At 42.4% G+C, this 72,089-nt stretch overlaps 1 protein-coding gene across 2 annotated transcripts; it reads left to right on the top strand.

Moving 5' to 3' along the window:
- The first annotated feature begins 41,048 nt into the window (after window positions 1–41,048).
- On the top strand, window positions 41,049–61,874 carry RCN1 (reticulocalbin 1). Of its 2 annotated transcripts, none has more exons than XM_048486316.1 (7): window positions 41,049–41,157; window positions 41,445–41,704; window positions 45,302–45,495; window positions 47,701–47,879; window positions 50,139–50,199; window positions 57,539–57,738; window positions 59,530–61,874. In XM_048486316.1, exons 2-7 carry the CDS (start codon window positions 41,469–41,471, stop codon window positions 59,635–59,637), a joined length of 978 nt encoding a protein of 325 aa, XP_048342273.1. In that variant the 5' UTR covers window positions 41,049–41,157; window positions 41,445–41,468; the 3' UTR covers window positions 59,638–61,874. The 2 variants fall into 2 exon arrangements, with proteins under 2 accessions (XP_048342273.1, XP_048342272.1); XM_048486315.1 differs by having other exon boundaries at window positions 41,092–41,332.
- Window positions 61,875–72,089: the final 10,215 nt, after the last annotated feature.

Genomic DNA, 72,089 nt, shown 5'->3' with positions numbered 1-72,089 from the left:
GGGTCATTGATGTAGCCTGGTGGCGGCGGCGGCGGCGGCGGCGGCGGCGGCGGCGGCGGCAGGAGGAGGAGGAGGAGGAGGAGGAGGAGGAGGAGGAGGAGAACTGGCATCTGGACCTGGCCCACCCACCCTAGCAGAGGGAGGGGAGGGAGGGATCTCATGAAAGGGAAGAGGAGTGAGTGAGGGGTGGCATGCAAGGGAGGGAAGGGAGGGGTACTATGCAAGGCAGGGAAGGGAAGGGATGGGGGCCTGGCATCTGGACATGGCCCACCCACCCTAGTGGAGGGAGGGAAGGGGGCATGCAAGGGAGGGGAGAGAAGGGAAGGGGGCCTGGCATCTGAACCTGGCTCTTCCACCCACCCAAGTGGAGGAAGGGGGAGGGAGCGGTGGCATGCAAGGGAGGGGAGGGGCAGTTCAGCAGTGGATTCAACTGTCTAGGAAAGTTGGGAGGGAGGGGAGGAGGGGGAGGGATTGAGGGGTGGCATGCAAGGGAGGGGAGGAAGGGGACCCGGCATCTGGACATGGTCCACCCACCCTAGTGGAGGGAGGGGGAGGGGTGGCCGGCAAGGGAAGGGGAGGGAGGGGTACCATGCAAGGGAGGGAGGGGGAGGGTGGTCGTAGTAGTAGTAGAAGGAGGAGGAGAAGTAAGGGTCTCCACAGCCTGGGCTGCAGCTACTTCCTTTTCTCAGGCCATACCCAGTACTCACGGCGGTGACATGAGGAAATCAATTGCTTCCTTGTGCCAGTCCCGCTTCATCAGTGAAACAGGCTGTGATTCATAAGATCAAGGCATGATGTGTAACACTAAACAGCATCCACTCATAACAACGAAAGTGCTCTACAAAGTTTAAGATAGCCTTTCCACAAACAGACAAAAGAGGTTACCAATCTCAGGACACTGAAAAGGAATGGGAGATGGTGCAGCTGTTGAAGAAAAAAGAGGAGGAAGAGCAAATAAATTCAAGGAGGAGGTGAGGGAATTAAAAAGAAAAGGCTATAGGAGGTGGAGGTGATTGAATTAATCATGTCCTCCTTATGACCTTCCAGAAGTGTCTCGCCGGACTGTGTTGATGGCACATTGGCCCTTGGACTAATAGATTAATAATTACAAAAGGAGCTAAGGGCACAGATCCAAGCAATGCTAACGTTTCAAGCAAAATTAACTTTGGATGCAATTTGAAAATCTCCATATACAATCACTTCTCCAGCCTTGGCTGTTATCATTCCCTTTCCTTTTGATTGTTAATGCCATTGTGGCTCATTGGTATATTTTTTCCCCAGTAACACAACCATTTCTGATGCCTGACATAGCTCTCCCAAGTCAGGTTTAATTTTGTCTCAGTGCTTTTGATGAGAAATCTCTTAGAATCTAATCTTTTTTTCCCTTGCACTTCCTCATTTTTTGGACATAGAAACAGAAAATGTCTCTCTCTTTCAATTTCTTCTCTGTCATGTTAGTTACACATATTCTGCTCTTTGTGATTTGTATGCTCTGACTTCTGCCTTGAATTTACATTCACCGGTGTTATATTTGGTTATGTTCTGCTTTCATTTTGCACATTTTTTTGGAGCTAAGATTATCTGTGCACCATGTAAGATGAAATATAGGTGTGGTAGATGGTTGGACATCATCCCATAAGTTGCCCAATTTTATAAAACTTTTTGTTGCTCACCACGAAAGCAAGGCAATCTGTTTGTAACAAATATTAGTTACATGTTGAGACAGGGATAAAGCCTATTCCACATTTTTCATCCTGAAAGTTATATAAAGGAAATAACATGGGTATAAAAATTGATTGAATTGTTCTGACAACACAGAAAAGGCTGATGCAGTTTGCTTAAGTGGAAGATGCTTGCTCTGGTGCCAACTAAGATGGACACCACATCTCAAAACAGTAGCCCATGCAGTTGAAGAGGAAGAAGAGTTTGGATTTATATCCCACTTTTCTTAACCACGAGGAGTCTGAAAGCAACTTATGAACTCTTTCCCTTCCTTTCTCCACAACAGACACCTTGTGAGGTAGGTGGAGCTAAGAAAGTTCTGAAGAATTGTGACTAGTCTAAGGTAATCCAGCAGGCTTCATGTGTAGGAGCAGGGAAACAAATACAGTTCACCAGATACGAGTCTGATGCTCATGTGGAGAAGTGGGGAATCAAACCCAGATTTCCAGATTAGAGCCCAACACTTTTAAACACTACACCAAGCTGCCATGATTGTCTCACTGGTTTTTAATTGGACTGAAAAAGCATTGTCACATGGTCCTTCTATGTTGGAAGAGAAGGACTTTATGCTGTTTCCTGCCTTGACCCACAGAAGGGGTTTCACTAGATAGCCAGTGGCAAGATAGGGACCTAGGGATTGACACCTTTACTCTATCATGCTGGCTCTGTCCCTTTGATGTTTGACTGATACTCTCAGGGACTTCCTTCCGCCTTCTTCTCGGACTCTTCTCCATCTTACTTTCACCATGCCTAGAGGGAGGAGGGTGCTCCATGCATCCATCTCCATCCAGCTAGATTAGGATAGATTAGTGAACCTATCTACCTACCTTTCTATCCAGAATGGAGTTCACTAACAAATACTCTTTTTATTAGATTAGAAACTACAACTGACTCCAACTTTCTTTTGTGCAAGCTTACACGCACATGGGATCCTCACACACACGCACACGAGGTAAGGCTTCGTTGCGTTACAGCCTCCAGTGCACTCTGCTCAATGTGAACAGGGATAATCCCCATTACCAGAAGATTATTCCAACACTTCTAAACCTTTTGGATACATGAGGTGTTTCTTCTCAAACACTTGCCATGTCCACAAGACAGCAGCTAGAAGGACAGGAATGTTATCACTAGGGTTGGTCAATACTAAAAAAATTCGGTAAAATTCGGATTTGGGTATTTTGGGGCATAAAATGATTTGTATACCCGAATCCGAATCATAGCCGATTCGGATATGCCCGAAAATTCGGGTAAATCCGAAAAATTCGGGTACGTTTTATTATTTTTTTGAATTTTTGGTGTTTTTACACGTTTTGGCCTGCAGGGGACGCAATTTTAAAGCTAGCAACACTAAACTTTCAGGATATCATATGGGGACTATCCTGATGATTCTCCCCAAGTTTGGTGCAGTTTGGTTCAGGGGGGGCAAAGTTATTGACCCTCAAAAGGGGTGCCCCATCCCCCATTGTTTCCAATGGAAGCTAACAGGAGATGGGGGCTACACTTTTGAAGGTCCATAACTTTGGACCCCCTGAACCAAACTTTACCAAACTTGGGGAGTATCATAGGGACAGTACTTTTATGATACCCTGAAATTTTGGTGACAGTAGCTCTAAAAGTGCACCCCTCACAGTCTGAAATTTCCCCAGATTCTGTGCTCTGTAGTGGCTGGCTGGCTGGCTCCATTGCAGCCAATGGGAAATTTCTGTGGGAGGGAACTGTGGAGTGCACATTTCTCATGAGTAAATACAAAACTTTCAGGGTGTCTTCAGGAGAGTCTCTTCATGGCACCCACATCCAGGTTCCCTGGTGACCGTTGCTTCAAGAGGGTTCAATGTTATGGGTAGGGTCCATCTCCCACTGCCCCCCCATAAGCAAAGTTCCTCAAACCTGGATGGTGTCATTCAGAGACTCTCCCTGAAGATACCCTGAAATGTTTTGTGACTGTACCTTGATAAATGTGCACCCCACAGCCCTCCACCAGAAATTCCCCCATTGACAGCAATGCAGAAGTCACTGCAGAAAAAAAAGAATATTGGGCAAAATTTTGGGGGGGGGTGCCTGCAGGGGCGCATTTTAGACATATGGCAGCACTAAAATATCAGGGTATCATCAGGTGACTGTCCAGTGATGACATCCCCCAAGCTTGGTGCAGTTTGGTTTAGGGGCCAAAGCTATGGGCCTTCAAAATGGTAGCCACCATCTCCTTAGCTCCCATTGGAAACAATGGGGGATAGGGGGCCCCCTTTGAGGGTCCCATAGCTTTGGTCTCCCTGAACTAAACTGCACTAAACTTGGTGTTGACAGGACAGTCTCCTGATGATACCCTGAAATTCAGTGCCACTAGCTTTAAAAATTCCGCCGGGTTTTTTCATGTTTCACCGCTCCTGTACATGAAGCTCTGCTGGAGTGAGTGAGCGGTGAAAACACGCAAACCAGCATTTTTTAAGCTAGTGACACCAAACTTTTCAGGGTATCATCAGGAGACTGTCCTGATGATACCCCCTACAGCTTGGTGCAGTTTCTGGTTCATGGGAGCCAAAGTTATGGACTCCTCAAAGGTGTAGCCCCCATCCCCTATCAGCTCCCATTGGAAACAATAATGGGGATAGTTGCACCCCTTTTGAGGGTACCCATACCTGGCTCAAACTGCACCGAACCAGGTGAACAACATCAGGGACAGTCACCTGATGATAGCCCCCTGATAATTTGGTGCCGATACATCTCAAAATGCGTCAGCCTGTAGGCACACCCAGAATTTTCAAGATTCTTTGTTCTGCAAGTGACTTAGCTGTATTGCTGTCCAATGGGGAATTTCTGGGTAAGGAGGGCTGTGAGGTGCACATTTCTGAAGGCATGGTCACAAAACTTTCAGGGTGTCTTCAGGAGAGTCTCTGGATGACACCATCCAGGTTTGGGGAATTTTGCTTCAGGGGGTTTAATTCTATGGAGACCTCAAAAGGTTTAGGGCCCATCTCCCCACTGCCCCCTGAAGTAAAAGTTCCCCAAACCTAGATGGTGTCATCTGAAGATACCCCTTGAAAGTTTTGTGGGTTTACCTATGAAAAATATGCACTCCAATAAGCCCCACCTCTATCCAAAGAAAATTCTCTATTGACAAAGTAATGCAGCCTTCACTGCAGAACAAAGCATCCTGTGCAGGAATTTCTAAGCTGCAGGGTGCATTTGTAGATGTATCGAGTACCAATATTTCAAAGTGTATTATCAGGAGACCCAAGTCCTGATGATGCCCTTCAAGATTTGGTGCAGTTTGGTTCAGGGGCCAAAGTTATGGACCCTCAAAAGGGTAGACTCATCTGCTTAGTTCCCGTTGTAAAGAATGTGGGATAGGGACTACCCACTTTTGGGGGGGTCCATAATCTCTTTTGGCTCCCCTAAACCAAACTGCACCAAACTTGGAGGGTATCATCAGAACAGTCTCCTGATGATACCCTGAAATTCTGGTGCTGATAGGTTTAAAAATGCGCCCCCTGCAGGCCGAAACGTGAAAAAACACCAAAAAATAAACACGCAATTCGGCTGGTGATCCGAATCCCATGGATTTGGATCTGTTAGGATTCGGACAGCTCAGATTCGGACCTTGCTTGTCCGAATCCGTCCGAATCAGTGCAGATTCGGTAAAAATCCAGATTCGGACTGTCCGAATCTCCAACCCTAGTTATCACTATCTTATTGAATATTGATATTGTACTTGTCAAATCTGATTGGCAGGCGCTGCTCTGCTTTTTTCCTGGCATGAAGAACAAAGAGGATGAACCATGAATTAATACTCATGCATATGTCAACCACTCACCTCCAAAGTGTGTAATAGTGGATGACCTTTCCAGATGAGGAAGAGTCCCTTCAAGGCAAACTGCAACATATGCACATGTGGTAAATTGGCAAATGAAGAGTCAATGAAGAGACCCTAATAAGATGTCTAATGCATGAAGGATTATTGAGAGAGAAGATTATTTGCCATGTGGACATCTCTCTCCCTGTGTAGGGGTTTCTAGTTGGTATGAACAGCTGTAATGGAAGACTTTGTAGAGATGGTTTTAGTGATTTTGTTACAGTGTGTGGGAGATACCCTTCACTTCCTTCCTTCCTTCCTTCCTTCCTTCCTTCCTTCCTTCCTTCCTTCCTTCCTTCCTTCCTTCCTTCCTTCCTTCCTTCCTTCCTTCCTTCCTTCCTTCCTTCCTTCCTTCCTTCCTTCCTTCCTTCCTTCCTTCCTTCCTTCCTTCCTTCCTTCTCTTTTGCTCAGTAGTTTCTCCTCTTATATACTTTTCAGTAAAGCTAAATCCAGAAAAGGCTGAGCTAATGATGATTGGCAGGCCCTGTAATCTGAGGGGAGTGGAGACACTTATTGTTTATGTAGTTTGGCCTATCCACTTGTCTATACAGCCTTGTGGCTTTTCTGCTTTTAAAGACTTGAAGGCCCAGGGCAGAAGGGAGGAGTGGCAGAGGGTAGAAAGAATCTTCTTTTTGCCCTAAAATATCAGAAAACAGAAATAGTAGAAAACTGACATTATTAGGAATTTGTTTTTGACAAAACTAATAAGAGTTTTGAAAAGTAATTACTATTATTTATAATGGAAGTATCTTCTTCATTTCAGTATTGGGCAAATTTACTTACAAAGTAGAAGCAAAATGTATGAATATATACATGTGAATTTCTGCTTTCCTCAGGTAACTTTTGTTATTTTAATGCAAAAAGCACAGGATTCTCCTGTCTGCCTTACAGTAGCGATGTGTTCACTGCAGTGGGCTATCAGGCACTCAGCATTCCCAATCCTGAGAGTGGTTAGGGCCTGGTAGCAGCACACTGAACTTCATCATAAATTCTAGTACTTTCACAATAGTACTCTAAAATGTGAGTATCAGAGCTCCAAAGTTTGCATATCAGAGTCAAAGTCTGAGGCCTGGAAATTCTATTGTGGGGCATTTTTCTCCTCAGTAGGCAATATTTTTTTAATGTGGGGACAACAGCTAGTTAAGAAACCTTTCATAAGGTAGACAGCAAGACTACAAACCTATGCCCTACCATCTTCACAAAGTTATCCAGCAGAGTAGGAGGAAAAGAAGAGGAGGTGGTGGTGTTTACATTTATATCCTGCCTTTCTGTTCTGTAAGGAATCTCGAAGTGGCTTACAAACTCCTTTATCTTCAATTCCCTACAAAAGATACATTGTGAGACAGGTGGGGCTCAAAGTGGTCTGAAGAACCTTCACATCCTGCACGTGAGCTCCCAAAGGCACCTGGTGGGCCACTGCGAGTAGCAGAGTGCTGGACTAGATGGACTCTGGTCTGATCCAGCAGGCTAGTTCTTATGTTCTTATGTAAGAACTGTGACTAGCTGAAGGTTACTCAGCAGGTTTTATGTGTAGAAGCAGGGAAACAAATTCAGTTCACAGATTAGAGTCCACCGCTCAAGTGGAGGAGTGGGGAATCAAACCCAGTTCTCCAGATTAGAGTCCACCACTCTTAACCACTACACTATGCTGGCAGGGGAATTAAAACTGTGTAGAACTGACAGCAATTTTCACGGTCATCCAGGATACTCCCAAGCAATCATAGCAAAAATATTAATCTGTGTATAACAAGAAAGCTAAAATGTTAAGTATACCTGAACAGGGCCAGCCAAAGAGTGACCCTCTCTCTGCTATCTGGGCACCCTCCCTTCTCCCCCACAGCAGCCTGAGCACAAACAGCCACAGTGCCATGCCTCTGTGTCCTGAGACAGGCTCACAAGGACTCAAGTTCACCTCAAGAATAGGGGTTTCCTATTCTTCTTATTAGCTTTGTTCTGAGACAATAAATTAGTTATGCTTAAAGTTTGCTGAGCTTCATTTTACCTCTACTAGATATAGCACATCTTATGGCAGCAAGAATGGATAGATTGCTGAGAACTTAATACAACAATAAGTGTGACTCTGTTTTGAAGAGCTGGTGATAGCGAGCTGAACAAGGCTGGTGCAAGAACCAGAATAGTTTTTGTCCTCAAATGGCTGCTCCTGGAAATATTGAGTTTGATGTTACCACACCTGTTTTTTGGGTTTCATACCCAGAGACATTTCCCTTTTATCTTGAAGCAAATAAGATAGACCACTCATGAGTTCCCCCTTTTCTGGAGTTTGTTGGATGAATCATGCTTCATTGCTGCACAGCTTCGTGCTGCGATTCTGCATACCTCCTATAATCAATGCCTTGAAAAGTGCCTCTCCAATTTTTTTAAAATACACAGAAATGAGCAAATAAACAGGCAAGGGGGAACAGAGAGTGACCTGAGAAAATGGCGCTGAGGAGGAAGTTCAGAGGAGGCAGAGAGGCAGTGGCGAAGCTACAAGGGGACAGGGGGTGCGCTGTGCACCAGGCGCACGCCTGGGGTGTGCAGAAAATTGTTCCAGGCCCCTTCCCCTTCCCCCCCCGCGGCACCCCCCACCTCCCACACAAGGTCTCCTGGGAAGTATAGTTCCCATCAGGCCGTTTTTACTGAGAACAGGCCTTTTGCAGCCTGAAAAAGTTCTGAAAAAGGAAAGGAACTAAGGTAAGTGTGGGAAGGGGAGAAGGGGAGGTGCCGTGGGGGGGGTGCTGGGGGAGGCACTGTGGGGGGCATGTGGGGGGCACCGCGGGGGGGGGCAGAAAATATAGTATGCACACCAGGTGCAGTTTGGCCCAGCTACACTTCTGCAGAGAGGTGTGAAATACATTTTCAGGCTGGAAATAAAACATTTTTACAACCAAGAAGAAAAAAAACAATGTGGAACTCCATGGAGGAAACATTTCATTTCCTACTCAAAATGTTTTAAAAGGTTTGTTTGGAAAGGGTCATTGTTGAATTTACAGTTGCTGTAGGCCAGTGGTGGCGAACCTATGGCCCAGGTGCCAGAGGTGGCACTCAGAGCCCTCTCTGTGGGCACACGCAAACAGAGTGCCCCCCTACACACGCATCTAGGCTGGCCTGAGCCGCTGGGCTCAATTATTAGCATTAAACCTAAGACCTAGTTTTGGGGAAGCAGTGTAGGTCACCCTGTTAAGTCCTGTTAAACCCCTCTGATTTTCATGCGAAGAACTAAAGCGCGATTCTTTACCTGGGAGTTAGCTTGGTTGCTGGCAATGGGGCTTGCTTCTGAGTAAACCCTCCTAGGGTCGTGATTCACCCATTGGAAGAGTTACACGGTTGCTTCAAAGCAAAGCCACCGACTACCACCAAGCTTACTCCTAACACATGCCTCTGAGCCAACCGTTTTTTCTAAACTAAAACCTCAGTATTCAGGTTAAATTGCCATGTTGGCACTTTGTGATAAATAAGTGGGTTTTGGGTTGCAGTTTGGGCACTCAGCTTCGAAAAGGTTCGCCATCACTGCTGTAGGCTGTGCTATCAGAGCAAGCACCTCCAATCAGCGTAGCAGCTGTTATGAATTCAAGCAAAACACCTTGCTGGGATTTTGAATAATGCCCACTTTGAAAAATTCCTCAGAGGGCTTAAATTATTTATCTATAAGAAAGTAATAAGCAATAAGATATACACCAGTTGCTGAGCTGATTTGGAGGCTCATTCCCAGATTATACAATGTACAGCAATTGTAAACTCCACCCTGAGAAGCTTTAAAAGATTTTGATTTCAAAACTGAAAAGCTTTAAAAGATTTTGATTTCAAAACTGAAAAGCTTTAAAAGATTTTGTTTTTAGTATTTATTGTGGACTTTACCTTGTTAACCTCAATAAAGACTTTCAAAACTTTGCAATGATGGAGTTTATTTTTTTAAGGGTGACATTAACTCTGGTTTATAATTGTTCCTTGTATTTGGCTTGTAACAATAATAACAGAATAATTATAAGAAATCTTTTATTTGTTGTTGACACAGCTCTTGTACATTTGTCCATAGCAAGGAGGCAGAGGATTCTTGACAACAGGGTCAGCAGAGATCAGGAAATACATGTCTATAATATCAACAAGAAACTCCAAGCAAAGCAATCCCAACTCAGGATGTGGAGGACTGTATCACTGATATTCTTGCAGATTTGAGGATGCAGAATGTAGACTCTGCAAGAAGAAGGATCACTTTGTGTGAGTCTATCATTCAAAAGCCAAGGAGACATAATAAAGGATTGCATCTCCTGGCATCCCATGATCTCTTCAGTGAACCCCAAGAGCTGTATCATATTCATAAGGCAAGGAGCTTGGAGAAACTGCAGTGTTTGCAACAGTGTTCCTCAATGGTCATGAATCTAAAATGGAGATTGACTCTGACTCAAGGGTGTCCATAATCAATAAGGATGTATTTGTTGCCTTTCTTATGTGAATTTTCTTCAAAATGGCCATGTCGATCACGTATTCTTTGTGATTACAAACATAAATCAGAGGTGGGATCCAGCAGGTTCTCACAGGTTCCCGAGAGTAGGTTACTAATTATTTGTGTGTGCCGAGAGGGGGTTACTAATTGGTGATTTTGCCACGTGATTTTTGCCTTAGTTATGCCCCTCCTCTCAGCAGTAGCGCGCAGAACTTGAAGCAGTCTAGCAGGAGGTGCACTGGCGTGCGTGGCTGCCTGCACCTGCGTGCATTCGTTTCCCACCCAAGGACCGACGCAGCGGCTGCGTCCTTGCCACAGCCCTGCCCAGAAATGCCCCGCCCCGGAATGCCCAGCCACGCCCCCGTTGTGCCCCGCCCAGCTCCATTGGCACTACGCCACAGTTTGAATCCCACCACCATGGGAACCTGTTACTAAAAATTTTGGATCCCATTACTGATATAAATAGTCAACCTACTGGGAAGCTACAATGTGGATGGTACCTTGACCTTTCAAGGAAAGCTTCCACTCATTTCAAAAAAGCACTGCAAAAAGAAGGAAATTGGTTCTCATCACTAGGCATTTTATCCAAGGATTCCATGCCATCAGCACATGTCGTACCGGCGGGAGATTACGCACCAGAGAGAAATCACAAATGGAGGGTACAGAGTGCTGCCAGCTGTAAGGGAGGCAAAAAAGGATTATGAGGAACGCATGTCTGTGAACATCAAAACCAGCAACAAACAGTTCTTCAAGTACACTGCGCTATGGGAAGCCAGCAAGGGCCGGTAGGTCCAAGTAGGATGACAAAGCAACAAAGGGTGTGCTAAAAGATGACAGGGAGATTGGTGAAGAAAAGCTGAATGAATTTCTTTGCATCTGTCTTCACCCAAGAGGAGGGTGAGGAACATTCCCGCAACTCCAACCCAAGCCTCTTAGGAGGCTAATCCGAGTAACTGAACGGAAGATAGTGGTAGACAAGGCACAGTTCTGGCAGCCATTGATAAACTAAATGCTACCAAATCCCCTGGCCCAGATTGCATTCACCCAAGAGTTTTTAAAGAGCTCTGCCACGAAATTGCTGATGTTCTCACCTTAATATGCAACCATCCTTGAAATCAGGTTCCAACCCTGAAGACTGGAAGATGGCCAATGTCACACCAACCCCGAAGAAAAGGATCTAGGGGGGACCCTCGCAGCCTACAGACCAGCCAGCCTGACATCTGGTTCCTGGTAAATTAGTGGTAGCAGAATCTGTCATTAAAGATAAAAATTATAAAACATATTAAAAGCAAAACCTGCTGAGAAAGAGAGTCAGTGAATGGCTTTTGCAGGAGTAAAATCCTGGTCTTACAAACCACTAGAGTGCCCTGAGACGGGGGGTAGGCATGTGGATATGGGAACCAGTGGATACGGTCTACTTGGATTTCGCGTGCGGCTTTTGACAAAGCCCCTCACCAGAGGACTATTGAGAAAACTCCAGCAATGAAGGAATAAGAGGGGAAGTCCTCCTATGGATTAAAAACCGGTTGAGAAACAGGAAGCAAAGAGTGGGTGTAAATGGGAAATTCTCACAATGGAGAGATGTGGGGAGTGGTAGTCCCCTAAGGATCCGTAGATTGGGACCAGTGCTCTTTAACCTATTCATAAAATGACCTGGAAGTAGGGGTGGGTAGCGTGGTGGCCAAGTTTGCAGATGATACCAAATTATGTAGGGTGGTGAGAACCACAAAGGATTGCGAGGAGCTCCAAGCGGACCTTGATAAATTAGGTGAGGGGGCTAAGAAATGGCAAATGCGAAGCCCTGCACGAAAGCAAAATGCAAAGTGATGCACATAGGGGCAAAAAATCCAAACTTCACATACACGCTACAGGGGTCAGTGCTATCAGTCACAGACCAGGGAAGGGATTTAAGGCGTCTTAATCGATAGTTCCATGGGAATGTCAACTCAATGTATGGCAGCTGTGAAAAAGGCAAACCCTATGCTGGGGATGAATCTGCAGCGCGAAATCTTGAGGTTAAACTGCAAAGATTGTCAAGTGCCCCAGTATATAGAAGCCGTGGTGCGACCACACTTGGAGTAATTGTGTTCAGTTCTGGTCATCACATCCTAGTGCGTGATGCTTCAGTGAGAGAAAAAGTGCAGAGAAGGGCAACGAGGATTGATTGAGGGACTGGAGCACCTTCCTTATGAGGATAGCATGCAGCGTTTGCCGGACTCTTTAGTCTGGGAGAGGAGACGTCTAGAGGGGGGACATGGATTTGAAGCCCATAAAATTATGCATGGGGTAGAGGTACTGCTGACAGAGAGAAATTTTTCTCTCTTTCTCACAATAATTAAACCAGGGGGCATTCATTGAAAATGCCGTGTAGGAAGAATAACTAGAACTAATAAAAGGAAACACTTCTTCATGCAACGTGTGATTGGTGTTTGGAATATGCTGCCACAGGAGGTGGTGATGGCCACTAACCTGGATAGCTTTAAAAGGGGCTTGGACAGATTTATGGAGGAGAAGTCAATTTATGGCTACCAATCTTGATCCTCTTTGATCTGAGATTGCAAATGCCTTAACAGTCCAGGTGCTCGGGAGCAACAGCCGCAGAAGGCCATTGCTTTCACATCCTACATGTGAACTCCCAAAGGCACCTGGTGGGCCACTGCGAGTAGCAGAGAGCTGGACTAGATGGACTCTGGTCTGATCCAGCTGGCTTGTTCTTATGTTCTTATGTTCCCAAGGTGACTTCTGAAGTTCTGGATGCTTTTGATGGGAAGCCTCTGTCTTCCATCTGGATCCAGCAATTATTGTAATTCGCATGAAAGCTATAAATGTGCCTTTTACACTCCAGACAAAATTGAGGAGGAGTTTCATTTTATTTTATTTTTTTAGATGTTTATTAAAGTTGTAACATTACAAAAAACATACATTATATATCAATTAAAATTTAAGTTCAAGTGTAACAAGTACAAATAATATAAACCCCTGTTGGGGATTGTCATCTTCACAATATACAACTTATTCAATTTAACTTAGGTTTGACTTCACCAATCGTTGTATTATTTTCTAGGAAAAAAATAGTTGATTGTTACTAGCAGTCTATATTACATGGCAAACACTTCTTGTAAACAAAACGTATCAGATATACATTCTGATATGATTTAACTTAAATAGATTGAAATTTATTTACAAAAAATTCTTTCAACAGAGACCAGCCGTCTTCTTTACTTCTTTGTATATCCTTATTTTGTAATGAAATAGTCAATAAGTCAAGGTCCATATATATCCACATTTTGACGTACCAGTCGTTTATGGATGGGAGTCGTGGCGATTTCCAATATTTTGCTAATTCGATACGGGCCACTGATGATATATAAGTCAACAATTTGGAATGACAGATAAGTTTTTTGTCTTTGTATAGACCCAGTAGATATATTTCTGGAGTTTCATTTTATTGGAGGAAGGACTGCATTAGCTAAGGGGGAAGCGGTGCTATGTATGTCAGGATGGTATTGTGCCTTTTAGTTGGAGTTGTTTGGATCTCCTCAGCCCCTGAAGTTTAGTTGTGTTCTGAGACAATAAACTAGTTATGCTTAAGGTTTGCTGAGTTTCATTTTACTACTACATAATGTAGAATTCTTTGAAGCTGCTCACAATAATATAAATTTCAGCAAGAAATAATATATAGTATCCAGTCATCAGTGCAATGAACATTGATTAACTCAATATTTCACTTTTTTCAGCAATCCTTTTAACACCAGTAAGTTGATGAGAGAACTTGTAAGATCACTATAGATAAAAAGTCATGTGACTAAGAGTGGTCCAGTGAGGAGTAAGACTCAGTAAAATTGTCCTCTTCTTCCCATGTGCTCAGAGTTCTGCTTACAGAAGGGAGAGACTGGGGTAATTTATCCAGTCCCGCTTCTCATTGCCCCCCAGCTTTTAATCCATGGCCCCTTCCACACAAGCAGAATAATGTGTTTTCAAACCACTTTCACAACTGTTTGCAAGTGGGGTTTGCTATTCCACACAGCTTCAAAGAGCACTGAAAGAAGTTTGAAAGTGTATTATGCTGCATGTGCAGAAGGAGCCCATGATTGTTGTGCCTTTCCATGCATCATCTTTCTGTGGGTTACTAGGGACTGACAAAGAGAACAGAAAGCAGGGGAAATTTGTGTCTTTGGGTAATTGGTTGAATGTATGTATGTTATGTGCCATCAAGTCACTCCTGGCTTAAGCCGACTCTATAAATTAATGAATTAATGAATTCAAAACATAATTAACAGTCTTGCTCAGGTCTTGAAAACTGAAGGTTGAAACTTCCTTTACTGAGTCAATCTATCTGATGTTAGGTTCTCTTTTCCTATTACCTTCACCTTTTACTCAATAAAACACAGCAATAATAAATGCATCAGCAATATTAAAATTTCAACAATAACAACCAGACAACAGATCACAACAAGAAGAGCAAAAACAACAAAATAACATCACAAAAGGCTAGCAAAATAAAAATGTTTTCACCTGGCACTAAAATTTCAAAAGAACAGTGCTAGTTATATGGACGCAGGGTGGGGATTTCATATATTACACAACTCTGGCCACTCTTTTATTTTTAGAACTGTGGGCGGGACATGGGCAGTGAAAAATCTTGGCACCTCTACAAACTATAATTTCTTTGAAGGAGGTTATGTTAATTTAACTGATACAAACCAATTTATTAGTAATATACATAGGCCTGCTCTGTCCAGCTAAAGCCTATAACATTCATACAGCTATGACACGTACTGTTGCAACAGAGAGCTTTGTTGAAAGGAACACAGTATTTCCCCAGCTCTTTACGACTATTATTTTCCTTGAGCCAAACAATACCATATGTTATTTCACTGTCAGTTTACAAGTCAGCTATAATAACATATGCCCAAGAAATCTGCATCAGTCAGCAACACAATTTGGGGGTTTTGAGAGCTGAGAAATGCTCGTTCCCTACAAGAGAAGCAAACCTTTGCCAAAAAACATCATGCTCTTGTCCAACAACTGCACATTTGTGTAACAGAGAGAAGTCATCTGGAAGGGCCTCTATAGAAGTCTTTGGTTTTCAAAAATGAAAAGAGCTCCTCATCTGAGACACAAAAACTTATCAACAATTTGCCTCTGATTATATAAGATTCAAGATGTATCGGGGAAGATAATATTAAGAGCTTTAGGCAATATATAGAATTTACTCTGCTGCTACCATTTTCTCCTATAGAGCTGCTCCATTTTGATTGTTTGTTTAAAATATATCCATCCCACCCCTCAACCTAATAGTTTCTCCAGGCAGCTAAGAAAAGTCCTGAAATACTAAACAACAAGAACACTATATAAAAAAATCATAAAACAAAACCAAAACAGGTAAAAATATCAAAAAAGTATAATGCATCTTCAAAATCGTCTTTAAAAGAATAGGACCATAAATGCAGCGAAATAGTTTAATATAATATAATCAAATAACCAGTATGTCACATAATTCAGAAAAGAGTCCAGTTGATAGTTCAGGAGAAGGAAACACCAATAAAAACAACAAACTATTTTAAATAACAAATAATGTTTTCACATGACAGCAAAAGAAGAGTCTTCCAGAATTGGGTTCAAGGTGCTGTGTCTTGTAACAACCTGCCTCACCTCTGAATGAGGATAGATGTGGAATAGGAATCCAATGAGGATGACCCTGACAGTACCTCATTCTTATCAAGTCTGAAATTCCATAACTACTTCCAGGAAATGCCTCAAATGTCCACTGTCTCAATTGAGTCTCATGAAAAAAGCGACATATAGTTGTATGTTACAATGTATTGATGATGACACCTTATTCCAGATCTCCATAGCTCACCCAGTGGTTTCATGTTAGCCTATGTCAGAATTTGCCTGTAATAAGTTAAGCACTTCTCAGTCCTTCTTCCACTTTTGGTGTCTGCATGTGTAAAACAATTCTAAATGTGCCTGTATCTGGTTTCTGAATCGGCTGATGTCCATGAAGGGAGGCTGATTCATAGCCATGTTTCAACTTTCCTGCATTCTACAATGCTGTAAATGTATCTTCCCAGCTTGCTGGCTACATGTGGCATGTCATGCTGGCAATGTATTATGGGAAGGGATCATACACAGCATGGTAAAGGAAAAAAATAAGCAGGCTACTAAAGGCAAGAAAGATTCAAAATAATATTTTTTCCTACGGATCAAATTACAGACCCACAGTGTATTTAATAGTAAAGCCACTCTTTGCCCACAAAGTGTCAAAAGCTTCTCCTGTTTGAGACATTTGCCTGTGGGGCACTTTGCTAGCTTTCCCAAATGTAAGAAATAGTGGCAAAGGTATCAAAAGTGGAAGTGTGTGGGCTGGGAAGGATAAGAGTGATGGGCTGTTATGCTTGATTGAAAGTTCAGTTGCAAAAGTAGAACACTGAATACATCATTCTCTGTTTTTTACATTAAATCTGTTTTCAAACATAGCATTTTGGCACTCATTCCAATAGCTTGTTTACCCCAAATATCAGATTTCTAGAGAATGCTATTTTGTTTAAATTGCAAGGAATGAAGAACTGAGATGAACCCCAAAGGGTCTAACATTTAGGGTCATTTAATGGTAATAAGGGGAGGGGAGGGACTTCAGTCGGATATAATACCATAGAGTCCACCTTCCAAAGTGACCATTTTCTCCTGATGAACTGATCTCTATCTCATGGAGTTCAGCTATAATCCAAGGAGATCTCCTGAAAGTTGGCAAACCTAGTAGCAGCAGACTTAGAACAAAGCAAAGAAAAAGAGACCACAGAACAGTGTTTCACTAAAGAAGACAAAAATAAGGGATTTAGACCTAGAGGTAAGTGAGCATAAATCTTCTTTTGCTAATATATGCTACCCCACAGGAATTTTTGGCACAGGAGAGGATAGTAGTGTTTGCTCTGAAAACAGAAAGTTTATGGGAAAGCATTCTTTACCTATGGGCAAGTCAGGGATCCTGCCACCGTGGTTTGATCCAATGCATGTTCACCAAAAAAAAAAAAAAGAATCGTACAGCCTGATCCTATGCATTTTATTTATTTACTTTACTTTACTTTTTTTATACTCCACCTTTCGCATTAAGACAGATTACATAATGTAAGTCAATGCAATCCATTAGATGAGACATCAAACAATGACTGGGATTTCAACAATTTAAAACAGTGCAAAAATGATCATACATTAGATAAGTCAATGCAGAAAATGGTATTACATAGTAAAATGGTAAAGCAATGCAGTAAGTAAAATGGTAAAGCAATGCAGTAAGGACAAGGCATTCTGTTTCACAGAGTACGCAGAATGAGAAAAGTTGGGGAGCTTTCCTGACTTCCTCGGATGGTCATGGCACAAGATGGGAGCCTCAACAGAAAAAAATGCATGTGTATAGGCAGTTCTCATGGGACCATTCATTGCGTGGCCCCATGAGAAGCCTCGAGCTAGTGACTTAGTTCTGTGTACAAGTTTTAAATAATTTTAAACACTTTTTGTAACTGTGACTTGTATATTGGGAGTCTCATTTGGCATCAGTTTAATAACTTAATCTTGTCAGAAAATGGGCAGGTTCACAACTAGAACCCAACAACCCCTAAATTTCAAGAATAGAACTGCAGCAGAGATTAAGAGTTTGTAGAGAAGTGAACCAATTGATCTTCAAACCTAGGTACTGAAAATCACACCCTCAACTTGTTTACAGCAGCAGAGCTGCAAGGGGACGGGGCGGGGGGTGCGCGTTGCACTGGGTGAGCACCTGGGGGGGAAATCACCTCCCCTTGCAGGCACCCTCAGCCCCTCTTTATGCTTCTCCCTAACTTGCCTTAGTCTCAGCCTGCTGAAAAGTTCAGCTCTGAGGGTGGAGTCTCCAGGAATCTGACACTGTGAACCCCTAGGGAGACCTTGTGAGCCCCAAGGTCTCCTGGGTAGTGTAGTTCCCACCAAGGCTTTTTCAGTCTAAACAAAAGTAAGTGGGGGTGGGGGCAGGGCTGTAGGAGGGGGGGCTGCCGGGGGGGGGGCAGGGACTATGCAGAGCGGAAAACATAGAATCCGCCCCAGGCACAGTTTGGTCCAGCTATTCCTCTGCTTGTTTATCTCAAAACAAAGTAATAATGCTGTATAGAGTTTTAGCTACAGATGGCATGACAGCCATCCTTGGTTTGAAAGATATTTTTGAGTAACAGAACTTTCTGTTTCCTTTGTAGAAAATTTACATTGAAAATAAGGTTGTATTTACAATTTCAGGTTTCAATAACTTGAAGAAAGGCTCCCATACTTTAATTTTGAAAACTATGTAAAATAATTGTTTAGGAGACCATTTTAGAAAGCTAATAGAGAACACCACTGTAGTCTCTGCCACAGTGTATGCTATATATTATCTGTTTATGTTCTATCATGATCTTAGAACATGTTTTTCATTTTTTGTAAGTTCATTTTCTGCATTGCTTGACATAACATGTGTAATATTTCTTCGTGCTTTTCTCATTTTTGTAATCTTAGTCCTATTGCATTTCTTCTCCTTATCCCCCTTTTCTCATTATTTTTGCAAGCTGCCCTTCCCCCTGCAGGCTTAGGATGTCTTCCATCATATGAATACAATAAATATAGTAAATAAAATCAAATAACATACAATTAACACAAAACTACAGTCAATCTAAAATTTAAACCAATAACTTCAAACACTAAAATCGATGGAGGTTAAAATCTCAGGGTAATGATAGTAGCAGTTATAGTAGGGGGAGGGAAGAGGGAAGCTGAAGTTGGTAGAAATAATTGATTACACCTTTGCTACCTCAACCAGAAACCTGGTGGAACAGCTCTGTCTTACAAGCCCTGCAGCACAGCCTCAAGTCTGGGCCTAGGTCTCAGACAGAGCATTCCACTTGGTTGGGGTGAAGGTCAAAAATGCCCTGGCCCTGGTTGAGACTGGCCAGATCTTGTCCAGGTCACAGATCACCAGTAGATTGCTACTTGCTAATTGCAGCCCTCTTTGGGAGAAGTACTGGGAGAGGCAGTCCCACAGATAGGATGGCCCCAGACCATTTAGGGTTTTAACAGTAAGCATCAAAACCTAATTCAGTACTCCACCTCGAGCCAGTGCAACAGACAGAACATAAGAAAGAGCCTGCTGGATCAGATCACAGTCCATCCAGTCCACCACTCTGCTACTCTGCTACTCGCAGTGGCTCACCAGATGCCTTTGGGAACTCACATGCAGGATGTGAAAGAAATGGCCTTCTGCTGCTGCTCCCGAGCACCTGGTCTGCTAAGGCATTTGCAATCTCAGATTCAAGGAGAATCAAAATTGGTAGCCATAGATCAACTTCTCCTCCATAAATCTGTCCAAGCCCCTTTTAAAGCTATCCAGGTTAGTGGCCATCACTACCTCCTGTGGGAGCATAATCCTAATTCTTCCCCCAAGCATTTTCAATGAATGCTCCCTGGTTCTAGTATTGTGAGAAAGAGAGAAAAATTTCTCTCTGTTGACATTTTCTACCCCATACATAATTTTATAGACTTCAATCATATTCCCCCTCAGACGTCTCCTCTCCAAATTAAAGAGTCCCAAATGCTGCAGCCTCTCCTCATAAGGATGGTGCCCCAAGCCCTCAATCATCCTTGTTGCCCTTCTCTGCACTTTTTCTATCTCTTCGATATCTTTTTTGAGATATAGCGACCAGAACTGAACACAAGTGTGTTCGCACCACTGCTTTATTCAAGGTTGAATACACCAGTTGAATATGAGTCCAACCGGTAAGGACCCATGTTGCTACATTTGCACAGGTTGGAATTTCTTAAGTAGGTTTAATTCTCACAAAGAACAAGAGTCTCATACAAAGCAGGGGGAAGGGTTTGAGGGAGTGGTGTGCCCTTCTGCTAGCATGTTTGCTCTCCCTGTGGTACTTACCCTGGCAGAGGGAGAGGCACACTGGCAGCTGCTCGTCACACAGCTCCGCCAACACATAACCCAGAAGTCCGGGCTGCAGCAGGGCTGTGTTGGCATCCTACTGGGATGCCAGCGTGAAAGTTTGTTTCTGGAGGGGGAGCCAATGTTGAGGGCCAATAGCACAGTGCACTGGCCATCAGACTTATGCCTGCTTTTTGGTGTCATATGTCCTGTCATACCTATGGAGCTTTTGGTGGAGTGGAGGTTCCAGGGCTTTTCCCTATTCCCTGCATCACTGTGGAACCCTTTTGGAGGTGGTGAGGTGAAGCCATGTTGGTACTGCAACCCGCCACCTCCAGGTTTGGATGGGGCTGCCCATGAGGTGGTAAACCTGTGTTTTACCTGTAAGTGGAGGCCAATATGGCTGAATGCTGCTTCTGCTTCAAGTAGACATTAGAGAAGCAGAGTATTAATGAACTAAATAAGTCAATAATACAAAGGGCAGGAGAAAAGGAATCCTCATATTGGACACGGTTCAGGATCCTACACAATTCAGTGTCAGAGGTGACACTCTATTTAGTGTAATGAGGTTTCTTTTCTCCTTCATGTTATGAAACTTCCTCTCTCTCTGCATTTATTTTATACAAAAGAATAGTCCTTCATTTAAAAAAAACCTGCACATAGAAATCAGATGTCTGATTATTAGCTTGTGCAGCTGAAGTCCTCACATGATAAAATGGTAAGTAAAATCTCTTTATTGATCTTGAAATAACCCATCTACATATCAGGAGTATCTGCAGAGCTGAAACCTTTACATCTAGCATTATTTAAATGTGCACAGCTATTTAATGTTCATCACATAGTTGATCCTTATAGTGAAAGTGATTTTCTTCCAATAAGATTCCCTCTGCCTTCTATTTTAACAAGGAAAACTGCCCCTCCAAATAGAAAGGTTGCTTGTTATTTTGAGGCAGTGAGGCAAAACACACAGCACGAAGACTACATTTGGCTTGCCAAGCAGATGTCTACAGATCACTTGATGTTAATTTCAACATAAAAGCTATTATATTCCTGGCCTTGCCCTACTAGTTGTTAAATAATTATTTATGGTCGGCGCATGAAGTCCGGAAACCTTACAGAAGGCACATCAACACTCCTAAACTAACTATATTTGACATAAATGGTTTTCTGTTATGGAAGAGACTCTGTGTAATGTTTCTTCATATACAATTCCATTTTGCAAACTAAAAGGTAATTCTGCATTTATATTTGCACAAAACGTATAAAGTGTGACCACAAATTCTATCTCACCAGCAAGGAATTAGAGAGTCTGGTTCACTGACATTTATAGCTGGGGACCAGAGCTATTGGATGATTCACTTTATCAAAATAATCTTTCTCACTTCACAGTTCTTAGGTTCATTAATATGCTTCAGGTTTAGCTTAATATTCTTAATCCATTCTACCTATGGTTTAATGACAATCTGATTTTCATAGGCTTGGCGGGTGATAAACTACAGAAGCGTTTCAAACTTAAGATCCAATATTTTATACATTGAAATACGTTTGTAGGTGTTTCTGTAAAAAAAAAAAAAGAAATACCATGACAGATAATACAATCTGCGTAAGTGAATTAATGACAACCTAATACCAAACTTATCAAAGTTTGTGCTAACAAGAGTTAAATGTGTACAGCGCTGTGTATAAACATCTTCAAAACAACTCTGCAGTCTTTCATACATTGCTGTCAGAAGCCGTTTTGATGATTTGGTTCACCCTATGAGTATCCTTTTTGTCTAATTAAACTTTAGCATCACTAACAGTCAAGCTAGAATGTAAAAAAGTTGAAGGACACAGATTCTGAATATGGCATTAGATACAATTCAGTTGAGATGCCTACTGCAATTGCATTTCCCTCTTGAAAGAAGCAGTGTCTCTCCATTAAAACAGACATTACAGCTGTGTTTTAGGGTCATTTTACTTGTTTGTTATTTATCATTTGTTTGCAATGTCCATTTAAATAAAATAGAGTGATCTAAATGAGGAAGAGAAATGAATTCTAAAGCAGAATTCACACTTCAATGTATTCTCAGCTTCCTGTCCTAAACTGTCATCAAGAATTGCTTAGGCCTAGAATTGTAGGAATTACAAATATTGCAGGGCAGCAGTTACACAGTGAGCCTAAGTTAATACAACAGATGCAAAATAACCCCACCCCCGCACATACTCACTGACTAAGTAAAAAAATCCCAGAAGGTTTCTGTGAAGTCGGCACGTTATTTCTATTTTAGAAAATGGAGAACTGAGGCTAACCACTTCAGTCAATGGCTGAGCTCTTATTAGAGTTATGGTTAAATGGCCAACCATTTATTAGAGCTATGGTTAAACCAACAGCTGAAGTCTTCCCTCATTTTCCTAGGCCGTTTCCGCACGGCCTTTTTATGGCACCCTGGGGACAGGAAAAATGCTGTCCCCAGGGAGCCATTTCCGCGATATAGCGGCGCTTTGCTGTAACGCAGCAGCCGCCAATTCGACTGCGCTCCCCCTCCCCCAGGGCGCAAGGCCAGGGCTCACTGTAAAACAACCCTTTAGCGGGTTGTATTTGCCGCTAACAGCGCAGCCCCGGCGGTGCAACCGCGACCGTCCAACGATCAGCTGCCTTTATCCAGCTGTTGTTCAGCTGGCCTCTGAAGTTCTCCCTCACTGTCCTCTGACCCCTGGAGGTCAGAGGGCAGCGTGGGCAGGGCTTCAGAGGCCAGCAGGCCAACGACGGGGACAAGGTGAGTGGGACGGGGAAGGGGGCAGAGGCGGCTCCATGCGGAGCCCCCTGTCCTCACAATACTGCCTCCCCTGAGGTCAAGCATCGCGACGCTTTTCAGTGCGCGGTGAATGGCCTCTTCGCCCCCACCACTGCAGAATTCTTGCCGGGCCAGGGGCTCTCAGTCGTGCAGAAACAGCCCTAGTTTTTTTTAGCAAAGAACATAAGAGCATAAGAAAGAGCCTGCTGGATCAGACCACAGTCCATCCAGTCCAGCACTCTGCTACTCGCAGTGGCCCACCTGATGCCTTTGGGAACTCACATGCAAATTGTGAAAGCAATGGTCTTCTGCTGCTGCTGCTGCTCCCGAGCACCTGGTCTGCTAAGGCATTTGCAATCTCAGATTCAAGGAGAATCAAAATTGGTAGCCATAGATTGACTTCTCCTCCATAAATCTGTCCAAGCCCCCTTTAAAGCTATCCAGGTTAGTGGCCATCACTACCTCCTGTGGCAGCATATTCCAAACACCAATCATGCGTTGCGTGAAGAAATGTTTCCTTTTATTAATCCTAGTTCTTCCCCCCAGCATTTTCAATGAATGCCCCCTGGTTCTAGTATTGTGAGAAAGAGAAAAATTTCTCTCTGTTGACATATTCTACCCCATGCACAATTTTATAGACTTCAATCGTATTCCCCCTCAGACATCTCCTCTCCAAAGAGTCCCAAACGCTGCAGCCTCTCCTCATAAGTATGGTTCTCCAATCCCTCAATCATCCTTGTTGCCTTCCTCTGCACTTTTTCTATGTCTTTGATATCCTTTTTGAGATGCAGTGACCAGAACTGAACACAGTACTCCAAGTGAGGTCGCACCACTGCTTTATATAAGGGCATGACAATTTTTGCCGTTTTATTAACAACTAGCAGGGCACTCGTGCTTTGCGGTGCATACTTCATCACAGGCTCTCTATGAATTTCAGGGTGACATTCAACATATTCTTTACAGCCTGTTTGTGAACTTTGGGGTGACATGCAGCATATTTCCTCACAGCCTGTCTGTGGACTGATGGGTTTGTTTTTGCATATGTTGCAGCCGCTTCCTGCAGTTGTCTTTTTCTAATGCAATGTGTTATTGCTCTCTTTCACCTGGTGGGCTCCAAAAGACATCATTTGGAAGCAGCCGTTGTATTTTCGGGATGCAGAAAGGAAGTGTTCTGCTATTGGATGCTGATGAGCGAGAAGGCTGTGAAGAGGCCCAGGGTACGGTTGAAGGACAGGGAGACGGACTGTCCCGCACCTACAGCCCCTCCCTGGGGCCTCATCCCGCCACTTCAGAGCACGAAACCAAGCACAGGTTGATCGGAGGCCGAGAGCAATAAACTTGTCTCCACAGTAAGCAATATGATGTCCATATGGAAAACCCGACAAATGTTTAGTAGTCCAAGGTGATAGTGTGGTTTGTGATGTATGTTGATAGTATTTGGCTGTAGTGGTGTTGTTAATGTGAGGGTGGGTGGAGGAGTACTTTTTCACAGCCTGTCTGTTAACTTTGGGGTGACATTCATCATACTTTTTTGCAGTCTGTTTGTGAACTTTGGGGTGACATTCAGCATACCTCATCACAGCCTCTCTATGAACTTCAGGGTGACATTCAGCATACTTCATCACAGCCTCTCTATTAACTTCGGGGTGACATTCAGCATACCTCATCACAGCCTGCCTGTGAACTTCTGGCTTGTTTTTTGCATATTTTGCAGCAACTTCCCTTACTTGTCTTTTTCTAATCAAATCTGTAAATCGCTTTCTGCGTTTAATCCCTCTCCTCCCTTTAGCTATTTCAACAGAAGGAACAGGTTCGTATGTGGTGAGGAGGTCGGTGGTAGAATCCAGTTGGGCCACCATTGGCTCAATTATGCTTGATGTTTGGTGGGCATTATCAGAACTTGTCGATTTGACACATGGAAGTAGAGCGTCAAAGTGCCCTTCATTAAAATCTCCTGTGAAATGAATCATTTGTACTCCCTGTACTGCATCCTTTAGCTTGGCAAGCAGGTTTATAACTGTCACCTTTAGAATGTTCGTTCAGATGGCCAGAGTTCAACAGTAATGCAGATGGCCAGAGTTCAACAGTAAATGTGTAATAAGTAAAACTGAATATTTTGAAAAAATCCTTTCTTGGTGAGCACCTAAACCACATAATGAACAGGTGTGTCAAATTTCAACTTTGTAAGTTAGGTGGTTTTTGAGTTCTGTTGATGAGTCAGTGAGTCAGTCAGTCAGTGAGTCAGTCAGTGAGTCAGTCAATGAGTGGTATTTCGCGTTTATAGATATAGATTCCTTTCTTAATTATCCCCAGCATAGAGTTTGCCTTTTTCACAGCTGCCATGGATTGAGTTGACATTTCCATGGAACTATTAACTAAGACACCTAAATCACTTTCCTGGTCTGTGACTGACCCCTGTAGTGTGTAGTGAAGTTTGGATTTTTTGCCCCTATGTGCATCACTTTACATGCTTTACACTGTACATGCTTTACGCTTTACAGCTAATGAGGACAACCAAGGTTCTTGGAGGTTCCAAAGGCAATTCCCTCCTATGGGCTCTAAGTCTCCATCTGAAAGCTTCCTTACTTCTTGAATGCTGTGAATTTCATCCTTGGACTGAACAGTTGAGTCACTTGGAGGGAGTGGGAAGGGTATAATGTCTGCTTTCATGAGGGAAATGCTGTGACCAAGGTACATACTTTGTCATATGATTGGTTTTACAATTATTATTAATGACAGAACAATTTCTCTCTGCAGGTGTCTGCTGTCTGTGATAAATGCAACGTTTCCCAGAACATTATGGCATAAAATAAACTAGCAGAGAAAAGCAACCACCCAGGCAGAAAGTGCAAGAAGGAGGGAAAGTAGCAAAACTCATTTACACCCATCTTTATCAAACTTAGCAGATTTTGACATGCCTCAAATGGATGTAATTTTAAAGATCCCTAGTAACATATGCATCTTTTGCTAAATGTTGCATGCAATTAAACTTTCAGAAAGATAGTGATGGGTTGGCAAGCTCCTCCCTGTTCCTCTTGTCAATGAAAATCACAGCATATATTCGGAGGCAAGCTCTTTTAGCTCTAAGTACAGGGAAGAAAGCTGTTCTCCAACACTATTTCAATTAGAGAAATGGCTACCCAATCGGGATCTGTGTTTTAATAATTTTACTGAATGGCATCGCATACTTTGCATCCACAAAGTTCACAACAGTTTCAGGCCTAGACAAGCACATCTGTGGAAGCTAAGCTTCATCCATCTAGCCACAGCTTCAGACACCCTTCAACTGTTAACATACAGCATTTGAGTGAGCCCAGGTTTGCACAGTGAAGATGCTCAAACTGGATGCTGTCCATGCAGCCTTTCTGCTATACTAGGTTCTGAGCTAAGGAAAGGCAGTGACAGACCAACTGCATATGCAACAGCATCAGTACTGAGTAGAATGTAATAGGGAAGGATATCTTGACTTTTCATTGTCAGTTATGGCTACCTACTTTGTTCCCAACTGGCCATTTTTCCTCTAGCAGGGCAGTTATTTTATCCTTCTGATAGGGTTGCCAGTTGCAGGTTGGAAACTACCTAGAGATTTTGGGGGTGCAGGCTGAGGAGGGAAGGGTTTGGGGAGGGAAGGAACTTCCATAGGGCATGATGCCATTGCATTCACCTTCTACAATGGCAATTTTCTCCAGGGGAACTGATCTCTGTCACCTGAAGATCAACCGTAATATCAGAAGATCTCCAGCCACCAACTGGAAACTGATAACCCTACCTTTTCTTTTTTACATAATGGAAAGAATAGGAGGGAGACTTTTTAAAAACTGTTCAGTGAATTTTAAGCAAAGGAATGTGTTCTACTGTACCTTGTTTGCATCAATTTTTACTTTTATTTTCAGATGAAGCTTTTTGTGTGTGTCCAGAAGCAGCTTATCTTGACCTTGCTTTTAGGTTACTTGGCAGGTAAGAATGGTTGTTCTTTTAAAAAAAAACTGGAATCATATTTGTGACTGATTTCTACCAAGAAACATTCCCAAATTCAATGGCAAGGGAGCTTCAATGATGCTTAATCTGATCGTATACATATTTACTCAGTAAGTTCCACTGGGTTTAATGAAGCTTACGCATAGGTAAATTTACATAAGGTTAATTGAACATATAATGAAACTGCTTTATATGGAGTCAGCCCACTGGTCCATTTAGTCTAGCATATCCTAAGTGGATTTCATGGCCTCAGCTACAGATCCTTCACAGTCCTTCTACCAGACATTCCTATCCCAAAAACACTAAGCCAGCATTTGATGTGTCTGTTGTTTTGGGAGGGTTACTCTCTCTCTTTAATGGAGCAGGTTTGCAGCCTAGAAATGCTGCTGGACCTGGGCCACTTCTGTTGGATAAACAGGTTGCAGTGGAACATTATTCTCTGAGGAAGGTAGCAATGTCCTCACAGAAGACTCAGGAATTGCTGTATGCACTTGCACGAATGCCTTGCGAGTATCATTGAAACACTTGCAACTTTGCAACACTCATTTAATCCCAAGATTTAGGATCCTGTTGACTTTTTGAAAGCATTTTTGAAATCTATATGTTAAATTCTGAAGTGTCCTCCCTGCCTACAGGTACTTAAATACACAGAGAGAAGGCACACTCATCCCAAACAGATATTTATTTTATGTATTCATATAATTTTATTAAAACTTTTAAAAAGATAAACAAACAAACAAAGAAAAGGCCAGACAGAAACAATGGGGGAAAGGAGGACTACTGATTTTTTCTTCACCAAATATAAACACAGCTAAATATTTTCCGCTGGCTCCCTAGATACAATTATGAAATGATAATTCAATTAATTATTAATTGTTGTTATTAATTAAGTAGGAGTCACATTTTTCTATATTATACCCATTTTCTTATACCTGTAGTCATTGAATCTTCAAATCATCCGTTCATTTTTTTCTGTTTTAAGCAAAAAAATCTATCACAGGTTTCCAGTTATCAATAAATTTAAATAAGTTATTTTCTCTAATCAAAGTAAGCTTAACTATCTCAGTCAATTCCAGTTCTCTGTATCACCTAGACCGCCACTATTGTGGATGCGCTATCAGAATAGGAAGGCACCAGGAGGAAGGCTGGCAGTTGGCAAGCAGCTGCTTCTCTGGGGCCTTCAATCTACCCTGTGGAACCCAGGAGAGGGGAAACAGGGGAAACCGAGACTAGGCCTCAGAGTTGGAAAGGAAGCTGGGGAGCCCTGACCTGCCCTAGCAGGAAGTTCCTCAAACAGTCAGGGGGTGGCAGTGGTTTACCCAGAGAGAGAAAGCAAGCCCTTTCCAGGAAAAGGTGGAAACCCCTGGTAGAGGCTTGGGGTGGGATATGGCCTGCAGGGCGAAGCAGACATGTTCCGCCACACATAGGTTAGCGGATTGTTATCTATAATAATTTTAAATTCTGTTCCGGACAAAAAAAACCATGAAATTTATCACAGACTGCCCATTTCAACACCAGGAACTTCAATTTGTTCTCTGGATAATTACACTCACTACACATCAAGCTTCTGCTAGCATAAGCATATGGGTTCTATTGGGCTAAGTAGGAATTCAACTTGCAAGACAATGTAAATTAATTTTTTTCTTTTAAATCAAAATCTGCAATAGTTGAACAATCCAACTCCCTTTTTTTCAACATGGAAGTGCAACAAGGAACAGAAACTTTCAGCCAATAATGTCTTGCATTCAGCTGAGGAGCTAGTTGTCTTTTAAAACCCATTCAGGATGAGCAAAGCCCAACTTTCAAGTCTCCCAAAGTTCCAGAGTCCCTTGCTATAGTCCTCTTGATTGTGGAACAAACTGGAACCTGACTTCTGTCCTTTGCTTAGGTATGGCAGCCCTTCAATAATAATATGACTCTTGCAATAATATCAAACTAAACTAATACATACATATCACTTCTACTCATTATTTTTCACATACACTGGGACTCCAGTTATTTTATTCAAGGTGATAACAGCTCATAAAATACTATCAAACTCCCCAGCAACCAGCCTTCTCTTCAGCTGCTTAGCTAGACACTTAGTCCACCCTACTCGGGGTTACAGCAGCAGTGGCCAGTGTGCCTTCTACCAGCAGGTGATTAACCTATGAATTTTCTTGAGTGAGAAAGGTTTTGTCACTGTGGTAAAAGCCCTGGTAACATCTAAATCAGATTAATGCAATGTGCTCCATGTAGGCCTGCCCCTGTGAGGCAGCATTTCAGAAAATCTTTTAAATATTAACCATATTAGACTAACATAGTTTGATATATTAATGCTTAGTCCTTAATAATAACTTGTGCCTTAGAAAGAGATAGATTTATAATATACACAGAGACTAACAAGATATTAGTACAATTTGCTTAACATTGCAGTTTTATTTGTAGAAGCAGTCAACCAAGATGTTATCTTGGATAGTATTTTTATAACATTGTCCTTGCATGAGAAACCCTGACTCCCATCTTTCATATTTCTTCCTGGCCAGGAGGAAATATGACTTTATTGCCTGCCAATAGGGGAGGTCTGATGAGTGAGTTATGTCCTTCAAATGCTGAATTGCAGGCAATAGATTTTGCAATATGTCACAATGTTCCAACCTTCAAGGATACTTCCTAGACTCTAGGTCTCCATTCCTTATTTCAGATAACACCTCCTTGCTTCTTTCTGTGATAAGAGTATGTGACTAGTTTCCTGTTTTATGGTCCACATGACTTTCACAAAGCGGTTGTTATTCTTTTGGGTGACAGGACTGCCCTCAAGATGCCTGGGGAGCTCATTATCACACTAAAATCCCCTCCTCTTGGTGCTAAATGCTGATCTTTTTAAGACAATGTGACGTGTGTACTTGCATGTGGAGGGCTTAACCTATACTGACATGTAAATGGAGGGATCAAAGTGAAGTAATCAATGATGCATTGATGATGTACCAGTGATTGATGAATGTACCTGTGTATAATGAAGAGCCTGAAATGTGTTCATTGCTTCTGCCTTCATCAGAGAGTCTATTTTGGCTGCAGCTAAAATAAACCTTTTATTCACCACTCACCCCTGGAGTTTCTTATTGGGTCTAGGGTCTCTGGGGACCTGATGCTGAGTCACAAATTGTGATATCACCTGAAAAATTGTATCTGAAAATGTAAACTCTTATTGTACAAACTCTTGCCACCCAAGATGTGTTACTTTTATAAGCAGACACCTGAAGTCTCCAGCATTCTGTCTACGAATGGAACAGCCTATATAGATAACTCTGCGTGGAGGAAGAACAAAATATAATTTAACTGCTAAACATATCTTTAAAAATAGTAAATATGTAAGGATATGAAAGATGGTTACTTAGGCCATTTCCGCACGGCCTTTTTATGGCGCCCTGGGGACAGGAAAAATGCCGTCCCCAGGGAGCCATTCGCACAGGCGGCGCTGCTGCAACGCAGCAGCGCCAACCTGACTGCGCTCCCCCTTCTGTGGGCGGCGTCAGGTTTCTAAAAAACAACCCTTTAAAGAGTTGCTTTTGTTGCAACAGCGTGCAGCCTTCCCGGCGAGCTGGGTGCTAACAGCACCGCCGGGAACACGCTTGTTTCCTTTCTCTTCGTCTTCACTCACCTTCCATCTCTGTCGCCAGCCACTGTTGCCTTCTGAAGTCTCTCTCCTCACTGTCCTCCCACCCCTGGAGGTCGGAGGGCAGCGTATGGGCTTCAGAGGCCAGCAGGCCGAAGGACGAGACACAAGGTGAGTGGGATGGGGAGTGGGGGCAGAGGCTGGCTCCATGCGGAGTCAGCCAGTCCTCCCACTTCTCTCGGGCCTCCCCTGAGGTCACGACTGCAGAATTCTTGCCGGCGTGGGGGCGCCTCGGGGGCCGTGCGGAAACGGCCTTAGACTTAAAAGGGAAAGTCATGTAAAAGTAAGGAATGCCTTCTAATCAGAATTGTTTTCCACCCCATATAACCCTAAGATTTGCCAGCCTTTCAAAGTTTTCAACTTTCCAGAGGCTGCTTATGTCTATTGCTACCAAAACTGCAGCGCATATAACAACCAGATATTTTAAAATGTTTTTACAAGGCTGGAATACATGAAATTCAGAGTTATTTCAGGTTTTCAGATTAGAAAAATGATATTTTTAAACTGAACAGTACTGACAATTCGACTGCTTGGGTAATTCACAGTGTACTCGTTAATTGTGTACTTAAGTGTACTAGTTAAAATAGAAAAGGAGATCCAGCCACCATGTAAAAACTGTACATGCAGATTATGGATCTGGAATAGGTTTTAAATTGGGACTTTATTGGTCTTCAATGGCTGATTTTGCGCAGTAAAAATGGCCCGTGAAATATCCGGGAGTGCAGCCACTGTGGTGTTTTTTACCCGGCGTTTTTGCTGTTGACTTGTCCACTTCATAGAATCATAGACTCATAGAGTTGGAAGAGACTCCAAGGGCCCTCAAGTCCAACCCCCTGCAATGCAGGAACACACAATCAAAGCACTCCCGAGATATATTCATCCAGCCTCTGTTTAAAAACCTCCAAAGAAGGAGACTCCACCACTCTCCAAGGCAGTGATTTCCACTGCCTAACAGCCCTGACAGTAAATAAGTTCTTCCTAATGTTTAGGTGGAATCTCTTTTCTTCACCTTGAATCCATTACTCCGTGCCCTAGTCTCTGAGGCACCACGGGGTCTTCGGCAATGTCTTCTACACATGTGCGGACAACCTCCATTCCCGCATTCTGATTGGTTGAATTTCCCCCCACCCCGTTCCCCCCACTGACTTTCACCTATTTAGTTTTAAATGACTCTGCACAAAACAGGCACTGGGAATCGGTATCCTTGCCCCCCCCCCCCATGTAAAATCCCTGCATGTGTGAGGGAATCACAGTATTCCAATCCCCCACCATCTAAAATCCTTGCATGTGCAAGGGAATTGCCACCCTCCCATTCACAGCGCATTCATACGCTGCTTTTTTGCAAGGTTTCTCCCTCTGTGTTTTTTATTCCACTACAAAGGGAGGAGGCATCCATTCATTGGAGGGGCGGGCCAGAGCGGCAAGGCAGGAAAAATGGCCTTGTTCTGCTGCTGAGGAGTTTTCACGGCAGCAGAAGCCATCAGAGCAACAGAGGAGCATTAAAAAAGGTCCTCAACCTTTGCGGTTCTGGAAAGTCCTGGAGTAAAGTCACTGCTGCAGGACAGCTCCGGGGCGACAATGTGGCAGACACACTGCAGCGCTTGGAGCTGTGCAAAACTCCCCATTGCGCTGGGGCATTCATGTGCCAACAATGGGACATTTTTAGCATGCAAAATCAGCCAATGTATTTTTTCTAGCTCCCTACCACACTCATAGAACCATGGAATTGGAAGGTACTTTCTGATTTGGATATTAGCTATAAAATAAACCAGGCAGAAGCAATGCCCATTATATGATCTCCTTATGGACCAGTTTGACCCTGTTACCATGATAGATGTTGATAGGAATTGAGATCTGTAGAAATCCAATCCAATCCAAGGCCTTTATTGGCATCTATTTGCAAAAGTTACTGCTTTTGCACTGGAACTTTGCCCTTCCTGGTTGATAAAATCATTAATGAGCCCCTGATGTCCATTATAAATCAGTCACTAACTCATAGCATCTTCTCTCAGACACTCAGAGGCATTTATTTGTTTGTTTGTTTGGAAACCGCCCACCCCCAAAGGGCTCTGGGTGGTGTACAACAAATGTAAATACAATAATACAAATACAGCAATACATAATACATTAAAATTCATGGTCAGATCTATAAGACATATAAAAACATAGCAGCATACAGTAAAAAAATTCATCCACTACTTTAAACATCAGTCATAGACAAAGATGATTTGACCAGTTATTGTCTAATCTCTAATCTGCCCTTCCTGGACAAAGTAATGAAGACAACAATAGCGAACCACTCCAGGTCTTGTCAGATAATCCTATGAACCATTTTCGGCCTGGCTTGAGTCACTGCCTGGCTACTGTGGTTAAATGGCTGAATAAATAAACAGAAACTGAATCCAGACAGGATGAAAATTATGCCAGATGGGAAGCCTTAAACAGCATCATGCTGTTTAATAGGGCTCAGATGACCCTTGCTAACTGAAGATACTAGGGGTTATACTGAACCTAGCATTATTGCTTCAGAAGCAAATTAATGCGGCCACAAAAATACTCCCCCCCCACTTCCTTTAGCACAGAAAATTGCCCTCTCCCTTGATTCAGTCTTCTGACCACCTGGATCCAAGGAAACAATGTGATTAGACTACTGTAACACACTACACATAGATCACCCCTTGAAATCATCTTGGAGACTATTGCTTATTGCAGTGGTTCTCAACCTGGGGGTCGGGACCCCTTTGGGGGTCGAACGACCCTTTCACAGGGGTCGCCTAAGACTCTCTGCATCAGTGTTCTCCATCTGTAAAATGGATAAATGTTAGGGTTGGGGGTCACCACAACATGAAGAACTGTATTAAAGGGTTGCAGCATTAGGAAGGTTGAGAACCACTGGCTTATTGCTTGTGTATTAGATGCATCATACAATTTATTGCATTGATTTTCATTGTGTAATCTGCTTTGAATTTCAGTGAGAAAGGCAGACTATAAATTATGTAAATGGAATTAAAATAAAATAAATAGGCCATCTAGTCCAGCCCTAAAATCCAAAATAGAGCATTCTCAAAGAGATTTCCATCCAGATTCATTGCCTGAAGACCTCCAGAGAGGAAGAAGTTCCATTCCTGAACTGCTTTTACTGTTAGGAAGTATCACCTAATCTTTAAATGAAATCTGCCCTCCTGTAACTCAAAATCCATTAGATCTAGTCTTGCTCTCTAGAACAGCAGAGAACTAATATTTGAACTTTTCTTTATGAAAACCCTTATGTTAGCTGAAAAGTGCAATCAGTCTCCCTTGCACCTTCTCAGGGATAAGCAAACCCAGTTCATTCAACCTCTCTTTAAATGACTTGTTTACCAGACCCCCTGATCACTACAATGTCCTTGTCTAAATCTATCCAAATCTGGTTACATTCTTCTTAAAGTACGGTATAGTACTCACACTGATGTCTGTCTAGTGTAGATTGGAGCAGAACTATTACTTTTTATGACTAAGATACTCGCATTAATGCAACCAAAAATCATCTTAATTTTTTCTCAAATTGTGATTGACTGCAATCTTTAGATTGTTTTAACATATGTTACTGCCAAGTCAGTTATCTCCCAATTCTATATCTGTGAATTCAATTCATTTTGTCTAAAAGCTGAAGTTTGCTTTTGTGTCTGCTAAATTTCATGTTGTTAGTTTCAGGCCAGTTTTCTGGTTTATCAAGAGCATTTTGAATATTATTTCTGCCTTCTATGAAAATTTGATAACAATTCCCTCCACTCCCTTCATCCAAGTTATTGATAATGATGTTAAAAGAGTACAATGCACAATGTCAACCTTTAACAGTTGCTTCAGATAGGGCTTCTTTTAAACATTTTAAAGCATTTTAAAACATTTAAACAGATAAGTTGTTCTCATTATTTGTTTTTTATACATTTCTTATACAGACAGTAGTTTCTTGTAAGCAAAAACGTAAAACACATGGTGATTATAGTTTCATATACTGTATATACTCGTGTATAAGTCAACCCACATATAAGTCGAGGCACCTAATTTTTCCACAAAAAACTGGGAAAACTTATTGACTCGCGTATTAGTCGAGGGTGGGAAATGCAGCAGCTACTGGTAAATTTCAAAAATAAAAATAGATAGCAATAAAATTACATTAATTGAGGCATGTAAAGGATTCAATGGTGTTGATGAGCGGGTCAGCCGCCTGGCCTTGACTACATTCCACAACCCGGGCGATGGGCCAGCTTCTGCCGCGGAGACCTTATCTCTGCGAGGGAGATGAGACCTCCGTTCCCATGGGAATCCGGGAGGGGGGATGGGATGGACAGAGTTATAACCTGTGCCTCTGGCGGGAGACCTTATTCCTGCCACGGCGTGTACGTGAGCTTTCTAAGATGTCTGAATAAACGGTCTTTTACACCCAAAAAGCCTTTTATTTCTGCTTCTATGGAATTCCTTACAGGCATCAGTAATTGTTAAATATTTTTGAATATTTATTTCAAAGAAAAACAGTAAACTAGCTCTGTAAATGGAAAAGAGGGTCAACAAATACAATATGGTCTCAACAATAACTTTAAAAGTACAAAAACCTTAGCTCAATCAGCAACCAAGCTAAAACACAAGAGTTAAAATCCTTCAAAATTGGATTTTTGGTCAGGGGAGGAATGTTTATGTTAAAAGTACCAATATTTCAGAGTATCTGTAGGAGACCCTCCTGATGATACCAGCCAGGCTTGGTGAAGTTTGGTTCAGGGGGTCCAAAGTTATGGACCCTCAAAATGTAGCCCCATCTACTATTAGCTCCCATTGGAAACAATAGGGGATGGGGGCACCACCTTTGGGGGTCCATAACTTTGGACCCCCTGAACCAAACTTTACCAAACCTGGGTGGTATCATCAAGAGAGTCTCTTGAAAAATCCCTGAAATTTTGGTGCCAGTAGCCTAAAAGCTGCGCCCCCTGGTGACGAACAAAGTAAAAACCCTAAAATATTTTTTAAAATACACCTCACTAGCGTATAAGTCGAGGGGGGCTTTTTCAGCACAAAAAAATGTGCTGAAAAATTCGACATATATGCGAATATATACGGTAGTCAAATAGTGATAATCAGGTGATGACTGCACATATTGTTAGAACATGTGCTGCAAAACTATGATTGGCTGTAGATTCGTAACTTTTATACACCACAGATAGATAGATAGATAGATAGATAGATAGATAGATAGATAGATAGATAGATAGATAGATAGATAGATAGATAGATAGATAGATAGATAGATAGATAGATAGATAGATAGATAGATAGATAGATAGATACTATGCATAAGACTACTGTACATCTGTAATAATTTACTATATAATCTTGTGTGAATTGATAGTAATTCAGCACATAGGATAATTTATCTGTAACACATTCTCTTGAGCACATTTTAGTTTGCCCGTAGTGTTCTTCAAGGCACATTAGTTTTTTGTGTTTATGAAGGAAAATATTTCATAAAAAAGGTTTCCTGGCATATTGATAGATTTTGCTAGTTTCTACTGTCATTCTGAAACATGATTTTGCCTGTGTTTGGAATGCAATACACTAATTTCACTGCTGTGTTTGCCGTTGTGAAATTTCTTGTTTCTTTGTGTAATTCTCCAGCTGGCTTTCCTGTACTTGAGAACACAGACAAATATAGCAACTTGAGAACATAGGCAAATATAACAACAGAAAGCCTACTGTTAATTTGCATTCAATTTGTATTTGTTGACCTGGAAGTTTTTCACTTTTCACAGCAGTATCCTAAAGGGCCATTTTATTACTTATTTTTATTTCTTATTATTTTATTGAATTTATCTCCCACCCATTCTCAGCCAAGGCTGGGCACAGGGCAGCTTATAGCAAAGTTAAAACACAATTCATAACTTAAACCAAACAACATTTAAAACCTCACATTTACCATGGCACACTAATCAGCATAACCTAACCTGAAAATCTCTTCCATCCGCTATCCCAACAGGAATTACTCTCTGTTTGTCAGGCAGGAAAGGAGAGGGGGATACACAAGTTGGAAATACACAAGTTGGATACACAAGTTTTCAATAAAGGAAATCATTTGAATACGAAGTCTCATTAATGAACAGTCCAGGGGTACAACAAATAATGCTAGGAAAAAATTAAAGGCAGCAGGAAAGGAGGAAGACCCAACATGAGATGGATTGACTCTATAAAGGAAGCGTGGCTTTTAGTTTGCGAGACCTGAGCAAGACTGTTAACAATAGGAAATTCTGGAGGTAATTAATTAATATGGTCGGCATAAGTCAGATGTGACTTGAAAGCATTTAACACACACACATAAGATTGGATGAGGCTGGGAAGTAAGTATCAATTTGGCACATTTACAATAGCAACACAGAGAAAGCAGATGTACATTTTTGTTTGCCAAGAGCCATGGAATATCATGAAGTCATAGGCACCCCAGGTACCTTTGCTGTGGGCAAGGCATTTTTCAGCAACTGGCTGAAGAGGTTTACTGTTATTGGTTACATCCTGCAGAATGAGCTCCTAAAGAGAAGGTGGGAGTGGCAAATTCATTTCATCTAGCTTTTAGGAGAGCATTAGAAAAGTTTCCTTTGAAAGTTTGTTTCCTGAAAGTCTGACATCAATGTTTTTGTTGGAAGAGAAAGACTTCCTGCCTCAACCACAGAGGGGTTTTTACTTGTAAGACAGATGCTAGATAGGGACCTGGGGATTGTCACCTTTATCATGCTGGCACTATCCCTTTGATGTTAAACTGATACTCTTAGGGACTTCCTTCCTTCTGGTCTCTCACTCTCCATCTTGCTCTCTAACCTACAGCACCATGTGCATAGAGAGGATGTATCCATCCCCATCCAGCTAGATTAGAATAGAATAGTGAACCTATCTATCTACCTTTCTATCCAGAATGGAGTTCACTAATAAATACTCTTTTTATTAGATTAGAAACTACAAATGACTCCGACTTTTTCTTTGTGCCTGAGCTCACATGCATGTTTGGGATACGCTTCGCTGTGCTAAGCCACAGTGCACTCTTCTCGTTGTGAAACAGTTTAATCTCTACGAGGAGATTATCCAACAGTTTTAATAGGAGACATGTTGCATGATTGCCCTGTACTGGATTTGATGAATAGTTTGATGCTGAAGTATAATCTTGCAGCTATTGTTATATGCCACCCTGATAGGGTTGTTGACTCTAGGCCGAGATATTTCTGGAGATTTCAGGCGGAACCTGTGGGAAAGACCCACTGAATGTAATGCCCCCTCCAAAGCAGCCATATTTTTTTCCAGAGGAACTGATATCTGCAGCCTGGAGATAGGATTGCCAACCCTAGGTTGGGAAATTCCTGGAGATTTTAGCGGTGGTGCCTTGGGAGGTTAGGTTTGGGGAGGGGCAGGACCTCAATCAGATACAGTCCCATAGAATCCAACCTCTAAATTGGCCATTTTCTCTAGAACAGTTATATGTAGTCTTAAAATCAAGTGATCTCCAAGTGCCACATGCAAGTTGGCAACCCTGTGACTGGAGAGCAATTGTAATTCTGGGAGATTTCCAAGCCCCACCAGGAGGTTGGCAACCCTATTTGAACTTTATAGAAAGATAGAGCAGGACTGGATCTAGGGGGCACCCCCAGGCAGCATGCAGAGGAAGGCAGCAGCAGCAGATTGTATATTTAAAATGTACATAATATATGGATGGAGCCTATTTGTTCTTTAGCCCCCTTCAAAAAATTTAGATCCAGCCCAGAGACTGGGGAAAAATCCTTTAGGCAAATATATACATTTAAGCAAACCTGAATGGGGGTTAATGTTGGGATTTTGCAAGTGTCTGTCACAACTCGGTTATAAATTAACTGTATGTAAACAATATGTTGTTTATGACCTGGTCTATTGATTAGCTATTGGTTAGTCAGATAGTCACTGCTTACATGTTAGTGACCATGTACATCTGAAGTTATAAAGTTAACTTTGTTGTTGTTGTTTTTTTTGCTTGAGCAGACACAACACCAGAGAGGAGACACAAGGTAGACGACATCAGGTAGAAAGATGTAACCAAACATACAGTAATGTAGATGCGTAGCACAGGGAAAAAAGGATTTCTTACTTTATCTCCTCAGCGTCAGTCCTCATTGTCCCCTCTCCAGGCACATTTTTTCAGGCTAAATTTCCTATCTGAAGTTCCAGATTCATGTGGTTTAGTACTAAACACTGCATTGCTAAACGGGCGTTTCCCTATAGTGCAGTTACGAAGGAGCAGTAGCTTTCTCTTCATCTCCCACAGCACTTTTATAATAAATGTCCCCACAAACCCTTTGCAAATTAATCTGAAACATTTGAATGCCCTTAACTTGAATAAACAATTAATTGCATGTACTAGTGCACATGTGTCAAACTCACGGCCGGCCACATCCAGCCCTTCATACAATTCTAACCGCCCGTGTAACACACACTTAAAATCCCATTGTCTGGCCCCAGCCCCAGAAGGCGGTTGGGTGGGTGTGCTCAGGAGCCTGCTGTGAGCAGCTTTGAAAAGCAGGGAGACCGTATTTGCATGCAAAATTTGCAATCCTTTGCAAGCAACACTCACTCCTCCCCAAATGTGCAGACCCAAAAGGGGGAGGAAAGTCATCTTCTCACAAGAGAGCTGGCCCATTGCAAATCCATGCCCCCAGCCCTGGCTCCTTTGAATCTAATCCTTGCAAAAAAGGGGGCCGGTCTGCCCGTGAGTTACAGCTCTCCAAGCCAAACGAAGGGTGAGCCCTCCTCTTCCCCCCCCCCACCCAAAACTGGCACACTCCCTGCTTCCGAATCCGGCAGATCTCTTTGCGGGCAGAAGTTGGTGTGTCTTTTTTTGCCCCACTCCGCCCAAGTTTCCTGGTGCTTTGCATGAATTTTTTGCAAGAGCCGCCCCAATCTCTTGGTCATGCATTGGGTAAGGCAACCAAGCAGGAGGGGCGGATGGGAGGTCCAGATTCAGCTTTGCACCAGGGGAGTCCTGCTCTGACTTCTGTGCATACCTGCAGGGTAGGCTGCCATGTGGGATGAACAGAAGCTGCTGCAAAATGAGGAAGGAAGCCTCCTGGCTTACCTTGCAAGGCTATTGCAAGGTGGGAAAACACGTTGCCAGCTCCCAATTGGACGTTCCTGGAGATATGAGGTGGAGCATGGGGAGGAACTTTAGCAGCCACTATGTGTGTAGCCCCCCCCCCCCCCCGGAAATTTATCTGTCTTGCCTGGAGATCAGTTGTAATTCTGGGAGATCTCCTGGCCTCACCTAGAGGTTGGCTTGAAGCAGAGGCGTAGCTGGGCAAAGCTGCCCCCAGGGGGGCCTCCGCATTTTCAGCCACCCCATGGGTCCCGTGTTGCACCCTGCACCCCCTGCCTCGCCACTTACCTTATCCTGCAGGTATGATGGTGCATGGGGGTGGCTGCTGCGCAGGGGTCCACGGGGAGGGGGCAGAAAACAAGGAGGCTGCCATCCCCTCTCTGCCCAAAGGAGCAGCAGGCAGCTGCCTTCTCCATGGGGCAGAGGGGTTTTGTATGCCCAGTGCTGCTGGCTTGAGCTGTGCGAAAGCCAGCAGCACTAGGCAGGCTGCCGCCGCCACCGTCACCTCTCTGCCCAATGGAGCAAGCGGCTGCCTTCTTTGCGGGGCAGAGGGAGTTTGCAAGCCTGGTGCTGCCGGCTCGCCCAGAACAAGAACTGGCAGCACCAGGCAGGCCGCCATCCCCTCTCTGCCCAATGGAGCAGGCGGCTACCATCTCCATGGGGCAGAGGGGGTTTGTATGCCCTGTGCTGCCGGCTCGCACAGTGTGAGAGCCAGCAACACTAGGCAGGCTGCTGCCTTCTCTGTGGGGCAGTGGGGGTTTGCATGCCTGGCGCTGCCGGCTTGCACGGCAGGAGAGCCAGCAGCACCAGGCAGGCCGCCGTCCCCTCTCTGCCCAACGGAGCAGGCGACTACCTTCTTCGTGGGGCAGAGGGAGTTTGTATGCTCAGTGCTGCTGGCTCGAGCAGTGCAAGAGGCAGCAGCACTAGGCAGGCTGCCGCCACTGCCGCCTCCTCTCTGCCCAACGGAGCAGGCGGTTGCCTTCTTCACAGGGCAAAGGGGTTTTTCATGCCTGGTGAGCTGGCAGCACCAGGCAGGCCACCGTCACTGTCTCTTCCTTGCCCAATGGAGCAGGCAGCTGCTTTCTCCATGGGGCAGAGGGGGTTTTCATGCCTGGTAATAAATGTTTATCCTGTTCAGCCTGCGACCTAAAGCGCGTTTTGAGTTTTGGCCCCCTGTGCGATTGAGTTTGAGCCCCCTGTACTAGTGGGATGTTTTGAAAGAAGTTCGGGTCGCAGAGTATTTTTAAAAATTGATTTTACAGTTGGCCCCATTACTTGGAAATAAATCCTATAGGATTTAGCGGGAATTTCTTCTAAGGCAACATGTGGATGATGAGCCTGCGTGCCCCCAGAACATTCGATTCCAGTAAAGCCACGAGAATGCATTTCAACGTGGAGAGCATTCCACGGGACCTCCTGCACATTACAGCTCCAGAGTTGCTCTGCTTTGCAGCCGTCTCACTGGGAAACTTGAGCAGCCTTGTAAACGTGGCGCTCCGGTGGCCCCTTTTTGTCTCCTCCCACAGGTCCCATTGGCCTTGCCCAATCGCAAGAGTTGTAGCATGAAAGGGCACAGCCCTGAAATCGTTTGCAACCATACTCCTGACTGGCTCGCCGGGCCGGGTTGGGGGTGTGTGTGTGGAATGGATTCCAGTCCCACTCCACATTAGGTAATTCATATGCATTGCTAATACGAGATCTCCTAGTCGGTATTGTGCAATGGGGAATGGGGGGAGAGTGCCGCTCCACGTCAAAACTTTTCTGTGAGCGAACTGAGAGAGATACCCGAGTTCCGCTGGTACAGCTGCGCAGAGCGGTCCGAGAGGTCCGGCGCGTGCTTTTCAGGTACAGGCAGTGAGTGGACTGGATGCTTGCATCAAGTTTATATTTCTTTGATTCCTAATGCAACTTTCTGCATTGCTCTCTTCTCCCCCGGCCCCCTTTGGCCCCATGACAGACCCAGTTGTGTGAGGACCAGAGAATGGGCTTCAGAGCCCCGTGCACCTCCTTTGTGGTGTTGTTGCTGCTTGGCCTCGGAGGGTCCCGCGGCGTTCCCACTTTCAGGAAGGAGCGGGGAGTTCATGCCGACGCAGAGCTTAGCAATCAGCAGCACGAAGATAATCAGAGCTTCCAGTACGACCACGAGGCCTTCCTGGGCAAAGAGGAAGCCAAGACTTTCGATCAGCTCACCCCAGAGGAAAGCAAAGAAAGACTGGGGTAAGACCGCTTGAGCGGAAGCAATTCCCGTGATCTGATGAAAGTCGGACTGCTTTGATTCTTCTTCTGAAATGGGATCACTGCGATCTTACTCCGAGAGGCCCTGATTGTGTGCTGGTTGAATGGAAACATCTTCAGATACGTTTTCCAGGCAGAGGGAGGGGTCCTTGGTGTTAGTCAGGGTGTAATATCAGTCCTGTTAGGATATAAGGAAAATGAGTATTTCCCATCCCGGGAGCCGCTGACAGGGCAGGGAGGGGAATGGGAGGCAGCAGAGTTATTGTAATTTGCTGATAACGTGGCACTGGGTAGGTCTCATTCATTGCTGGTGCGAATGGGGGGAAAACTTACTTTCACTATTGGAAAGCAAGCACAGTCTGAATCTGTTCCTCCTTTATGTATTAGACAAACATCCAGCATTTTGTTTCAGGTGTGGTGTAAAGACAAACATCCAGCATTTTGTTTCAGCCTGTGGGTTCTATGGGGCAGAACTTGGAAGGAGTTTGCAACAACTAATTTTAAACAAAATGGTTTACTTTCTTTAACATATGACAATAATCAAACATTAACATTTAACTTAACACTCCAAGTTCCTGTTCAAATTTCATTCCAAGTCCTTCTAATTACAGTCTGATAATGCCAAGTCCATTCTTCCTGCTGGTGGTTGGCTTATGAAGACTCCAGATGCTTGGTGAACTGGATTCAAGATGATGAAGGTCCCCAAAAGAACTCTCAACATTTACATACACAAAAACCCTGAAACAATAAATTCTAGTATTTACAATATAGCAAAAATAAACAACTCCCTTCCCACTAGTTCCCAACAACATTGCAGTTACCTTAAACAAGGTGTTAAGGGCTTATAAAAATCAATCAAGGTCCCAGCCTGGTAGCCTTGCTTCCTCCAACTTCATGACTTTTGCAGCCTTCTGCTGCTTTCAGTCTCCACCCCTTTCTGGGTCATCCCATTCTGAACATAGCGGTTACAGACACACTATGAGATTATTATAAAAGGAGAGTTATTCATCAAGGTTTTCTGCCAAAGATTTGGATTCAAAACTTTCTACTGTTTTCCTCTAAGGTCTTAAGATGCAAATGTTTGTTTTCCTTCTCTATATTTTTTTCTGTTCTTTCCTCTTGACACTTTCTTAATTTTGGGCTATTTCTTTAGAAAAGTCAAACTTAATTATTAGGATATCTCCTTGTCATTGTGAAAAAAATACGCATACAAAACAGTGAAAATGTCCATTAACAAATATATGTTCAGTAGATTCCAATAGTGGATTGGTTCTTAAGTGGGATTTGTAGATTCAGTATTCTTGGGGGAAGTCCAGGTGGTATTCCCTATGAAAGGGCTGAAGTACCCAACTGGATTCCTGGGAACAGTCTTTACAAAAGAAAGGTACTTGGGCAATGTAGAGAGCAAGTTTAGGAGGAAGGACCACACATAGACCAGATTGGAGGAAAATAGGATACAGCTTTATTGCCGCAAGAGCATTGGCACAGCATAGGGATTTATCCAACATAAGGCACCTGCCGCCTAGAATCATAGAGTTGAAAAAGACCCCAAGGGCCATCGAGTCCAACCCCTGTTTAAGGGGTTGGTTTCAACCTGTTTAAAAACCTCCAAAGAAGGAGACTCCACCATACTCCAAGGCAGTGTATTCCACTGTTGAACAGCCCTTACTGTCATGAGGTTCTTCCTAATGTTTATGTGAAATCTCCTTTCCTGTACCTTGAATCCATTACTTTTTGTCCTAGTCTCTGGAGCAGCAGAAAACAAGCTTTCTCCCACTTCAACATGAATATTTAAACGTGTCATCACTTCATCTTCCCTTCTCCAGACTACCCAGCTATCTCAGTGTCACCTTGTACGGCCTGGATTCCAGACTTTTTACCATTTTGGTCACCCTCCTCTGGACCTGTTCCAGCTTGTCAATATCCTTCTTAAATTTCAGTGCCCAGAACTGGACACAGTATTACATTCCTGGATCTACACGCTAGTATTCATGCAGCCTAGAATGGCATTAGCTTTCTTTGCTGCCACATCACATTGCTGACTCATGTTCAGTTTGTGGTCTACTAAGACTCCCAGATCCCTTTCACATGTACGGTTGTCAAGCCAGGTGTCACCCATCCTGTATCTGTGCATTTCATTCTTTCTGCCTAAGTGTAGTATCTTATATTTATCTCTGTTGAAATTCATTTTGTTTGTTTTGGCCCAGCTCTCTAATCTGTCCTGGTCTTTTTGAATTCTGACTCTGAACTCTGGGGTATTAGCTACCCTTCCTAATTTGGTGTCATCTGCAAACTTGATTAGCATGCCCTCTTCTCCATCATCCAAGTCGTTGATAAAAATATTGATTAACACTGGGTCATACCTTTAGATACTGTGATCTCAATCCCTTAGGGCAGGGGTAGGGAACCTTTAACACTCAAAGAGCCATTTGGACCCATTTTCCACAGGAAAAGAAAACACTTGGAGCCGCAAATAATTTTTGACATTTAAAATAAAGATAACACTATACATATAGGGGCTTTTTACTCCGCTCATTCTGAGAGGCGCATGGATGCGCCCACCCTGCTGCCTGCAGGGCGGGCAAGGATGAAGCTGGCGGTTCGGCCTCACCGGCCACCGGGAAAGCGTCCGCCCCGCTCCAATGGGGCGGGTGAGAGGGGAAGCCCGCAGCGCTGCCCAGCCGACCGTGGGCAGTTGGTGCGCCCGCCCTGCTGCCTGCAGGGCGGGCAAGATGGGGCCAGCGGCTCGGCTTGTGGAGCCACAGTGCAAGGGCAGAAGAGCCGCATGCGGCTCTCGAGCCGCAGGTTCCCTATCCCTGCCTTAGGGTCTCAAAACTCAACATTAGCGCTTTTGCATCTGGAAGTAAACTGGGAGCCAGAAGAGATCTTTAGTATGCAGAGGGGGAAATGTTGGCCAAGGCATTAGGAAAAGAGAGAAGAATATAGCATTTGTTCATTAGCTACAAAGATAAGACAACCAAAGAAACATATATTACAAAGTAAGAATTTCTTGTACAAAATTGAAGCATGCAATCTTCCATTCTTTCCCATACTGTAAGAAAGTGGCACTACTGCAAACTGTAGTCCAGGTAAAAACTTTTAAATCCTATATTTCCCAGGATGGTCTGAGGAAATACACTTCTACATGTTCACTCAACACATGCTGATACTATAAGCGGTACAAGCTGCCCACTTATCACTGGTTGCCAAACTACATGTGAGATGGCAGTTCACAATTTCACAACTGAATTTCCACTTGTAGAATTCTGCTATGATGTGCTCTTTGGCCCTTGAATAACAGATTGAACGGACAAGAAATTTGTCCTGGTAAAACTCTGGTGGTTCCTACTATTCTTCTTCCAAGTTGAGATCTCCTGGTCATTGAAAATTATCTTCGGAAATGGACCAGGAGGAGTAGCCCGTGAAAGCCCATTCTCTTGTTAACCTCATGTATAACAATCAGCTATGTTATACTTGATTATTACATATAATATCAACCATAATATTCAATAAAATTCTTAAATATATATATTAAGAATTTGTTGTGCTATGGATCAATAACTCAGTATGTTACTGCAGGAAAATTGTTGATCGAATTGATGATAACAAAGATGGCCTTGTCACAACAGAGGAACTAAAAAACTGGATCAAACGGGTGCAGAAACGCTACATCTTCGAAAATGTGGCTAAGGTCTGGAGAGATTATGACCTCAACAAAGACAATAAAATTTCCTGGGAAGAATACAAGCAAGCCACCTATGGCTATTACCTAGGTAAGGGGGAAAAACATTTTTTTAAAACTGACCCAGCTCAGTGAACCTGCAGCAGTCTCTGAGTGGTCTTTAGTTCCTGTAATCCTTCAGTATTTTTGTATCATACCTCCGATATCTTGCTTCAGATTCAAAGAAGCGGTCAGACACAAGTGTACCCATAATGATCATACAGCCAGTAGCTCTGTTTCTGGACTGGCTGCACAGGCTTTCAGAGGGATAGGGGGAAAGATAGGATAGGTATGGTCCTGTATACAGTGTAGTGATTCCTCTAGGCTTGTGTAAAACATGAATTATTCAAAATGATATCTGCCTTTCTGCCCAAACTGGTGGGATCCTAGGACAGTATTTTTTCTTTAATGGTACTGCTTCCAGCTGGTAGGCTATGTGCTAACCCCACAGAACTGCTAAGGAGATTTTTTTCCCTTTCAATTATTTTATATAGGCCGTTTCCGCACGGCCAAAAGCAGCGATCGCGATGGCGGTCGCAAGTGCGGCCTTATCTGAAAAAAGCGTTCCCACAGACAGAAGTGAACTGCCCGAGCGATCCGCAGCCCGGCCATGAAATGTAACGGTTAGCACTGGGCGCTGCCCAGGCGTCGTCAGCGATGTTAGCGCCTGCGCGCGAAGCCCGATGCAGGCCCGGCGTCATGCCACCCGCGCAGCAGTCACGATGGACAAGCGTGATGACTGCCCTGATGTCCTGCCGTCCCCATGTATCCAGTGCCTCCCCTCCCAGCTACTGTCAGTCCCAGTGCATGGGTCTGGGAAAGGTGCTTAGCCATGCAGGGGAAAGCACCGAGGAATGACGTGCGATATTGTGTGTGTGGGGGAAAAAAAGGTGACCCAGCTTGGCCCGTCCTGGCAGTCGCTTCATTTTGAAGCGGCTCCTTAGCGACTGTTAGCATACGCGAGTCTCGCGGCGTCGATCGCGTCACAGGGGAAAAAAAGAGTGAAAGTTTAAAGCGTTTTCTGAATCTGGCGTCTTCAGCGGTTTTAGCGTTTCAGCGGCTGGCGCTGAATCACCTCCGCCGCTTGGCTTGTATGCGAGAACGCCTTTCTGTATAAGCGGTTCTTTTACACCGTTCCACGGCGTCATAATGGCCCAGCCCGTCGCGAGCGAAAGCGATTATAGATGTTAATCATATATATGTTCTTTAAATTCTTCTCAAGGGCTTGTGCAATACATGCACCCTGGTATCATGTTGCCACAGAATATTAGGATGTGTGGAAATGAATCAACAGCTGTATGCGGCATTGGAAATTAAGCTGAAAGGATGCAAGCAGCTAGGGTCTAGAAAAGAGGTAAAATTGCTTGGAGGAACTATATCCTGATGTGTGCCTTCTCCAAGTCCAGTTCCTCTTTCTCAGGATCTGTCAAGGTGTGAAGGGAATTGCCCTAATACATCCTGAAGCAACAGGGAACTAAATAATCCTCTGTCAAGATCACCCATTTTGGATTTCTGTGGTCAGGTTTGTTAGCAATCATATAAAAGCCCAGTCCTGAATATATTTAAGACTGAAAAGTAAGAAAAGCAGAACATTTTTAAAAGTTTTATCTTACAATACTTTTTTTTCTTACAATAGCTGTAATAATGTTATCAACATAGGTCAGTCCACTGACCTCCTTTCCTAGTCTAAGCAAAGGAATTTCATTTATTATGTTATTTCTCACTGAAACTCAAGGAGGATTACATTTGTTCCTTGGCCAAGCTTACCGAGTACACCAGTCTGTTTACTTGTTTACAAGTAACGATCACAGTGTATTGAACCAGCGCTTTAGTCAGAAAATTAATGCTCCTGAGGAATAACTCTGTGTAGTCTGAAATAAAGGAATCAAGGTTCTTCTTCCATAAATGGCTCCTTTCTGTGCTTAGAGCTATGAATGGTGGGAGAAAAATGTACTAGACAGGTATCCAAGGTTTCATTTGTAGTTCAATTTTCATTAAATTGGTATGTTTGTTTTTTCTCTTCAGTATTTTCTTCTGTGTATGATCTGACTGCATTTAGAAGAAAATTCTGTTTGCTTCAGTGTGTGGGAGTGGCACCTAGAATAGCATTTCAGGAGTGAGGGCATTCTGTGTGTATCTGGGGAGGAGGCCAGGTGGGAGGGTCAGAAGCAACTGCCATGTTGTACTGGTGTCACACAGGTCTTTTGTTACACTGTTGTTTCTCTTTGTCTCATGCTTACTTTGTTCTGGCGCTCAGAAAATCAAGAAGAATTTCAAGATGCCACAGATCAGCACAGTTTCAAAAAAATGCTGCCAAGGGATGAAAGAAGATTCAAAACTGCTGACCTGGATGGTGATTTAGCAGCCACTCGGGAGGAGTTCACCGCTTTCCTTCACCCAGAGGAGTTTGAGCACATGAAAGACATTGTTGTTCTGGTAAGTAACTTTAGTCAGTGTCCCTTCTTTTCAGAAAGCCAGTTTCCTCATCTTTCAGGACCAGGTTTCTCAGACAATAGCAGCTGGCCCTTTTAGCAGGAAGGAGAGCTATTTATGGAATCTGACTTTGAGTGTTTAGAACAGGGGTAGGGGACCTTTAACACTCAAAGAGCCATTTGGACCCGTTTTCCACAGGAAAAGAAAACACTTGGAGCCGCAAATAATTTTTGACATTTAAAATAAAGATAACACTATACATATAGGGGCTTTTTACTCCGCTCATTCTGAGAGGCGCATGGATGCGCCCGCCCTGCTGCCTGCAGAGCGGGCAAGGATGAAGCTGGCGGTTCGGCCTCACCGGCCACCGGGAAAGCGCCCGCCCCGCTCCAATGGGGCAGGTGAGAGGGGAAGCCCGCAGCGCGGCCCAGCCGACTGTGGGCAGTTGGTGCGCCGCAAGATGGGGCCAGCGGCTCGGCTTGTGGAGCCACAGTGCAAGGGCAGAAGAGCCGCATGCGGCTCTCGAGCCGCAGGTTCCCTACCCCTGGTTTAGAAGATGACTTGCTTGGCTGAATGTGACTAGCTATACTCTGCTCCACCAAAAAATCTCAGGAGATTCATGAATTAATCTGCCATTTCCTAGACAGCCTTTGTTCTAGAATGTTCCACTTGGGTCCTGGTGCTTATCTAGTTCTGTCCCCAAGGCACTAGGACCCAAGTTCAGCATTCTACAACAAAGATGCTCCAGGAAATGACAGATTAATTCACAGATATCCTGAGATCTTCCGGTGGGACAGAGTATAAAGAGCTTGACAAGGAGGTGACAGATGACTTTATATATATGGATCGCTTGCTTCTACTATGAATGTTGTCCTCACTGAATGAACTATTTAGTTATGGTATGGGACAAGCAACCTGATGCAGTCTCACACCTTGACCTGTCTCAAGACAAAGCTTGTAGCTCAGGCAGCCCATCCAATGGTTTGGGTGCCCAGCTGCACCCCCCCCCCCCTCCGGAGGCTTTCCGGCAGCATGGGATGACCTAAAATGCAAAAAAGCCTCCCTGCCACTAGGAAGACCCCATTGGGCTTAATAGATTTATGCCACCTTTTCGCAATGGAGTCAATGGCTGCAAGGAAGTAACTTCTTCACGCAACGTGAAGATTGGTGTTTGGAATATGCTGCCACAGGAGGTGGTGATGGCCACTAACCTGGATAGCTTTAAAAAGGGCTTGGACAGATTTATGGAGGAGAAGTCACTCTATGGCTACCAATCTTGATCCTCCTTGATCTGAGATTGCAAATGCCTTAGCAGACCAGGTGCTCGGGAGCAGCAGCAGCAGAAGGCCATTGCTTTCACCTCCTCCATGTGAGCTCCCAAAGGCACCTGGTGGGCCACTGTGAGTAGCAGAGAGCTGCACTAGATGGACTCTGGTCTGATCCAGCTGGCTTGTTCTTATGTTCTTATGAAGTCAACTAATATCTGCTGCTCCCCCAGACCACGCATGCTACACCACTGGTGGTAATGCAGGGACTCTGGCACAGCATCCTGTGCTACGTCCCACTGACCGGGGGGGGGGGGCACCACAGTCACCCACCAGCAGATTCGCCCCTCCGCCAGGGCAGATACTGCAGACTCAGTCCCCTTGTCTGGTTGGGGCTGTTAGTCAAGTAGAGCTACCTTTTGGCCACTATGCATAATTGATTTAATTAGCATTATAGTTGCTTCAGTACAGTAAAACAGGTCCTTTCTAACTGTCCTTAAGGTGAGGTGAACAATGTCATTTAGTTTCTCCCATCATTCTCATTTTGCTTCTCTGTAAGGTGTCTTTGTGCTGGAAAGTTGTAGGAAACAGAACTCTTTATCTGTGTACAGCAATCCTGATTCAGAAGCATTTTACAACAAAATTGTCTTTATGATCTTTCTTTTGAAAAAGATACAGTATTTTTTTTGCTGAGTTTGCAGAAACCCTTCTTTCATAGCATCAGATTCCTATGTATGTTTGTGGTACTTACACTCAACAGTTACAGAAATTTTTACATTTGAATAGTGACCCTCTTAGTTGTAAATATTTTGCAGAAATTTTATTTTTGTTTGGTATATTTTTAATAGCTATTGATTGATTTTATGAGGGGAGGGACTAGCAAAACATTTTGAGACCTTGTCTTAAGCTCAAAATGCAATCTACTTTATCATCAGCTTGGGCAACAAATACCCAACTTTGTATAGATTGCCTCCCCTCCTTTTTCTTTTTTTTACAGGAAACATTGGAGGACATAGACAAAAATGAAGATGGATTTGTGGACCAAGATGAATACATTGGTAAGACATGACATGGATATTCCAGTACTGATTCTCAAGGGCTTTCCCCACTGACAGAGTTGAACTGGTTTCTACCTAGGTTCGCCTCAGTGAATCCCCACTGCCACCGAGCTCAACATTGTTTTTGTCAATCTCAGTCCCCTGTTTACAGAACTGCGACATCCTTGTTGCAGTTATGAACTACACCTTTCTGCCGGAACAAGGTCGATACCGCTTCTAAGTGGGGAAGCATCGAAACGACACCTCATCCGTTCAACCAATCACGAGCCGCTTTTGTGGCATGCGCAGAACAGGAGAGTCGTGGCCGGCAGAAAGCGCATGTAACTGTAAACTTTTAAAACTGTAAAAAAAAAAAGAACCCTCCTGTTTCCCTCCGTAACACAAGCTCCAATCACGATCGAGGAGCAAAGCAGGCACCAAGATGATCCCTCCCACTTAGCTCGGTTCCAGGGGGCCAACTCAGTTGCTGTGGGGACAGCCTGGAATCGCCCTCCACTGAAGGGAACCGAATCGACCTTAGCTCCCTTCTGTAGGGGAAAGCCCCTAAGAGGAGTTTTGTTAGGTATGGGTCACCTCCCTCTCTTGAAGTACACTCAAAGATTCCTGCCTCACCTGCTAGGCATGGTAGGTTCACCTCTAAGCTTGGCAGATACCTACACATAGTATTAATGTCTGCCTGGGACCTACATGCATAAAATCCAGTACTCATTGGCTCAAGCCACATAATCAGTAGGGGGCTAAGAAAACGCAAGCAGAGTACATAAGGAGGGAAGGCATAGTTTAAACTGATGACTTATTACATTTAATGACAATTCAGTTTAATATGAAAGAGATTGTAGAAGAATTTGATGTGGACAGTATTTGATGTGGCATTTTAACCTGTTTATAATGAACTCTAATGAACTCTAATGAACTCTAACCTGTTTATAATGAACTCTAATGAACTCTAATGAACGTTATAATGAACATATTTTAATTATATTTTAACTTAAAAGACAAACTCATTATTTCAATTTTAGTGTTTTAATTGTATGAAATATTTTCCTTTTAGACTATTTATTCTTTTGGGATGTTATAGCCAATGGCTCAAACAATAAAGACTACTACTACTACACATAATCCGTATCTTTCATATAATCAGGAATCAGCTGCATGACTGAGGCCAGATGAAGACAATATTGCCATTCTTGGCAATAGATAACATCTAGTGGAACTTTCAGGATAAGTGAACTTGCTCCTGAATTCCCTCCACTCAGGGAAAAGATTGTCCAAACCAAGCCTTACTAACCTGAGAAATAAAAAATACATTACATTGTACAAAATACTAAATCACCTGAGTTTGACTTAGAATTGGGGGCTTGATAGTTCCCACCGTATGTTGCAAGAGAGAGAGCTCATTTTCTTAGAAAATCAGTTATCCAGTTCTCATATAAGGGGAAGTATTTTTAATGAGATCATTAGAGTTCCAACAGGGTTTCCAAATGTTACTATCTTATCATGATACTCCAAAAACTGAACTTGAGCACCTTCCCAAGAAATCCCTGTACTTTGCCCAGGGAGTCTCAGTTCATTAGGCAACCTGGGAACTCTACAGTAAAGGATGTCTAGCAGTGCAATTCAGGGACGTAATGCCCATTGGGCAAGGTGGGCAGCTGCCCAGGGCACGACTTTGCGGGGGGCATCAAAATGCAGCGTTCATTTTTGGGTATTTTTAGTGGTTTCCCATTTTTGGCCTTCAGGGGGCACAGTTTTTAGGCTAGCAGCACCAAAATTTCAGCGTATCATCAGGAGACTGTCCTTATGCTACCCCCCAGGTTTGGTGAGGTTTGGTTCAGGGAGTCCAAAGTTATGGACTCTCAAAGGGGGTGCCCCCATCCCCCATTGTTTCCAATGGGAGCTAATAGGAGATGGGGGCTACAGTTTTGAGGGTCCATAACTTTGGCCCCCCTGAACCAAACTGCACCAAACCTGGGGTTTATCATTAGGGCAGTCTCCTGATGAGACCATGAAAGTTTTGAGACTGTGCCTTCAGAAATGTGCCCCCCCCCCCCAGCCTGCAACCCCCATTGACAGCAATGCAGAAAACTCAATGCAGAACAAAGATTCTTGGGCAAATTTCTGGGATGTTCTTGCAGGGGGTACATTTTTGGACGTATCAGCACCAAAATTTCAGGATATCATCTGAAGACTGTCCTGATAGGAAACCCCAAGTTTGGTGCAATTTGGTTCAGGGGGTCCAAAGTTATGGACTCTCAAAAGGGTAGCCTCCATCTCCTTAGCAAAGAATGGGGGATGGGGCACAGTTTGCCTCGTTACGCCCCTGGTGCAATCCTAAACAGAATCACACACTTTTAAGCTCATTAACTTCAGTAGACTTAGAAGGTTGTATCTGCTTAGGATTGTACTGTTGAAGTTGCTTTTGTGAGGGGCATGTGACATCTGCAGTAGCTTTTACTGTATTACTGAAAGCAGTAGAGATGGTTATTAACATGTTCAAGATTCATTATAATATCTGTGTAGTTCTTCCTCTGAATAATTCAGAGATACAAATCATCATTAGGTGGTCTGATAGTGGAATTTGTTACTTCATGTACTTTTAAGTAAATCTGAATGTTTCCATATTTTTAGGATTGTTCTTTTACTTTTCTTTGTTCTTCTTGTTCTCTCGGAGCATTGGTCATTGTAAATAAGCACTTATATTCAGCTTTCAGAAGTCTGAACTGTTCAACTGATGTGTCTGTCTTCTGGTTAATTCTCTTGGTTAGTTTTGTGTGACTTGAACACTTTAATAATCAGAATGGGCATCTGCCAAAGCTGATTCATTGAAAGATTTTACCTAACTTCTTATTCCCTCCCATTCTTTTTGCCATCAAATCAAAGCTGAATTCTGGTGACCCATGTTGGAGTTTTCAAGGCAAGAGACATTCAGATGTAGTCTGTCATTGCCAGTGTTCTATTCCCCAAGTAAAACAATCTTTTGGTGCCCTATACTTGGCCAGAACAGAGTGGGAGACTCACGGGCAAGGTGTAACAGTTTTTTAAAAAGGTTTATTGCTTAGAATAATTGGCCCTTTCCCCACTTACCTTAAGCCCCGCGCTACTCGATGAGAGTAGCGGGGGGTCCCTTTGCACTCCCCACTGAGAGGGGCGGCGACAGCGCAGCCGCCCCGACGCTGCTGCTGTCACGCCCCTCAGCGCGAGGCATTCCTGGCGCTCTTTCAAAGGGCGCCTTCTGATGACCCCGCACAGAGCGCGGGGTCGTGGGGATGCCCGGGCACGCGCCAGGGATGCCGCGCGCTGGGGTTTGCGCGCAGCAACCCTCAGAAAAGGGTAAGTGGGGAAAGGGCCAATTGAGACCCTAACTCCTCCAGGGTCTGACTAAGATAAGGCACTTGCTTGACTGGAACAATTTGAAGCTTGAGATTTAGTTCTTTCTTGACTTCTTCCAAGACCACTTTCCTGTGCTTCCTCTTGGTTCCTTCAATGTACTTTATCTGGATTCTACTCTCTGTTAACACCTTAACTTTATGCTCTCTAGACTTTATACCATAGACTAAATACCATAGACGTAGCAGATATTGCAGCCTTCCAACTTAGACTGACTGAGCTAAACAGGGGCATTGCTGGGTAATGAAAGGAAGACTCCCTCTAGGGAGATTTCTTAAAGGGACAAGATCTAACTAAAATTCCCTCCCTTAGAATACTGTACAAGGAACTAAATCCATACTAGCTATAGGGAAACTGATGCTTAATAAGAAAATAATAAGAGCTTCTCTGGGGGTATGACAGCCTGCCTCCACATCATGACCCATCCGAATACTGACCAAGGCCAAACCTTCTTAACTTTCAAGATTTGATGAGATCAGGCCAACTTGGGCTATTCAGGTCAAACATATTGTCTGAGATGTATACCTTGCCCCCAACTTTTTTTTTACACAAATCAGCCTTGGTATGCTTTGAATTTGAGCAATGGAATGCAAACAAAAAGCCACTCAAAACCACTTTAAAAAGCAGGTTTGGGAGAAGTAAATACTAATGTTCTGGATGCATAATAATGAAACAAACAACTCTAAGGCCACTTCTGCACAGCCCAAAAACAGCGTCCTAGGGACGGTAAAAACACAATCCCTGAGGTGCTGGTCACACAGCTGGGGTGCTGTTCGTCCCAAATAGTGCAAAAACGCTGTTCTCAAAACAGGCTCCACGAGCGTGTTTTTTGAAAAATGGCATCTTCCTGCCAGAGCAGTGCAAAGGGCACCAGCGTGAGAGTGCCGCTTTCAGGTGCTGCCTGTTTGTGTGTGCTGTTTACCTTGTCTTTTGTCCGAGGCTCCAGAGGGAGAAGGAACATGCCCACGCTGCCCCCCGACCCCCGTGGGCCAGACGGCAGCGTGGATGTGTCACTTCCTCCCTCTGGAGTCTTGGCAGGAAGACAAGGTAAACAACACATGCAGACTGGAGCCAGCTCCATGTGGAGTTGTCTCTGCAGAGTGCAGCAGCTTCGGCGGCGCCTGCACAAGACCATGCGAACGGTCTCATGCCTCCACTGGCATTAATTATGCCTGTGGACAGCCGCTTCTGCCGCCATGCAGGAACGGTCTAAGTGTTCTTGCATTTCCAAAGTACCATGGGCCTTCGTTCCAGAGTACTTAGTGCTTAGGAATTAAAGAGGGAATTAATCAAGATGTACTTGCACAGAAGATTTTGTTCTTAAAAGCCTCTCTAAAAGCTGTCCAGTTTCATGTATGTGATTTTTGTTTCCCTAAGTTTCTTTGTGCCTTTTATTCACTGTCCCAGTCATACTCATTTACTTCTGATGTTATCCACACAGACACTTGCTGGCAGAGACAAGATGCACAGTTGCTCTGGGTTGCCTTTTTCCTCCCACACTTCTGAACCTAGCATAAAAGATTGTGATTGTGCATCTTAAGAGGGGATCTTGAAAGAGCTGTGACTCTCTATTTTCCACAGTCTTAGAAGAAACTCACTGGTGAGAGGCATTCAGGGTCAAAGTTCTCCTTTACTAGTCTCCTTTACATTTTATCAAAATCTTCCTCTGTCAGATGAGATAGATAGCAAAGGTGATGAAACAACATAGAACCTTATCAAAATGCTGCATCAATGTCATAGCAAATATGGCTTTAGGAATATAAGCCAAAGCAGAGATTCAAGCAAGTTGTCTACAACATATGTAGAAGCTGGATGGAATAGTAAATGAGATGCTTTTCACCCTTGAGACATGTAGTCACACTTCTATAAAGTGTACAGATAGATTACGGTTCAGACACTTATACAGACACCCACAATAACTGTGAAATTGGGCATGCACCTCTCTCCTCCACATTTCCGCATAGAATTATGTGCAATGCAGATGCTCAACATGAATACCTTTGTGCTTTATTTCTTTCAACAATTCTTCTCTGTCAAGAAAGGAAATGGAGAAGACCATGCAAATCAACACTCACACATACTGGGCTTTGGATGGAACATCCACATGACAACTTATTTTAAGGGGGGGGATGAACATGTTTCTATACTGAGCCCTCGGGGAGGGTGGTATATAAAACCAATAATAAATAAAAATAAAAAATAAATAAAATAAATAAGTCAAGACTGTCATTGCCTGGATAAGTATGCCTGGATCCGACCCATGTCTCATGCTTTCTTGTGCTGCTGCGAAGAGGTGTAATATAGCAAAAAGCTAGAGGAATATGGTTGATTTGTGGACTTCTAAAAGTCCCAAACACCATGATCCTCCATTCCAAATTGATTCCTGTTTTTCCATGGTATGACTTGACCTTGCAAATAAAATACAGGCCCCCATAACATTTTTAAAAACTTGCCTGCCCACAACTTCCTGATGTAAATAATTCATTACAACCTGAAAATAAGAGAATAAACTATTTCTGATTTACATCCTTACCTGGTAGCACTACTTATTTATCATAGACCAAAGGCTATTTCCAAGTCTAGCTTGATTGTTGTGTGGGGAGCAAAAACTCAGGGTGGTCAATGAAGCTTTGCTTCTATTGGTTGACTGAGTTATTCTTCATCTTGTTCTAGGAGTTCTCAGGCTGTGCCCATGCAAATAATGGAGCAGTAAATCTAGTTAACAGGAAATACAATAGTTTGTAGAACTTGCCTCTGATATTGAATCTTGGGGCAAAAGTACTATTTAAAATGGTGATTAGTTTGGAATTCCAAACAAGAGAGCAGTGAGAATAGCTGGATGCTGCATGAAGTTAAATAGTGAATAAAGCTACCATCTGTCTAAAGAGGAATACAAAATACAAATACACAGATAAATGCGAAGCGCAAAGTAACTCTTGTGAAAGGATTCAGGATGAAACCACTCAGAGTTGTTCAGCTTAAAGCAAGGGAATGAAGGGTGGTAAATAGTGTTTAATGCAAGCATTCCTCCTTCCTGCAACATGTCCTAATATTAAATAGACACTATGAGAGGATTAAGTATGAAGCCCCTGCAAGTGCAGAGCTCGTGTCAGGGAGTATGTGCTACAACAGTCCCCCCCGTACCCCCAATAATGTGTGCGGTCTTCCCATTGCAGGGCACAGGGTTTGGTTGTAATCTACATAGGGAACCCCCTTTCCAAGTGTAACTTAATTTCTCCAAATCAGGTCATATGTGGATATGCTGTTACAGAGTATCACACTTGTTCATGTTCTTCTCTAAGCAACAATGAATCAATGTGAAAATATTTCTGTGACATAATAAGGGTTGGTAATGTGAGCTTGCCTTTAATTATAATTAGGAATGGGAAGGATAGTACATTCTCTACTCCCAGCTCTCCCCTCTTGCATATAAATTGTCCTTGCCTTTCTTCAACAGTCCTTACTAGTTTGATATTATGGCTGCCCTGAGATTAACTTCAGTTCACAGGAAATAAGTTTCTTCTCTAACATGGGCTCTGTAATCAAATCACAGTGCAGATCCTAGGTTAGGAGCAACCCTGTTTTGTGTTAATAATGTAAATAGAAGACTGAACCATGACAAAGGAAAGGGAGAGATAATATAATTGAGTAAGTACAACCCTGCAAGGTACTTTTGATTTCTTAATGGATGGTTTGTGTAGTAATCTGCACCAAACTTGCATTTTTCCAACCAACTTAAGGTTTTTCTCTCTGTAAAGTTTGGCATCTGTGCATTTTGGAGACAGAGAACAGATGTGTCTAGAAGAAGCTGGGGATTCCTATTTGCACTCAAGTTATCTCATTCTCTTTCAGAGCTCTCCATGTTCGTTCCATGTGGGTTTTGGCCTTCATCAAATATTTTGCAAGATAAAAAATAAATTTGAAATATATTAATGTTATTTCCTGCTCACAGCTGATATGTTTGCACATGAAGATGGTGGTCCAGAACCTGACTGGGTAATAACTGAACGTGAACAGTTTGCAGATTTTCGTGATCTAAACAAGGATGGAAAAATGGATAAAGAAGAGATTCGACACTGGATCCTCCCACAAGATTATGATCATGCTCAAGCAGAAGCCAGGCACTTAGTCTATGAATCGGATGTTGACAAGGTACCTAGGTCTCTTGCCGGTTTCACAGATTAGAATATTGGACTATTTGGATCCTTTTTAAATAACGTCAGCCTACCAATAGTTGAATTTTAATACATTCCCCTCCTCATAGATACTGAATGGATATTTTTAAAACTTTGATGTTAACATAAGAATGTTGATGTGTTATCCAAAGTATTGGGGTCCACCCAGTGGTGGGATTCATCAAATTCGCACCACTTCGGCAGAACTGGTTGTTAAAATGGTGCTTGTACACAAACAGTTGTTAAATTATTTAAATCCCACCACCAGAACCGGTTGTTAAATTATTTGAATCCCACCACTGGGTCTGCCCCTGTTAGAATGGGAAATTAGCAAGGGCAGACTTTCCTTAACAAGAGGTGGGAAACTAGTATGAGAGCTTTCCCACCAGAGTTTACGAAAGTGGGCTTCTCCAAGAAATCCACAGCAGAGTAAAAGTTTAACAATTTTATTAGAAAAAGTAGAATAATAAACATGCAAGCATAGAAATGATAAAAACACGAAGAGAATACACACAGTCCTAGAATTTAGAAAGAGGTGAGGGTAAAAGTCTGGAACTGATAGGGATTTTTGGGAAATAAGTGTTATCCAAAATACTGGGCTCTGCCCCTTTTAGAGTGTGGATTAGTGAGAGCAGACTTTGCTTAACAAGTGGTGGGCAACTATTATGAGATCTTTACCACTAGAGTTTACCGAGGCATGTTTCTGAAAGAAATTCACTAGAGAGACCCATGCTTTGAAATCCCTGTTGAACCATGAAATTCACTTGAGCCAGCCTCCCTTTTCAGTTTAACTTCTCTAGAAGCTTACTGTGAGGATCGTATGGATAGGGAGCCCTGTGTGCATTCTACAGAGGCTTTTTGGAGGTAGAGTAGTATGCAACTGTGAGACAGCTTCCACTGACTTATGAGAAAGTTGCTTCTAGCAAAAGCTCTTACCCACCTGTTCTCTTATCTTTTTGACTGAAGATAATCAGAGGTATCAGATCTTACTGTACCAGCATATCAGTGAGGATGAAAGGAATATTATTTATCATCTTAATTGGTTTTGGTAACTTTGTTAAGTTAGCCTTATGGCTCCATTCCAGTTAAACTTAGTCATGATTAAGATTGAGATTCTTTGCACACATCTTGGGAGTAAGCTTTGTCAATCACAGTGAAACTTCTGAGAATACACAAATTAGGATTTGTCTGCATGATAGATGCAGCCTAAGTGTATCCCTCCCTTTCAATGGAAATTAGTAATGATTTGTTTTAGCTGGACTGGGGCAACTGTATCCTGTCTTTGTGTGTGTGTATGTGCGTGTGTGTGTGTGGGCGTGGGCATGTGTGTTCTTTTTGGTAAGTCACCCTTGACAGTCTCTTCAGACTATAAAACAGGATAGATATTTTAATAAATGAAACAAAGTTATTCTGGTGTAGAAAGAGATGGCTAAGAAGATGGAAATTATTGCTAGTTTTCCATCCATCGATGATGTACTGAATGGCAAGTCTCTTTCAAGAGAGGCAAATAAGGACATTCTGGATACACAGAAAAGACAGTTTAGTTAAACATAAAGAGTCCTTTTATAGGGCCATTGTTGCTGATTGTGCCTAGCAGTTAATTAGGACAATCTTAAGAGTACAGTTTACAATTGGAATATATTCCTTCTTCTCATGGGACACTTTTCCTGGTGAAAGTGTTATCAAGCCAAGTGAAGTTTTTTCCCCCTAATGGTTGGTTGGTATTTTGTGTCTTTTATAAAGACTTCACTTTGTTTCATCCTTCCAGGATCAAATGTTAACCAAAGAAGAAATCCTAGACAACTGGAACATGTTTGTTGGAAGCCAAGCTACAAATTATGGGGAAGACCTCACAAAAAACCATGATGAGCTATGATATTGTTTGGAAAGCAAATTTAGCAAAGTCTGGGGGCTGGTTTTCTATATATTACCAAAGTTATTGTGGGTATGTATGCTACACGGTTTTGTTCCAGATTTTCTTTTCCCCCACAAAGCAATTCTGTTAGCACCATTGAATGCAATTGCTGTCACTTTTTGTTACTTTGTGTCTGTGTAGATTTCCATGTAAAGTGGTGGAAGTACTTCCCAAGTTATACCTTTTGATGTATTAACACATCAATTCTATATGCACTTCAAATTTTCACAGAAATTAGAGAGACTTGGAAGTAACATGTGGGATCCTCAGACTTAGATGATGTGCTTAATTTCTGGGGTGTACTATTTCACGTCCAAGTTGTATGTTTTGAATGCCCCTTCATGTAAACAGTCTCCCTGCACACTGAAAACTAACATTTCAAGTTTAGAATTTTCTCCCTGATGCCTGGTTTTTTATTCAAGGAATTTTTTGTGCGCATTCATACATTTGATTCCCATTTGAAGTTTGAAATAGAGTCTCGCAACATATAAGGAGTTACTGATTGTGTACACCTGCTTTTTATTCCAAGTACATATAGATAGATTGAGAGAGCCTGGACACGAGTGCCCACTGCTGCACTTGTGGTGCCCCTCATCAGCTGAAAATTGGTCAACACTCTCAGCAGTCTCATAAGACCTATTCCTTTTTTTAAAAAGATGATGTCATAGAACTCAATGACAGCAGTCTTTGGATGGGGAGGAGTTAGACATTTTTCTTTTTATTTCTGTATTTCTAGAAATACAGCAAAGATAAATCCCACAGTTTTGAAATGGAAGGGGATAGATTTTTAACTATATGCCAAAAAAAAGTACAAACAGGAGTGACTTTTTAAAAATCATCCCACATTGCAAATGGGGTCATTGGTGTTGAATGGTTTGAAGAATAAGTTGGAATAGAGGGATTAGTAAACAGTCCTTCAAATGCTTGACATTATCCACAGTTTGGAATAGCTATTCTTTTTCACTAAGGGACAGTTCACACTACAGCCAAACAAAAATCTCTTCTGTATGATGAGGTGTAGGTAGAACATATTAATATTTCAAGCCAGCTATTTGTCCATTTAAAATAAATCAAACTGATTGGAAAGTTCTTAGAACTGAACAAATTTTGCTAACCCCCCCCCCCCCCCCACATATCTTGGATTAGATTCTATTATTCATTGTTATAACAGTCAGAGATCTTTCCTGCCCTCTTTTCCTCCCCCAGTAATTCTTTCTGACCTGGAAAAGTTGATTTCCTGTGTTTTAGGACCCACATAGATTAACTACTACATAGGAAAGACTGCATTAAGGACGGGATAAGGCCCAAATGGTCATGTTCTGCTTTTTTCCACATGTGGCAGCTCCACTGCCACATAAAACAGTCCTATGATTTTGTTCCCACCCTTGTAGCTGCCAACCAATTTCATGGATCTCATAACTCCAGGAATCAGTATTTCCAGTGTTGTGACTGCTGGCAAGATAAGAATCTTGGATGAATTCACAACCCTCAGTGCCTTTCATTGACAGGTTTCAAGATCAGTGTTTTTGTGTATTCTGTGCCAGTCATTCACTGTCACTTGGTATGCACATTTCCTTACATATGTGGAACTTCCGTTTCCATTGCAGTAAAGTTCTTATAGGGAGGGGAGCTCTATGTGTGCCTTGGAGCTCCTGCCTTGGTGCAAAGTGATTGTTTTCATTGAAAACCAACACATTTTCCAGGAACATTTGTGCAACAGCATCACCAACCTCTGTGACGTATTTCTGCTCAAATGCATCTCCAGGGCAGAGCTGCTATTTTCTGTATTCCTCACACATTTTGCTAAAGCAATGGGTTTTGTTTTTACAATGAGATTTTGCTGAATTGTTTATTCCACGTGGATAATGGTAGTTCCACATTGGAAAGAAAAGTTTAACACATTTCCAAACTCTGCCATTCATTAGAGACTTAAGAGTCTTTGCACTTCTATGTCACAAGGAGAGACTGTGTGGCATAAAGTTTGGAGTTTGTTGTAGTTATGTGTGTACATACAGAGAAAGAAAAAGAGAGAAAGATGCATTGCCACTTTAAGGAGATCTTCTGCAGCTAATTCATGCTTTTCAGCTTTGCTGTATGTCATAATGCTTACGAGATGTTACATATACAAATGCATTTTACCTGTATTGACTTGAAGATATGAATAATAAACATGTAGCTGTCTTTTTGTATACTTTGAAGATCTTAAAGTGGAAATTGTGAAGCTTTAGTGTTTTTTTTTAGAATCCTAAGCATGTTATCCGCTGAAGAAACACATTTGATTTCTTTGGTGCTATTTCTGAAAATGGTGCTTCTAGTTCCCTACGATAGTGCAACTTCAGAGATTGAATCAGATATGTATTTCTTCTTAAGATATGTCTGTTTCTTCTGAACAGCTCAGACCTAATTAAGATAATTCACTACAGTTGTGTTTGCTACAAGGCTGTACCCTATTTCGATGTTTATCTTATAAACTGTACAGAGAAAGGTTTTCCATTTACCCAGTTCTGGAGGGAAATCTCTGAGCAATGCTTCCTTCCCCTGCCCTTGCTCAGTAACAACAGCAGCAGGAAAATGGCATCTATCAATGTCTGGGCTTCACATGGAGTTTTGTGAAATTCCTAGAGCATCATGGTATCAGTTTCTGTTCCAAAACAAGAAACAACATCTTAGAAATCTCCACCCACCTCAGTTCTCACAGAGATTGTCAGCCAAGGGCTCATGCTTCTTAACCTACATTGGAGAGTTACAATTGCGAGATCACCAATGAGAGCTACAAATGCTGGTGGGGAAAGTTTCTAGTCTACACCACAATGCAAATATAATGTGTCAACCCTAAACGGATGCTACTGTGGAAAGGCAATTAAGGGGGACAAATACTCCTCATTAATTTATGAATATTGTGTGGTGGTAGTGGAACCAAGTGTCATAAGTTCAACACAATGCAGATTTGTAGTTGCTGACTGGTCAACACCATCTTGCAAGGGCTTCCAGCACTGGCCTATGCTCACACAGGACACTGATGGCCTGTGCAAGTCACATTAGGCATAGCCTGCAGTTGTGCTGTGCAACACTTGTCAGCAAAGCCATATGCCCCTTCTTGACTGCCTTCTATGAAGTACTATTTCACTCAATGTTGCTGTATTTAATAATTAGTTGTTTGAAAGGCCACTGATACATAGCAAGATAGAGAGCACATCATTTAAAATAGTGTCAACTTACCAGTTGTGATTGAATACATCAGTGTCATGGGTTGGAGGAAAAGTGTTATTACAAACTCACCAGCTGTCAAATAAAACTCCAATAAAACTCCATATCTACCAGCAGATGCTTCATGAGTAGGGAGTAAGAATACTATTATTCACTGGCTACTAGAAGCCATGATTGGCTAGGATCAACTCCAAGGTGCCTGGACCTCCTGATTGCCTGTGTTCCCTTGTTTGTGTTCACAGCATGTTTGTGCATGTCTCCCCTCACACTGTATTTGTACAGGCAGTAAAACAAAAGAGTAAGGTATAAATTGATCTTCAGTCTCATCTAGGCCCTAACCAGATTGATGCCTACTTAATTTTAACAGAACGGCACTGTTCGATTTCATAACATTCCTCAGGAACTCTGGAGCAGTCCACTGTACAAATTCAGATGATTTTCATCACCTTTCCTTCCTACCACAGTTGGTCATGATCCCCAAAATGCTTCCTTTGAAGACTGGAAAGTCCTGTATATTAACACTCAGTAGGACTAAACAGGTTGCCACTGGAAAGGAAAAACAGTACAGCGTCATCTCCCTTAACATACACGAAACAGGATTTTTGTACACACAGATGTCTTTGGTTCTTGGGCAAAAGTATAGAAATTGGAAGCAATTCAAAGGAGATCTGTAGATTCTATTCCCTTCAGTAAAGCATTGGAGTTAAGATAGGTCTGTAGACTTATCTGAAATCAACAAGTAGTGTAAAGTGAGTATTAATATGTTGATAAAGTGAGTAAATGAAAGACCCAAAATGTACTAATTGCAATATAGTGAGTTAATCAATACTTTTTAGTATCAGCTTCATTTGGAAAATGCTAACATGTTATTCACAGAACTCTAAATATGCACTCAGTTCCTCTTCTCCTCCTGGCTGCTTTCGGCAACTTTGCTAACGCTGAGTGAATATGTGCACTAAATAATCCTTTCAATCTCAATGCACTGAGGAAGAGTAACTCTAAAAGAGACTAGGGCTCCTGGGTTTAAATTTAACACTATTTAAGGAAAGCAAACCTTTGCTAGGGGATATAACTGCTAACATTGTGATTTTTCAAGCCTAAGGTTTCTAATGGGGTTTGACTGTTCCAGAGATACACATTTTTTCTCCCTAGGTAACATATTTCAAGTCCAATTAGAACCAAATGCTGCAAAATTTTACTGTAATGTGAAATACTGTAATGTCAGATAGCATTATTTATCTGCTTAATATGACAAAAAGCATTAATTGCTAGGAGCCATGATTCAGTCCAGCAATACAGAAATCCATTTTGTGCCTATCTCATCAGTTACCGAAGATTTTCTTAACGACTTGTGATGTGAAATTCTGCCGGGAAATGTGTTTGTATTTTTCTACCTGCAGGTTCTGTATGCTCACTGTGGTGACACAGATCCTCCATTAACTAAATGCTTTTCATTATAGTAGTGCCAGGACACATCAAGGCTACATCTCTCTCCCTCTCGATATTTGGAATAGCCTTAATCATTGCTGCACATGCAGTTTTAATTATTAGGATTTAACAAACAGACTCAGAAGCTAATGTTCATTGTCTTAAAGTCCGATTTAACAATTCAATCAGAGTAAATGTATCATCCTTTTCTAATCAAGGTGGTATATATATATCCCACAGGAAAGGGGAAATGCTGCACATACTGATGTAATTACTTTTACATAACGATTGCCTTAATGATTTACGTTTTGCAGCACAGAAGCTGATCTTATTCCTCCTGAAGTTAGTGATAAACTTCTCTTAACATTACAGGGGATGGGGCAGAAGCCATTGTTGCCTCCTTTTAAATAAAGCAACAGTTGATTATAAGAAAATAGCACACTTGGATGGATCCCTAGGCCTATATAGAATCGTATACATACACCTCAGTCCAGCAAGCTTATGAGTATAGTGAAAACTGATACAAGCATGCATCAGGATGGGCATTTGCACCACAGAGCTCATCTGGGCCCAGTCAACTGAATCTATCTTTTGAAGAGTTCCTAATATCCTTTTGAGTTCCTAATTGTTGTATCAGACTAGCTGTCCATGGCTGATGGCACACCCATAACATGTTGTTCTTTTATATCAGTTTATTTCAGGGGTAGGGAACCTTTAACACTCAAAGAGCCATTTGGACCCGTTTTCCACGGGAAAAGAAAACAAAAAAGAAAACGCAAATAATTTTTGACATTTAAAATAAAGATAACACTGTATATATTGGGGTTTTTTACCTTTTACTCCACTCATTCTGAGAAGCGTATGGATGCGCCCGCCCTGCTGCCTGCAGGGCGGGCAAGGATGGGGCCAGCGGCTTGGCCTTGCCGGCCGCTGGGAAAGCGCCCGCCCCGCTCGAACGGGGTGGGTGAGAGGGGAAGCCCGCAGCACTGCCCAGCCGGCCACGGGCAATTGGTGCACCTGCCCTGCTGCCTGCAGGGCGGGCAAGGATGAAGCCAGCAGCTCGGCCTTGCCGGCCACTGGGAAAGCACCCGCCCCACTCCAACGAAGCGGGCGAGAGGGGAAGTCCGCGGCACGGCCCAGCCGTCCGCGGGCAGTTGGTGCACCCGCCCTGCTGCCTGCAGGGCAGGCAAGGATGAAGCCGGCGGCTCGGCTCGTAGAGCCGCAGTGCAAGGGCAGAAGAGCCGCATGCAGCTCTCGAGCCGCAGGTTCCCTACCCCTGGTTTATTTGTATCATCCATTTTGTTTTTAGTAAATAAGTTAACTAACAGTGTTACCTAATTTATTTATTTTGCAAACATAGTCCTTTGCCAGTGTGTGCCTGCATCTCTGGATTCCTAAGTTTTGCGAAGTGCTTTGCAAAGTGCTGGGGTGCAGATGTTAAGCTTCTGCTTATTCAGACTGATCAAGTGTAAATTCAACGCTGTTTAATTGGCAAATTGTGGTCTGGGGATTAGGTGTGCCCTATGGGTTTCTCCCTTCTCAGAGGGTATTCCCACTTCATTGCTAGGTTGGAGAGAATTATGGGTAGTTTTTTTTAATCTGCACAGATATTTTGGCTAACCAGTTAATGCAAACCACAGTTTGCAAGGTTATTTCTGAAATGGTTTCATACTACTGTTTCTTCCTAGGGAGATTTGTCTGTCTCCCCCATTGGTGTCTTTCACAAGTAGGTGAAGAGTTTTTTCACTTTGTCTGGCATACTCCCAATAACAGTTACTGCCCTTCTTCCAGGTTTTTTTTTTTTTTTGGGGGGGGGGGTTATGTGTTTCAACTTGAATTATGTTATAATTATAAATGTATTTTAATTGCTCAAATGTTTTAATTTGTGAACCCTGGTTGCGTGGAAAGGTGACATAACATTTTTAAAAATAAAATAAATATGGCACTAACTATGGTTAGTGAAATTCTTCGAGCATGATAACCAGCCATTATAACAAGGTGACAAAGTTATAGGAGCTGTGAGATTAGAATCATATAGTTACTTGGATGTCTGCTACCTGCAACACCAGTGTAGTTGCAAGCCATGACACTAGCACCTGGTCCTTACATAGGGCTTACATAGCAAACCCTTACCTTTATTGCCACCTTGCAATACCTATAGTAAGTTTTTTGGATGAACCTCCTGTGCAATTGCAGCACAAAATTTTCAGGTACAAACTAGTGCTATTGTTTCTTATCTGGTTTGGTTGATTTGGTTGGTGATGTGACCTTGCCTTCTGTATAACTTCCCCCCCTTATTTTCATTATCCCCATTTTCCACTTTGAGCCACATTTGCTAATCAGAGGTGGAGACAAGAGAATCCCATCAGAAAAGCTAGATTTCTAGACAGGTAAGCTTAAACTTTGTTGGAATTGCCCCGTTTTTCTCCAGCTGCAAGCATCAAATGGATACAAATCTAGCATGACATACCAGGATGATTCTTCAGTACTGATTCTGAATGACTGCATGCAGATTAAATGGCTATTTTTAAAATGGTATTTTTATATTTTGAAAGAGAAATCAAGTATCACTATGACCAAATAAACACAAATGTATTGGACATGTTAGCTGAGCATGTGCAAACAGTATTTGACACTGCTATCTTGGGTGTGTGCCTCTTCTCTGAGAATAGACTTTCATTGGCAATATACTTCTATATGCTGTTGCATTTTACAGACTTTTGATGCATGATGTGTTATCTACTAAAATCAGATTGATCTGTTAACTACACATATTTAAACCAAAATCTTCACAATACTCATCATAGACCCAGTTTTCAAAAAGTGGAGGGTAGACAAACCCCAGCAATTCTACAGATGAATCTATATTTTTCTATAAAATACTGATTCTGACATGTAGAAGAATCCACAGTTTCAACTGGATTATTAAACTGAAATTCAGTGCATATAGGAAGATGCTTATGTTCCACTTTTTGAAGCCTGAGGGAGAAATTTCAGATCTAAGATGTTATGTTCCTGGAAGGGCAGGCATTATGAGACACCTTTCCTGTGCTGGTTTTAGATGTGGTAGCTATGGTGGTCTGTAGTAAAACAGCTAGATTCCACTCCAATAGCATATTCAATACCAACAAGAGTTTCTAGGGTACGAGCTTTTGACAAAGTTCCCTTCAACAGATATAACGAGAAATGGAGATCCATGAGTCCTTATATCCCACTCAGAAGGTGAGGGGGTGTTGCAAAGAAATGAGTCAGAATGCAGAGATATAAAAACACATGATCACTATTCCTACTTGTATCTGATGTAGGAAGCTTTCACTTTCAAAAGTTTGTACCCCAAAAAAACTTCTTGGTCCCTAAGGTGCTGTTGGACTGGAATCTCATTGTTTCCACTGCTGGCTATTAGATGACATGGCAAGTAGGGAAAAGAGGATGCCTAAAAACCAAAATGGCTTTCTGTAACCTTAAAAAGTTCTGAATCTTCCTTGCAAGATCTGTAGATCACCTCCTGGGTGTCACTGCAATTTGCAACTTGATTAACATATTGGAGGAGCAGAGAGAGCATCAGCTCCACCTGCACCAATAGGCCCATCCTAAGCACACTTACACCTTTCTGAGTCCCTTGAAGTCTTGGAAGGGTGTAACTCTGTTTAGGATGGTACTTTAAAGATTTGTTTGCAGCCCATTTCAAACTATGGTTTTAATTTCTTCTTACTATAAAACTGAAAAGTGCATGGATCAGAACCAGTACAAGTATGAGCTGAACCAAATCTTTAGAGAGATCTAAACTCAGTTCACCATTCACCCCTGCATTTCTGAACTGCCAAAGCTTGGACTTTGAGTTTCCTAATTGTACATCATATTGATATGACACATATATTGGAGTTATACTACTTCAACATTCATGTATTCCCCCCCCCCCCAGGAAAAACCTGGGTATAGTGATTTCTGGTCAGGTACTGAGCGCTATTAGAACTCCAAAGTCTTCCTCACAGCACAATAGCAATCCCTTAGACTTCTTAGAAAGAGGTGATTATTATTAGCCCAATTGAAGTCTGTAGTGTAGTTATTCCATAAACTGATTCTGTTAAGGAAAGATTAAGTTGGACTTCTCCATTGACATCTGTCTTAGTTAAGCAATTCATTATCTTTTTTGTTGTTGTCTTCTTGTGAGGAAATAGTAATATGGCTGGGCATTGTCAGGGAAACCTAATTAGTATTGATCAAAATATTAATATAAATATAGATGCACTCAGGAGCTTTAAAAATATTGGCCAGAAGCCACATCAGCTTAGCATTAGTATACGGTGATATTATCCTATGAAACTGAATTTTCTTCCTTGATGAGCCCAGCAAACATAAACAAAACAAGTATACATACAACTAAGAACTAAGAACATGTGACATTATTCAGGGAACCTATTGGTGAAATCTGAGATTAAAGTATCCTTTATAAAAAGGAAAATAGCAAATGTTTTTAGTAAGTACAGCTGCTTTGCTAACAGGAAAAAAGATTCAGTCTCAGTCCCACAAGCTTCAGCCTCAAAAAAATTAATGCATGAACTAATATATCTAACATTCTAAAAGCCATTTGACAGCCACAGATAACAAGTTTAAATAAAAATATAATGTGTAACATTGTCCCCAGCTCAGCTTTGAAATATTTGGAGACGATAGTACCTTTGAATTATGTGTGTCATAACGTTCTACCAATACTTCATGATTTCCTGTAGCACTAAGGGAGCCATTTTCCCTCAGTACCATCTTACAATTCTGAGATGTGTGTCTGTAAATGAAGAAGTCACATGGACAGGGACAAACATTGTTCACCTTCACATTGTCCATTGTCCACCCTAAAATCTGATATCAGCCTTTCAACAGTAGGGGTCTGAGGCAAAGGTACAGATGAGATACAGGGCAAATGCCTCTATGGGGTCGGGAGGAAGCAGGGGCCAATGGAAAGCAAGATTTTTAAGACAATTGCAAGAATTTTTCACTTTTATCCTATGACATTGGGATGACAGTGGCAGGCTGTAATAGATTTATCACTGAGCAGCAGTTCAACTGTTCATCAGATCTCAGAAGATAAATAAGACCACCAAGGAAGCCTAGGGTTGCTAGCCAGACACAGGCAATGGCAACTCACCTCTGTTTCTTTCCTAGAAATCCAATGGGAATCACCATGAGTTTGTTGTGACAATGGCACTTTTTTTTAGTATTTTATTAAGTATTTAAAATTTACAAGTTTCATAAATGAATAGTTCTTACAATAGAAAAGGAAGTATAGGGCTAATACAGTAAGATAACAAGGCAGTAATTAATACTTGCTGGTATATTCACTAATAACCAAATACTATTCTGAATTGCCTTAAGGCTTAGATAAAAGAAGAAAGAAGTGAGTCTAGAAAGAGTGAGAAAAGAAAACCATTAGGTATGGCATAAGCCATATTCTTCTAATATCTTTATCACATTTAAGATGGGTACTTCCACAACCCAATATGGTCAGCTAGGTCATTTTGTCTTCCATGGGGCAAATAATCAATCATTTATTCATAACAATCTATTTAACCTCTATCTCAACAAAATTATTTAATATCACATATTATCCTGTATATCTTATGAAATTCTATGCATCGTATATCTTGAACAAACTTGTTCCATAGCTCATTATATACTACTAACCAATTTTGCTCCACTGTATATTTCAAGGTTGAAAGCAACGAATATAATAATATAAAATAATACCAAAGCCAAAACCAAGAAAACAAAGACAAAGACTGAATAAAAAAAAACACTAGGAAATATAGTCCAAAAAATCGTTGCACATGCTCCAAGTTTTTTTGAATTTGTTTGTTGTATCTTTCAATTTACAAGAAAGCTTATCAATGTCCGTAACTTGGTAAAGTCTTCTTTGCCAAGCTTCTATTTGAAGGGTAGACATTGATTTCCATTGTCTGGCTCTTTCAAATCTTGCAGTTGTAATTAGATTTAAGAACAGGGTATCATTTTTCTGAATATTTTTGTCATTATTTAGGTCTAATAAAAAGACCTCTGGTTTTCTTTCTATTTTACATTTATATATCTCTTCTATCACATCAATTATCTCTTTCCAGTATTGACTAACAACTGGGCAGTCCCACCACATATGGAGTGGTATTCTTGCATTTCTCCTTGCATTTCCAGTAACGATCAGAGTTGGTATTCTTCATTTTGTTTAATCTTAGTGGTGTATAGTATCACTTATGAAATACTTTCAAGAAGTTTTCAATCAGTAATGTAGACATAGTAAATTTCGAATTTCTCCTCCATACATCTCCCATTCTTCCAATGTAATGTTACGTCCCACATCTCTGGCCCAAGCTATCATGACTTCCTTTAGCTGCTCTGATTGAGCTTTAAATTTCAGGAGTAATGTATATATCTTCTTAAGTAACTTGGTATTCTCTTTAAATATTATTCTTTCTATTTCATTCTCTTTAATTTGAAAGCCTCCCCTTCCCTTATCTTTAATGTATGTTTCTCTTAGTTGGAGGTGCATGAACCAATGACATTGTTTCCTCTGGATTAATATTTCTGATCTTTCTTTTAAATTTACCTCTTTATTATTTATTTTCAATAAGTCTTTGTAGGTTTGCCAAAATTTCTCTTCTGCAAATTGCCTAATCCTTAATGACACCGGCCTTGAAATCCATAAGGGTGTATTACTATAAAAGATGTCTTTATACTTTAGCCAAATTTTAGCTAATGCTTTTCTAATTAAATGCAATTTAAAATTACTTAAGTTTTTATTTTCTTCTGTAGGCCATAGGAAATTATGCCATCCTCTAAATAAATTTGTCCCTTCTAAAACCAATAAGTTTTCATTTTCTAAATTAATCCAGTCTCTACTCCATATTAAAACGCATGCCTTCTAATAAATTTGAAAATCTGGTAGGGCAAACCCTCCTTTATCTTTTTTTCCCCAGCATGTTTATATATTTGATTCTACTTTTCCTGGCATTTCCTGACAATGGCACTTTCCACCAGCAATTCGATGAAGATTCTTTGTTGCTGCAAACCAGGCAGAATGTTTCTCCAGCCCTTATCCTACTGCAACTTTTTCCTCTTTCCCTGCTGAGTATGGAAGAGATAAGCAGCAGTCACACTGCAACTCCTTCTTGTGTCATTCTGTGACCCCCCCCCCCCAGTGCAAATAACTAGCACAGAGCACAAAAATCATTCTGCATTTTCCTGTGCAAATCAATCCATGAGGAACACCCAGAGACCAGATGTAATAGATTCTGGAGTGAAAAAGAGAATGGGAATGGAAACTTGGAGAAGTCTTCATTGACATTTTACAAGTTCACATAGTTCAAGCAAGACCCCAAAAGACAAGGAAGAGACTATTATAATGCCATTACTTATGGAAGTGTCTAGGGAATCAAAAAACTTATGAAGGGGAAAAGATGTTTAAAAACTACTTAGGATGGGGCAGGAGAAGAAACCCTTTAAACAAAGACAGTAGCAGTACAGAAAAGTCTAACATATTGGGAAGAAGATGTTCTTGTGCAGCCTGATCCTGTGAATATTTGCTCAGAAACAAGATCTACTGAGTTGTAAAACTCATTTCCAACAGAGTTCGTACTGGATTGCTATATTAGGATATAAGAACATAACAGTGCTATATAAGCATAAGAAGAGCCCAGCTGGATCAGACCTAGTGATCCTATTTCATACAGTAGCCAACCAGCTACCCTGGACAGTCAACAGACAGAGTGTGGATGGTAAGGGCTCCCTCTGAT

The sequence above is a fragment of the Sphaerodactylus townsendi genome, linkage group LG02, assembly GCF_021028975.2.
Source record: "Sphaerodactylus townsendi isolate TG3544 linkage group LG02, MPM_Stown_v2.3, whole genome shotgun sequence".
NCBI classification, from domain to species: Eukaryota; Metazoa; Chordata; class Lepidosauria; order Squamata; family Sphaerodactylidae; genus Sphaerodactylus; species Sphaerodactylus townsendi.
This window is presented reverse-complemented; position numbering and strand designations above follow the sequence as displayed.

Bases quoted from the DNA above. Each gene is read 5' to 3' on its own strand.
- RCN1 (XM_048486316.1), top strand. From the start codon at position 41,469: ATGGGCTTCAGAGCCCCGTGCACCTCCTTTGTGGTGTTGTTGCTGCTT. The intron at 41,705-45,301 runs GTAAGACCGCTT...ATGTTACTGCAG, and splicing joins GAAAGCAAAGAAAGACTGGG to GAAAATTGTTGATCGAATTG. The intron at 57,739-59,529 runs GTACCTAGGTCT...TCATCCTTCCAG, and splicing joins ATGAATCGGATGTTGACAAG to GATCAAATGTTAACCAAAGA.